The sequence below is a fragment of the Nannobrachium achirus genome, assembly GCF_963921795.1.
Source record: "Nannobrachium achirus genome assembly, chromosome: 18".
Taxonomy (NCBI): domain Eukaryota; kingdom Metazoa; phylum Chordata; class Actinopteri; order Myctophiformes; family Myctophidae; genus Nannobrachium; species Nannobrachium achirus.
Window position 1 is genome coordinate 50098378 of NC_137825.1, and position 72089 is coordinate 50170466.

The window sequence follows — 72089 nt, forward strand, 5'->3', positions numbered from 1 at the left end:
GATAAATATTGTGAAACTAGCCGATCTACAAGCTCAAACTCCCAGACTCAAAGGTTGAGAACCACTGGACTACAGTAATGCTCTGAAACAGAAGTACTTCCCACTGTGTTTGTTACATTGTACTGTGTTTACTGTGTTACAAATGGCAGGTTCACACAGCACTCCATACTGTGTACATTATATTTCTTACAAGTAAAAACAGAAAAGAAGGAAAATCAAATGTATTGAATCTATTTTATTATCTATGACAAGGATCATAGAAATGTTCACATCTCTATGCATTTGTTATGTATAATACAATATAATGATGCCAGGGTAAGAAGACGTCGACTCTCCACTTGCGACGACTCTCCAGGACACTCCAAACGATACCGCAGTGCCTGCAGTGAGAAGAAGAAAATACTGTAACATGTTGCATTGTCTTTGTCACACACAAACGGTTCATCGCCATGGCAGCTTATCGTGTACATCAGGGTCTGCAACCTTTTACAAATGAAAAGTGCCATGGTTTTATTTTTTTAGATAGTGTGCCATGTCAACATGAATTTTAATGACAAGCCATCATAAGTGTGGACATTTTGATTGGAAGGACATAACAATCATTAGACTCTGAGCAATAAGTCACTTATCTCCCAGACTCCCTCCCCAGTCAGAGTTCATAGCTTTAATGAATGTAGAATTATATGCAGGATGTCATTTGCTGCAAATTAGGTGACTTAATTTACCATGTTTAAAATATATATTTGAAATAAAAATCCTGTCTCACACTTCTGCCAGTGTGCCAGTGATCACCCCCCCCCCCCCCCCTGTGCCAATGTTGGCACTCGTGCCTAAGGTTGCCTAGCCCTGGTTTTTGTCATGGACATACAAATATTAAATATGACCAGAGACAGATCTGCTAGCCCTAAATATTAGCCTACTAGTGCTGTTCTCAGTGTGTTGAGGGACCTTCAGTTGAAGATGGTTCAAATGGATCACAGGTCTATTTTCTGAGAGCAGTGGTGTAAGCAGTGCTTGTAAAATGTTGAGGCTTTTGTACTTTGAATAATTTCCAGCTTTCTGTACTGGTACTTGACTCGAGCTCGAATCCAAATATAGTACTTGTACACCATTACAATCATTTGAAAACTTGAGTTACTTCGCACATAAATGATTATATTATAAAACCTAATTAATCAACTTTAGCCCTATTTTATATCCAGGCTATTTGAAAATAGACGATCTACAAGCTCACAATGTGTTGATGCGATGTGTTGTGAGTTTGTGGATCTGCCATTTTCAAACATTTTGTACTTTTAAAGAATATTTTGCTGCCAATACTTTAGTACTTTTACTTCTTACAGAACGTTTTCTATATTGCAGTATTGATAGCCTACTTTTACTCAAGTATCTTAGTCCTTTTCCATCTCTGTCAGAGTGTAGACCTACAAATGGGACCAAATAGACCCATAGGAGGTACTGGAAAATAAAAGTTTTGAGAGCCACTGTACTAGTGGATACATAGTAAAATCAGTGCCATCATACATATTTTAAAGTAAACTTAGGCCTACAGACTTTACATTCTGTAATTGGGATTAATATAGGAATGTGCATGCCAGGACACATTGATGATGACACTCACATACACAAATAAGTTATACATGAATGAAACATACCATTGGGTCTCGGTTGTCTCTTCCAGTTCAACTTGGGGATCCTAGCAGCATGGAGCAGTAGTCACAACAAACGGGCAGAGAATGGTCCTATGACAGTGTGTATGATGTTAGCTTAGTGGAGTCCCAGCTGGCAGAGAGACGCCTCGTCTTTTCTCTCTGGTTCACGTCGCTGCTTTTTTTTTTTTCTTTCTTCCTTCTTCTAATGTAATGCATAGCCTACTCCAGTTCATATAAAAAGTAGTTCTACCGAAGATTCTGCCAGCAAGTCCCTATGTCAGTAGAAAACATGTCTGAAACAAGTAACAACCATACTGTTGTTGCTAACTAGCGTTCACGCTACGGCAACCACACCGGGTCAAATCCTACTGTAGTTTCTGCAGCTACAACGGCCTCCCACCACGTACGTCATAGCCAGGCGTTCCATTGGCCGAATCAGTCTATGACGTACGTGGTAGTAAGGCCCCCTACTGTCCACAGAACAGTAATGTAAGGAAATAGACGAGTTTTAGCATGAACGTAGTTGACTAAAAGAACACAGACTTGGTTGAAAACCGGCGAACCACTCCTTTAAGTAAGCTCCGTCCTTAGATTTTCTGCCATTTTGAGCAGTTTGTAAAACACTTAAACCCACTTTTATTCCGGAACTTTCGCGTCACGTGCACGGAACTTTTTTTACATTAACTTTGGACCAATATCTAAAGATCTGTCAGATCGGATTTTTTAAAAATTGAAACATGCTTTTTTAATAATTCAATCAATATTGCAAGTTTTATGCAAATTATTCTTCTGCCTCTAAAACATACATGCAAAGTAAAATTTCCATGATGAACTACTATAGAGGGTTAGTCCAAATATCGCTGAAACCAATCTTACCCCAATTGGCCAAAGGGGGGCGCTATATCATTTTGAAAGAAGGCGTCAAGTACATTACATGAAACTTTTTCTTTTTTCTTTTCTTTTTTTTTAAATGACGGGTCAATTATGTGTGACTGCCGTAGTGTAGTGGTCAGTGCCTGTGCCTGATATTCGGATGGTTGTGAGTTCAAACCCCACGTTGGGTTGAGTTGATGTTAACATCCTGGATGCCCATGGCATGTGCGTATGTCAAACTCTTTAATGTTGACACGTCTGATCTAACTCCAGATCACGTTCATGTTTAAAATGAGCCCTTCTCTACCGGCCGTTTTTTTTTTCTGTTCTGAGTAAAAGAAAATATGATCACTCGAAAATGTCAGAAATACTCAGATTACATTTACTCAGATTGATTTCACCCCAAGCCTCCAAAATATAAAAAAGAAATCAATAAAATCCATGCACTCAGCCTACATAGAACTTTTTTTTTAAACAAACATGGTTAACAGATCCTGTGGCTGCCTAGTGTAGTGGTCAGGGCATATGCCTTACATACAGAAGCTCGTTGGATCGAATCCCGCCTGGGGTTTGTATAAGCATAAAACCATGCCATTTGGTAGACTTTACAGTTTGGTTCCTTGAACAATGTCTGATATGGAGCCTTCCTAAAAATTTCCCCCAACCCCCCTTGATGCGTATTTTAATATCCGCCATTACTAAATAATGTATTTTGCATCATAAATCCTGAAACAAGCATTATAATACAAACTGTCATGTCTACACCTATGTTGTGATTTCCAAGGATTGCAATGATATCATGTACCAGCTCAGTGGCCTAGGGGTTTGAGTGTCTCCCCTGAGACTGGGAGATCTGGGTTCAAACCCGGGTTGCGTCCATACCAAAGATTCTACAAAATGGGACCCAGTGCCTCCCTGCTTGAAACTCAGCATCAAGGGTTGGATTGGGGGTAACTCCCTGCGACATACTAGCGTCATGTCCAGGGGGTGTACTTGTACAACTAGCTACCTTACGCTACAGAAACAGAGATAGGCTCCTGCCCTATGAGATTCATAGCCTGGCCGATTCATATGGTCTTCATAGCTCAGCAAGGCTTACTATGTACATCATCAAACTGTCCAGGTGCATAGTATCACAGTTTTTTTATGTCTGTTGCATACAGGCCTACAGTCTTTTGCATACATGTTGTGTCGAGGCCAATTTGTGCTTTTACCTATAACCACCGATTAGTGTAAAACTTTGTATGCATGAAACTTTTTATTTTTTTTTATTTTTTTTTTAAATGACAGGTCCATTAAAGGAGTAGTTCGCCGGTTTTCAACCAAGTCTGTGTTCTTTTAGTCAGCTACGTTCATGCTAAAATGCGTCTATTTCCTTACATTACTGTTCTGTGGCCGCTAGGGGTCCATCGTCTAGCTACGTCATAGACTATTTTGGCCAATGGAAAGCCTGGGTTCCCCAAGCTATGACGTAGCTAGACGATGGTCCGTAAGCTACTGAAACTACAATGGGATTTGACCCGGTGCGGTTGCCGTTTTTGATTGAATTGATTGAAGACTTTATTAGAAGTTTGCATAGGAAAAGGTACAGTTTCATGACGGTACAGTTCACTGGTACAAGGTCTACTAAAAGGAGATCCATGAAAAGACTAAGCTTATTTCCACTGGAAACCATTTAAGTATCTCATATAACATTGAATGACAGACAGATAGAACACAGTACTATGCAGTAGATATGTAAAGAAAAACAAAACAAAGACAGTAATTCTTAAACAAACAGTATATACAAAGAAGGGGCAGGGGAGGGTAGGGTTGGGGCTAGGTTCATTATTACCAGTTGCGAACGGCTGCTGCCTGTAAGTGGCTTTTCAGGGCAATTTTAAAGGATGCAAGTGATCCACACTCCTTTATGGCCTTCGGTAAGGCTTTCCACATTTTGGTGGTATAGCAGAAAAAAGAGTTTGACCCTTTGTTGGTTTTGACTCTGGGTTGAAAGTGATCTGTGGCGCTGCCTCTGGTGTTGTAATTATGGACATCCTTAATGTTTATAAAGTATTTTGACAGGTACTTGGGTATCATAGTGGTGTAGTGTATCTTGTACACCAGGCCCATTGCAAGCTGCTGTACTCTGTCATCTACTCTGAGCCACCCCACTCTTAATTGGTGAGTAGCGGTGAGGTGAGTCTGATAGGGAAGGCTAAGCAGGACCCTAATTAGTTTATTTTGGGCTGTTTGGAGTTTAGTTTTCAGGGCTTGTGGGGCGTCACGATACCATACGTGGACTCCGTAGTCAAAGAGGGGCTGGATTATTGCACCAGCTATGGTCTTCAGTGTGTTAAAATTGACCATCGGGGCTATCCTCTGTAGGAAACGAGTTCGTTGGTTGATTTTATTTATTACTTTAGAAGTCATCTTTTCACTGGAAAGATTAGCTTCCAGGATACATCCTAAGTAAGAGATTTCGTTTTTTCGTGTTATGACCTTGTCACCCACTTTGATTGTGAAGTTATCGACCTTTTTGAGGTTATGATTTGTTCCAAAGAGGATGGACTCCGTTTTTCCCAGGTGAATTGATAATTTGTTGTCGTTAAGCCATGTGCAGATCTTACTTAGTTCAGAGTTAAGTGTCTTCTCAACCTGCAAGTGGTCCTTGCCCGAGACTAGGAGAGCCGAGTCATCCGCGAACAGGAACAGGTTGCAGTCACAAGCAGATGCCATGTCGTTCACGTATATTAGGAACAACAGAGGCCCCAGTATGCTACCTTGAGGAACACCACAGCTTACTGGGAGGGGGGGGGGACATGGTACCGTTAATCTCCACCACCTGTTCCCTCCCCACCAGGTAAGATTGCATCCAACTCACTGCTGCGCTGTCAAGACCGATGGCTTTTAGTTTCTCAATCAGAATAGAATGATTTACGGTATCAAATGCCTTCTGGAGGTCCATCATGACCATGCCGCTATATTTGCCGTCATCCGCTTCGCGTTTGATTTGGTCAGTCAAATAGAGAAGGCATGTGTCGGTGGAATGAGATTTTCTGAATCCAGATTGGAACTCGTAAATCAGATTATTCTCATCGAGATATCTTGCAATCTGTTCGTAGACTATTTTCTCCATGACTTTGGATATGGAGCTGAGAATGGAAACGGGACGGTAGTTTCCAGGGTCTAGTTTGCTACCTTTTTTATGCAGGGGGGTTACTTTTGCTAGTTTGAAGTCCTGTGGGACATGACCCTGTTCGATGGAAAGGTTAATTATGTGGGTAATGATTGGAGCAATGGTGGCGGCTGAATCTCTGAGAAATCTAGCTGGAATTTTATCAAGGCCAGTGGCCTTGTGCTGAGGTAGGGCGCTCAGTTTTTTAAACACTTCATCAGTTGTCACTGTGGCAAGTTTAAAACTGTCTTTTATGACACCCAGTTTATTGTAGTATTTCTTAACAAAATTTATACCATACCGCCCAGATGGGGCGACCAGTCTTTCAACCAGTGAATGGGCCATGGTGGTAAAGGTTTTGTTAAGATGGGTAGCTACTTCACATTTGTCAGAAATGAGAGCGGCGTCCGTTTTGATGTTTATGCTGTGGCATATGTTTTTAGATTTTAAGCCTAATTGGTTGTTAAGCAACTTCCATAGGTCTCGTGGTTTATTTTTGTATTCGTCGATTTTGGTGTCGATGTAGTCTTTTTGGGCGGATCTACATAGTGCGATCGTCTGGTTTCTGAGTTTCTTGCACTGAGCAGTAAGATGTTTGATTTGGATCTTGAGGTCAGGGTTGAATTTTTTCCTAAGCTTTTTGCAACACTTACGTTTTTCATCGTACTTTTTGTCTCTGAGTTTAGCTGATTCGGCTATATCTGAGTTATACCATGGCTCTTGGCGGGCTTTAACCCTGGTGGTTTGCAAGGGGGCCACGTCGTCTAGAGCATTGGTCAATTTGGTTTTAAAACCACACCATGCTCCTTCGACATTTGTACAATTCAGTTCAGAAGAAAAGTCAGTATTCGCTAGTGTGTGATTTAATGCCTCACTGGAGTAGTTTTTGAGGCTTCTAGCTACCACTGTTTTGTGACCACTAGCCTTGGGTTTGTGTATTTTACGCGTACAGTAGATCATGTAATGATCACTAAGACCGCATACAATAGCCCCGCTAGCGGTGACTTTGGATTTGTCTGTGGTTACGATGAGATCTATGAGGGTTTGGGAGTGCTCCGTCACCCTGGTAGGTACGGTAACGAGCTGAGTGAGACCATATTGATTACATAACCCATTAAAGGACTTGAACAGGGGTGCTTCTTTACGCAAAGCACAAACATTCCAGTCGCCCAAAGCATAATACTCAATAATACTCAAGCCTGGCCGATTCATATGGTCTTCATAGCTCAGCAAGGCTTACTATGTACATCATCAAACTGTCCAGGTGCATAGTATCACAGTTTTTTTATGTCTGTTGCATACAGGCCTACAGTCTTTTGCATACATGTTGTGTCGAGGCCAATTTGTGCTTTTACCTATAACCACCGATTAGTGTAAAACTTTGTATGCATGAAACTTTTTATTTTTTTTTCTTTTTTTTTTAAATGACAGGTCCATTAAAGGAGTAGTTCGCCGGTTTTCAACCAAGTCTGTGTTCTTTTAGTCAGCTACGTTCATGCTAAAATGCGTCTATTTCCTTACATTACTGTTCTGTGGCCGCTAGGGGTCCATCGTCTAGCTACGTCATAGACTATTTTGGCCAATGGAAAGCCTGGGTTCCCCAAGCTATGACGTAGCTAGACGATGGTCCGTAAGCTACTGAAACTACAATGGGATTTGACCCGGTGCGGTTGCCGTTTTTGATTGAATTGATTGAAGACTTTATTAGAAGTTTGCATAGGAAAAGGTACAGTTTCATGACGGTACAGTTCACTGGTACAAGGTCTACTAAAAGGAGATCCATGAAAAGACTAAGCTTATTTCCACTGGAAACCATTTAAGTATCTCATATAACATTGAATGACAGACAGATAGAACACAGTACTATGCAGTAGATATGTAAAGAAAAACAAAACAAAGACAGTAATTCTTAAACAAACAGTATATACAAAGAAGGGGCAGGGGAGGGTAGGGTTGGGGCTAGGTTCATTATTACCAGTTGCGAACGGCTGCTGCCTGTAAGTGGCTTTTCAGGGCAATTTTAAAGGATGCAAGTGATCCACACTCCTTTATGGCCTTCGGTAAGGCTTTCCACATTTTGGTGGTATAGCAGAAAAAAGAGTTTGACCCTTTGTTGGTTTTGACTCTGGGTTGAAAGTGATCTGTGGCGCTGCCTCTGGTGTTGTAATTATGGACATCCTTAATGTTTATAAAGTATTTTGACAGGTACTTGGGTATCATAGTGGTGTAGTGTATCTTGTACACCAGGCCCATTGCAAGCTGCTGTACTCTGTCATCTACTCTGAGCCACCCCACTCTTAATTGGTGAGTAGCGGTGAGGTGAGTCTGATAGGGAAGGCTAAGCAGGACCCTAATTAGTTTATTTTGGGCTGTTTGGAGTTTAGTTTTCAGGGCTTGTGGGGCGTCACGATACCATACGTGGACTCCGTAGTCAAAGAGGGGCTGGATTATTGCACCAGCTATGGTCTTCAGTGTGTTAAAATTGACCATCGGGGCTATCCTCTGTAGGAAACGAGTTCGTTGGTTGATTTTATTTATTACTTTAGAAGTCATCTTTTCACTGGAAAGATTAGCTTCCAGGATACATCCTAAGTAAGAGATTTCGTTTTTTCGTGTTATGACCTTGTCACCCACTTTGATTGTGAAGTTATCGACCTTTTTGAGGTTATGATTTGTTCCAAAGAGGATGGACTCCGTTTTTCCCAGGTGAATTGATAATTTGTTGTCGTTAAGCCATGTGCAGATCTTACTTAGTTCAGAGTTAAGTGTCTTCTCAACCTGCAAGTGGTCCTTGCCCGAGACTAGGAGAGCCGAGTCATCCGCGAACAGGAACAGGTTGCAGTCACAAGCAGATGCCATGTCGTTCACGTATATTAGGAACAACAGAGGCCCCAGTATGCTACCTTGAGGAACACCACAGCTTACTGGGAGGGGGGGGGACATGGTACCGTTAATCTCCACCACCTGTTCCCTCCCCACCAGGTAAGATTGCATCCAACTCACTGCTGCGCTGTCAAGACCGATGGCTTTTAGTTTCTCAATCAGAATAGAATGATTTACGGTATCAAATGCCTTCTGGAGGTCCATCATGACCATGCCGCTATATTTGCCGTCATCCGCTTCGCGTTTGATTTGGTCAGTCAAATAGAGAAGGCATGTGTCGGTGGAATGAGATTTTCTGAATCCAGATTGGAACTCGTAAATCAGATTATTCTCATCGAGATATCTTGCAATCTGTTCGTAGACTATTTTCTCCATGACTTTGGATATGGAGCTGAGAATGGAAACGGGACGGTAGTTTCCAGGGTCTAGTTTGCTACCTTTTTTATGCAGGGGGGTTACTTTTGCTAGTTTGAAGTCCTGTGGGACATGACCCTGTTCGATGGAAAGGTTAATTATGTGGGTAATGATTGGAGCAATGGTGGCGGCTGAATCTCTGAGAAATCTAGCTGGAATTTTATCAAGGCCAGTGGCCTTGTGCTGAGGTAGGGCGCTCAGTTTTTTAAACACTTCATCAGTTGTCACTGTGGCAAGTTTAAAACTGTCTTTTATGACACCCAGTTTATTGTAGTATTTCTTAACAAAATTTATACCATACCGCCCAGATGGGGCGACCAGTCTTTCAACCAGTGAATGGGCCATGGTGGTAAAGGTTTTGTTAAGATGGGTAGCTACTTCACATTTGTCAGAAATGAGAGCGGCGTCCGTTTTGATGTTTATGCTGTGGCATATGTTTTTAGATTTTAAGCCTAATTGGTTGTTAAGCAACTTCCATAGGTCTCGTGGTTTATTTTTGTATTCGTCGATTTTGGTGTCGATGTAGTCTTTTTGGGCGGATCTACATAGTGCGATCGTCTGGTTTCTGAGTTTCTTGCACTGAGCAGTAAGATGTTTGATTTGGATCTTGAGGTCAGGGTTGAATTTTTTCCTAAGCTTTTTGCAACACTTACGTTTTTCATCGTACTTTTTGTCTCTGAGTTTAGCTGATTCGGCTATATCTGAGTTATACCATGGCTCTTGGCGGGCTTTAACCCTGGTGGTTTGCAAGGGGGCCACGTCGTCTAGAGCATTGGTCAATTTGGTTTTAAAACCACACCATGCTCCTTCGACATTTGTACAATTCAGTTCAGAAGAAAAGTCAGTATTCGCTAGTGTGTGATTTAATGCCTCACTGGAGTAGTTTTTGAGGCTTCTAGCTACCACTGTTTTGTGACCACTAGCCTTGGGTTTGTGTATTTTACGCGTACAGTAGATCATGTAATGATCACTAAGACCGCATACAATAGCCCCGCTAGCGGTGACTTTGGATTTGTCTGTGGTTACGATGAGATCTATGAGGGTTTGGGAGTGCTCCGTCACCCTGGTAGGTACGGTAACGAGCTGAGTGAGACCATATTGATTACATAACCCATTAAAGGACTTGAACAGGGGTGCTTCTTTACGCAAAGCACAAACATTCCAGTCGCCCAAAGCATAATACTCAATACCGTCCACCTTTGCTAAGCTCTCCTCAAACAGCTCAAAGAAGTCATTCTGGTCAGGGGGTCTATAGACTGCGCATATTAGTATATTTTTAGCATGTTCAAAAATTATCTCGACCCATACAGTTTCAAGAGAGCTGTGGTGTAGGTCAGGGCGAATGATAAAATTTAAATCATTGTGAATATACATGCAAACACCGCCTCCCTTCCTGTTCCTATCATTCCTAATGACAGTGTAATTGGCTATTTCAATGCTAGTATCTGAGAATGAGTCATCGAGTTTAGTCTCTGAGAAGGTTAAAATGTGTACCTTACCATCAAGAAACATAGCTTTGATTTGTTCCAGTTTGGGTTTCAAACTGTTGATGTTGAGATGAATCATTTTCAGTCCTCTTTTCACAAAAGTACCTTTCATGTCTGAGGTGTTCAAATAGCCATTATCAGGGCTGGGGGAGGGGGTTTCCCCTGTGTGTGAGTCCACATCCGTGTGTATTGGGGGTAGGGGGGCGCTGGGGGTGGGGGGGAGGTCATGTCCCGTTGATGTCTGAGAACCTAGACAATGGGATATCCAGCTTCTTTCATCGGCGCGAGGTGTCGAGGTGGCGGCGCCGTAGCCCCCCTCAACACAACACTAGCTAGCATTAGCACAACAACAACAAACAGTATGGTTGTTTCAGACACGTTTTCTACTGACATAGGGACTTGCTGGCAGAATCTTCGTTAGAACTACTTTTTATATGAACTGGAGTAGGCTATACATTAGATTAGAAGAAGGAAAAAAAAAAAAAAAAGAAAAAAAAACAGCGACGGGAACCAGAGAGAAAAGACGTGCGTCTGCCAGCTGGGACTCCACTACGCTAACATCATAGAGACACATGTTGTATGACCATTCTCTGCACCCAAGTTATTCTGCCCACCTTTGTTGGGCAGAATACTTCTACTTCTTGCTGCTAGGATCCCTAAATTGAACTGGAGGAGACAACCGAAACACAATGGTATGTTTCATTCATGTATAACTTGTTTGTGTATGTGTGTGTCATCATCAATGTGTCCTGGCATACACATTCTTATTTTAATCCCAATTACTGAATGTAAAGCCTGTACGTTTTCTTTAGAATATGTATGATGGCACTGATTTTACTAGTATTTCACATTAGGAGTCCACTAGTACTGTGGTTCTCAAACCTTTTATTTTCTAGTACCTCCTACGTGTCCATTTGGTTCCATTTGTACACTCTGACAGAGATGGAAAAAGGACAAAGATACTTGAGTAAAAGTAGGCTATCAATACTGCAATATAGAAACGTTCTGTAAGAAGTAAAAGTACTGGCATCAAAATATACTTTAAAAGTACAAAATGTTTGAAAATGGCAGATCCACAAACTCACAACACATCGCATCAACGCATTGTGAGCTTGTAGATCATCTATTTTCAGATAGCCTGGGTAAGTGGGTATAAAATAGGGCTAAAGTTGATTAATTAGGTTTTATAATATAATCATTTATGTGCAAAGTAACTGACATTTTCAAATAATTGTAATGGAGTACAAGTACTATATTTGGATTCGATCTGGAGTCAAGTACAAGTACAGAAAGCTGGAAATATTCAAAGTACAAATACAGTACAAAGTACAACATTTTACAAGTACTGCTTACACCAGGGGTCTTCAACAGGGGGTCCGCGACCCCTAGGGGGTCCGCGGAGGTACTGCAGGGGGTCCGCGAAATTAAAAAAAAAAAAGATAAAAAAAAAAAAGAAAAAAATCTTTTTCTTTTTTTCACATTTATGTTAAAAAATAAATCATGATTCTATCCATTTTGAATAGCTTGAATACATGATTACTATGCAATTGAGAGATTGTTGATATTATTGACATTGCTTCTCAGTTAATAAGTAGTATGTTTAGAAATGGTAGTGGTACGGCCCACCCTGCTCGCTGTAACTTGTACATGTTTAAAATAAAAAATATGTCGTAGCCCGCCCCCGACCCCCCCACCCTACGAGGTGGTAGGGGGTCCCTGCTCCATCTCCCCATCAGTTTGGGGGTCCCCGGCCTGAAAACGTTGAAGACCCCTGGCTTACACCACTGCTCTCAGAAAATAGAGAGCACTAGTAGGCTACTATTTAGGGCTAGCAGATAATACTGTCTCTGGTAATATTTAATATTTGTATGTGCATGACAAAAATGTACACCAGGGGTAGGTAACCTTAGGCACGAGTGCCAACATTGGCACAGGGGAGGGTGGGCACACTAGCAGAAGTGTGAGAGACAGGATTTTTATTTCAAATATATATTTTAAACATGGTCAATTAAATGAAGTCACCTAATTTGCAGCAAATTACATCCTGCACAACTCTGACTGGGGAGGGAGTCTGGGAGATAAGTGACTAATTGCTAAGCTGGTATGGCGATGAACCCTTTGTGAGTGACAGAGACAATGCAACATGTTACAGTCTTTTCTTCTTCTCACTGCAGGCACTGCAGTATCGTTTGGAGTGTCTGGAGAGTCGTCGCAAGTGGAGAGTCGACGTCTTCTTATCCTGGCATCATTATATTGTATTATACATAACAAATGCATAGAGATGTGAAAATATCTGATCCTTCCCTTGTCATAATATATAATAAAATAGATTCAATACATTTGATTTTCCTTCTTTTCTGTTTTTACTGTATTGAGTGCTGTGTGAACCTGCTATTTGTAACACAGTAAACACAGTACAATCAAATTGTCGATTGTAGCCTGTGCAGTTTAACAAACACAGTGGCAAGTACTTCTGTTTCAGAGCATTACTGTATTCCAGTGGTTCTCAACCTTTGAGTCTGGGAGTTGGAGCTTGTAGATCGGCTAGTTTCACAATATTTATCTGTGGAACGGAAACAAGCGGATGTAATGCCTCAACTCCTACAGTCTAAGTGCTTATCAGGGTGGGGGTCCCCAGTTCAGTTGCTTTGGGGGTCACGGCTTGAAAAGGTTAAGAACCACTGCTCTAGTCCAGCAAATAATGGTTGATAAAGGCAGGCATAAAAAAAATACTTGAATGAAATCTAAAATATGACAGTTTGCAAGGATTAAACCAAAAAAGCTCATGACAATGTAATAGCCTATATTTTTATTCACAATGTGATTCTTTGTTCGCCTGTAGTATGCCTTTTTGGTGTGTGGAGTCCACCTGAAATTGAAACAGTTATTGTTCTAAGAGTTTGTGCTGTCATACAAAGGACAGGTAGAATGGAATGGATGTATCTTTACAGAAGGAAGGTAGCTTCATAGATACTACTGACAAAGACATGGACAAAATGTGTTCAATGACTGCAAGCATGCCTCGTTCTCTCATGCCAGTGTAGGATGAGTAGGATTTCTGCATGTATTAAGGTACGTGTATGAACATATAAATGTACACAACATGCACTTCAAATAGCACAGGTAAGGGTCAGTCTAAATAGTATAATATATCAAAAACATTTTTACATTGAAAGTATACACACAATGCCAGGTCTACAAATGAACCTGGCATAGGTTCCATACCATGTTATCTAAATTACATTTTAACCTTTGCATAAGCCTGCAAGGGCTAAGGTGGAGTCTGGGACCTGTGTAGCTGACTAGCTCTGGTCCATAGCGTTAGTGGAGTTCTCCCTAACTTCGCTCCGGCTTGGCATAACGGGAAAGCCGTCTCGTCTGGTCAGAAAATAACAAAAACTGTTTCGCCCCTCACCAAACCAAAGGTATCAGTGGGGTGTTGAAAGCTTACTCTACTTAGTGAACGCAATTTGAGCCCCCACCACACGCTTAAAATATATTTCTAGGGCGAAATGAAAAATATTCCAACAGATGGAGACATAATTTCTATTTTTTTACTATTTGTCCTCGCCATCACATTGCCAGCTCAGTACTTCCGCACAGGTTAGAGGACCACATTAACAGAGCATTAGTCTCGTTGGGTGTTATTCAGCTCTACGACGTTGGAACCATAAAGAGTGTCTCCATCCGGTGGAATATTCATCATTTCACCCTTGAAATGTATTAAGTGTGCGTGCGTGGTGGGGGCCCAGACTGCGTCTACCAAGGAGAGTAAACTTTCACTCCCCTCTGATACCTTTGGTTTGGTGAGGGGCGAAACAGTTTTTGTTATTTTCGGACCAGACGAGACGGCTTTCCAGTTTTGCCAAGCCGGAGCGGAAGGTAGAGGAACATAACGTTAGGGAGAACTCCACTAACGCTATGGACCAGAGCTAGGACCTGTGGAGCGTTGTCCTGGATGGATTAGGGAAGGTTTGAACAGCTTCCTTGTGTTAGATGATATAATTTAGCAGAAACTTAGTCTGCAGAAGGGCACGCTTCTTGATAAAGTATAATTATTTTGCTCCCTAGTCCTACGAATTGGAACTATTATTCTCACACTATTCTCATCTTGTTTCCCAATTTGACTTATTTCAATAACAAGCTCACAATACTCTCCGGCCATCAAATGACAGTCTATCAATTCTCAACAGAGGCAAAACTAAATTTGCAAGAGGGGTTAGAGTAGTGTTAGTAGTCTAATCTTTTTTAAACAAGATCATTTCGATGTATGCATCAAGATTGTGTGTGCTGCCAGGTTGGAACTGTAAGTTCCACTTCTTCCGCATCTCTTCTGAAGGCGATGTAGACAGGACTGCGATGTAGGACAGGAAGCGCAGAATCGCATGCATTTGAGCACTGTGGAAGGCTTCAACAGCACCTGTATGAACATAAATGTAAACAACATGCACATCACGTAATACAGGTGAGGATACAATAAATATAGTTGAAAAAGGAAGACTGAGGTGCAAGTTCGTTCTACAGTTTGGGCGCCAGAAGTGAGAAGAGTCTGGGACGTGTAGTTCTGGTCCAGAGCGTCAGCGATTCTCACTGATGCTCTGACAGGCGGGTGACTCAAAGACTAGACAAGGATTTCTTGTTTGAGGGCTCAACTTCAGTCAAAATAAACTAAACTACTTTGCTACTCACCTAACCAAAGGTAGTTTTGCGTTGTTGAAAGTCTATTCTCCTCAGTGGGAAACCTCTCAGCACCCCACCCACTCTGTAAAATACATTATTTCTGTCATGAAATAAAATGCATCCACGTCAAGCCACCGCAGACAACCTGGAAATAAGCGGTGGTCAGAGTTGGATGCGTTTTATTTCATCACAAAAATAATGTATTTTACAGAGTGGGTGGGGTTGAGAGGTTTCCCACCGTGGAGAATAGACTTTCAACAACACAAAACTACCTTTGGTTAAGTGAGTAGTAAAGTAGTTTAGTTTATTGACCTAAGTTGAGCCCTCGTAGGGGTATAGAAATCCTGGTCTAGTCTTTGAGTCAGCCGCTTGTCAGAGTGTCAGTGAGAATCGCTGACACTCTGGACCAGAGCTAGGACATGGTTGTCCCGGATGTTTTAGGGTTCTGACATGTTCCCTGTGTTAGCTGATCTAATTTAGAAATTTAGCAGACACTTATATCTGCAGAAGGGCTGCACGATTCTTGTAAATGATTATTTTTCTCCCTAGGAATTGGAAAATTATTCTCACACTTTTATTTGATTTCCCAATTTGACTTATTAAAATAACAAGCTCATGACTTAGTGTACAGAGCAGGCAAGGCAACATTAGAGTTGAAAGAGGCTTTAGAGTAGTCTAATATTGAAAAATTAGATCACATTGCTGTATGAATCGAGAGAGTAAATAATATTCCTGGGAGTTCCTAGTAAGCTGCTTCTTCTACGGCATCTCCAGGGGTTGACACTAAAGGTCTCAGAGGCACTTGCCCATCGGGCAAGTACAGGTCATGTTCTACTTGCCCGAAGGTAATGCCCACTTGCCCGAAAAGTAAATCGTCCATTATAAAATGATAGGTACGATTTTAATTACCGCAATTTAACAATTATTTATTTACTTTCTGGGGCTGTGCGATAAAATGTCATACCTCAATACCTCCGAATCCAAATACCAAATACTTTAGCTATGATTGAATATGTCTATGGTTTCACACTTGTTATTTTATATTTTTGCCAGACCCATGAAATGGGTAGGCCTACTACATAAGCAAATGTCGGTCTGTCTGTCCGGGTTTTCTATATAAAGGGTATATATGATGATGACATGATGATGACATGCCTACAAAAGGCATGATGTCATAAATGATGATGACAGACAGGGGGTCTGGCACAACCAGGTTGACCTGGTCTAGTTTAATGTAGCAACAGTAAAAACAGCACATTATAGGTAAATAGTGCTCTTATTTTACATTCCACAGACCAGAAGACACAGCGCACTGGCCACGTTCAGGTGTTTGGACAGATATCTCGTGTTGTGTTTATAGACATTTGTGTCCCCTCTCAAATGAGCACACTTGCCCTGTCGGGCAACCTGAAAGCCAACTTCACCTGCCCTGACGTTTTATTTACCTGCTGGGGGCAGGTGGGCAAGCCTTAGTGTCAATGCCTGATCTCTTCATTCAAAGGGCGATGTAGACAGTTGTACCGCTGTCTTCCCGCAGGACTGCTATGGACATCATCTTGGACGGTGGATTATGTGATGTGTCAGCACCTTACTGTATGCAATTATAGACAAAGAGGAGGAAAAAAGTTTCAGGGTAAACAGATTTTTTACAATGACATTTCAAAATGTTGCCATAGCTTTTACCCCATTTCTAGTAATCACACCATGCAATAATGAGAATCCTAAACCAGTTTGCTAAAAAAAGAACAGATCTAAGCTAACAACAGTAACACTGCATTTTACCATGTTACATCTTTCAAGTAATGTTGGGGGGTTGCTCTCGGGCACAAACCTCTTATCTCCATATTTAAACAGTTTTTTGTTTGTAAGTTTAAACCCTACTTTATACTACAGTGTAGTACAAAAGAATAAAAAGTAACTGGCAAAAGTGCTGGATGATTACAATTTAGGCATTTAGCAGATTTTAATCCAAAGCGATTTACAATAAGCGGGTAATATTGATAATAGGATAATGTCAGTACATCAACAACAATGTAACAAATGCATAGGAATATCAATCTAGAAAAACAATAACATTTTGACCACGCACCTAATCAGTAAAAAAAATGAGGGAAGGGGAGTGTGTTACAGTACTGCTATGTGTTTTAGTGGAGTTATGTGGATTCAGTTTGTTTATGAGTTTGTCTGAATAAAATATATTCTAGTGATTCACACACTTCACAGTTGTAAGTACCCAACGTTTGGTTGCCTACACTAGGAATCAGAGGGTATTATCATCATCATCATCATCATTTATAATAGCTCACGTTACATCATAATTACTGTGCAGCCACTGGGGGAGGGGTTGTTTGTCGATTCATATACATTATAATACAGTCCCCTCTGTTGACTTTTATCTCACCACTTTTGGGTGCCCCGCACATTTACATTAATGTTGGAACCAGGCTAAAGAGTAGCATCGCTAGCAATAACAATAGCCTAAAGGTAGTCCTACCTCTTGAAAGAATACACCTTGATATGAAGCCTCTCCACCCATTAGATGGATGATTCTAAAGACAAGAGATGACAACACAATAAGTGTTACAAACATTAATCAAGTTGCAACCTTTGCTTGTACATTATACATTATGTTTCGTAGAGTGGCATTTTAATTCCAAACATACAGTACATACCTATGTTCTGCTTCTTTTTACAAGGCACAGTTCAGCAGTTGTCCATTCACCGTATTTGGGGGAATACAGATGGAACCGCGTTCTCCTTTATTGTGGTCTTTGTTTTCTTAGCTTTGCATTGTGTCCATCAATCCTGCCATTACATCTCTGTGCAGCAGCACCCGGGGCTCGCTCCGTCGCTCGGCTTCATTCAATCATCACACCACGGTAAAACAACAATGCCATGTTGTTTCACCGACACAGTTGCACACGTGTCAAAACTTCTACAACTGCTCAGCATCTCTGCGGTCATAAGATCCCATCTTCTTACTACGTGACTTCCAACCAACAGCAACAGCACAAACAAACTAAAACAGCAACGCAGCGAGGATGTTATCATGGTTACGCTGTTAGCTTAGCTTTGGCTCTCGTCTCTCTCCAAGCGCTGCTTGCGCAAAGGATTATGGGTGCTGTAGGAGGTGCTGTAGGAAGTGAGGTCATAGCTTCGCGTTTCCAAAAAAATGTAAATGTACATCCAAAATAAAATTATTTTTTGTTTTCCAAGTTCGAATATCATATTATGGGATTACAAAAGCCCTTGAAAACGACCGGAGCTCCCCTTTAAGTGTGACTGCCGTAGTGTAGTGGTCAGTGCCTGTGTCTGATATACGGATGGTTGTGAGTTCAAACCCCATGTCGGGTTGAGTTGATGTTAACATCCTGGATGCCCATGGCATGTGCTTATGTCAAACTAATAATGCTTTGACATTATAATGCCAAGGAACAGATGCCACCCTTCTCACATTGGCCTGTTATAGCGCCACCAGTGGGTCAATTTTTGCAAAACACATTTTTGGAACAAAATGCTTCAAATCCCGCATGCAGCGTCCGATTGCCGTGAAAGGCCCAAGAACACGTGGCACCCTTTTCACTTTGGCCTATTATAGAGTCACCACTAGGCCAAAAAAACCCTACCTGACCTGCCGGAGTCCTGTTCGGAAGAACACTGCTTCTAGTTTTTCTTTGATATTCTTCTTTGCTTTCCCTTGATGCCTTTTTGCTTTCCTGCTTTTTATGCCTTGGACACTTTATCGCTGCTTGCAGCTATATTTATTATTATTACTAGAAAAGAAAATTTCAATTTTAAGTGTGCCTGCAGCTCGTTAAGTGTGTGCAACCTTGTATAGCAGTTGGTGTTAGCATTAGCATTTTGCATTAACATTAACATCATTATTAGAATGTTTTACATCAGCATTTTTATTAGCTTTAACATTAACATTTTTATTAGCATTAACATTAGCATTTGTTAGCATTAGCATTTGTTAGCATTAGCATTTGTTAGCATTAGCATGTGTTAACATTAGCATTTGTTAGCATTAGCATGTGTTAGCATTAGCATGTGTTAGCTTTAGCATTTGTTAGCATTAGCATTAACATGTGTTAGCATTAATATTTGTTAGCATTAGCATTAGCATTTTTAGCATTAGCATTTGTTAGCATTAGCATGTGTTAGCATTAGCATGTGTTAGCATTAGCATTTGTTAGCATTAGCATGTATTAGCATTAGCATTTGTTAACATTAGCATGTGTTAGCATTAGCATTTGTTAGCATTAGCATTAGCATTTTTAGCATTAGCATTTGTTAGCATTAGCATGTGTTAACATTAGCATTTTTTAGCATTAGCATTTGTTAACATTAGCATTAGCATGTGTTAGCATTAGCATTTGTTAGCATTAGCATGTGTTAGCATTAGCATTTGTTAGCATTAGCATGTGTTAACATTAGCATGTGTTAACATTAGCATTTGACACCACCCACAAGTCTGTACGACAAACGGTTCATGAGATAAAGGGTCACTTCCTTTTTGGTGAGGGGCACTTCCTGTTTGGCGAAATAGGCCCCAATTAAGGTTAAGGACTCTTAATCAAGTCATATGACGACATCCGTGCGTCTGTACGACAAACGGTTCATGAGATGAAGGGTCACTTCCTGTTTGGTGAGGGGCACTTCCTGTTTGGCGAAATAGGCCCCAATTAAGGTTAAGGACTTTTAATCAAGTCATTTGACGCCAACCACGCGTCTGTACGACAAACGGTTCATGAGATGTAGAGGCACTTCCTGTTTGGCAAAGGGCACTTCCTGTTACAGAGGGGCGGGGCTTAATCAAATACAGGTCATCCCTATTGGCCGGAAAAAGACCAAAGTTGTGTATGCATTATAAAGTTTAAGTGACGTTGCTAGGCAAAAGTATGGCAGAGTAATGTGTTGCCAAAGTTTCTGTTTTTTTTTCTGAGTCCCCCATTCAAAGTCAATGGGGGTTTTTGCGCGTAGTTTTTTGCGAATTACGTTGCCATGGTAACGCGGATCGGAAAGAAAAGTAATAGTACACAATTGCCGGCCGAGCCGCACATTTTGATCTATATATTGCGGGGGTGGCGTAAATTGTGCGGCAGTTATTACGTGCCGAAGTTTCCCCCATTCTAAGTCAATGGGGTTTTTTGGCGTAGTTTTTTGCGAATTACTTCGCAATGGTAACGCGGATCGGAAAGAAAAGTAATAGCACCCCATTCCCGGCCGAGCCGCACGTTTTGATGTATATATTGCGGCGGTGGCGTAAATCGTGCGGCAGTTATTACGTGCCGAAATTTTGTGGCGACATTACTTACTTACTTAAGTATGGCGGATTACAATAAGTGTTTTGCCATTGCGTTGCATGGCAGGCACACTTAACTAAGTATGGCGGATTACAATAAGTGTTTTGCCATTGCATTGCATGGCAGGCACACTTAATTATATACTTAAGTATGGCGGATTACAATAAGTGTTTTGCCATTGCATGGCAGGCACACTTAATGATCAGGGTGGCAGAAAGGTTACAAACACTTATCCGCAACACACTTGCCTACTATATCTGACTGACTACGTCAAACGTGAAGTAGACTCAGTCAAATACTACGGCATGGTCATGCTGGGTCTCCAAAAGGCGTACTGAATAACATAAGGAGGATTGGTTTTGATAGCACATTATAAACTGGATGAAATCCTACCTTGAGGGAAGAGAACAAGTGGTTGACATCAACGGAACCATGTCCTCATCCCTCCCGGTGAGCTGCAGGGTTCCTCAAGGAAGCATTCTAGGGAGGTTACTGTTCCTCCTTTACATTACATGAATGCTGCCTGTATCTGCAAACTGTTCATGTTCGCTGATGACTCCGCACTCCTGATCCCCATCTCGGGAGAGGACAAATTGCAAGTTGATGAAGCACTCAGCTCTGAAGTCACCAAAATCCATACTTGGCTTACAGATAACAAACTGTCACTACTCCTTGGTAAAACAGAATAGCATCACAATCAATGTAACCACTTTAACCATTATATGTTAGCTATTCAAAATAGCAGATCTACAAGATTACACTGCGTCACTTATGCCACATTAAGAGCTTGTACATCTGTCATTATTGACCTCACATAGCCCTTTTTTTTCTTTTTTCATGAATCTGTTATTAGCCGTCTTTGTACTATAATTGTAGTGGAGTAAAAGCACAACATTTGCCTTTAACTCTCATACTGCCAGATTATTTATTTATTTATTGGGTCTGGTGCCATCAAAAAGCGGCTTACCTTTGCGACGTTATAGTAGATAGACAGACAGACATTTATTTATTTATTTTTATTTTTTTGGGTTGTGCAATAGTGCACTTTGGTCTGCCAGGCAGCAGAGGGCGGCGTCATGCGAGAATGAATGTGAATTGTCCTGCTATGTGTTGCCGTACATTCAGAGCAGTCACTGGCTACAGAGCCTTACAGCCAGAGGAAATCAACAAGGAAGTGAATTGTTCTCCGTTGATCTAACGCATAATGGATTTTTTACACCATCACCGCGGAAAATGTGTTTACAGTAGACGGCCGCGCGACCCCTCATCAGCTTACAGTCATCAGACGAACGAACCAAACGAGCGCCGTATTGGCGGAGAGGTCTTGCGCAATCGGGCGAACGTGAACGTTCGAAGCGGTGGGAGAGTTAAGATAAAATAATAGAAATGGAAATACTAATAATAAAGTAAAAGAATCACTAAATTGTCACCAAGTGCAGGAAAGGTTAACTTTCCACCACTGCTAAGCCCTCACCTGTAAGTTCCTGTAGTCCCGGGGCGACAGTGGCTCAGGGATAGAGAAGTCGTCATTAGAACATGGAGGGTTACTGAAGGGTTCCCAGTTTGATCCCGGGCTCCCCCAGAGTTAGTGTCGAATAGTTCTTGAGCAAGACCCTGAACCCCGAGTTGCTCTTGATGAGCAGGTTGGTGCCTTCCATCGGTGTATGAATGTGTGTGTGTAAATGTAATGCGCCTTGGATAAAGGCACTATATAAATGCACCATTTACCTGTACAAAGAGCATCAGCTGAAAAAGGCTTTGCTGCCATTCAGTCTGTTAAAAGTTGTTTAATCATTGTTGAAGTGAAATACTCTCACAGTGTATCAATTCCTCCACTATAGTCCAGGCGTTTCGGGCAGTATTTTGATGGAATCGTGCACTTTATGAAAGAAGCATGAAATTTGGCACACAGTTAGAACATGCCATATGGACCATTTTTGGCTATAGGGGCATCGCACATTTGTCTTGGGAAACTTGTGGGAGCCAATTAAAGTTGGGCTCTCATAGACTTTACTATAGAGTAAAATAATACAAAAAATAAATATGCTTTAAGTAGCATGTGAGGGGTCAAACTAGGTGTTTTTCGGGATTCTGAATCCAATGCAAACATTTGTTTTGCAGGAAAAACATTCCTTGGGCTAAAAACGGACCAGATAAAACTATGGTTTAGTGATGAGTCATCACTTTTCAAAGTTTTGTGGCGGCTGTTTCTCGGAAAGGAACGTTTTTCGTGCAAAACAAATGGTTGCATTGGATTCAGAATCCCGAAAAACACCTAGTTTGACCCCTCACATGCTACTTAAAGCACATTTATTTTTTGTATTAGTTTACTTTATAGTAAAGTCTATGAGAGCAACTTTGATTGGCTCCCACAAGTTTCCCAAGACAAATCTGCGATGCCCCTATAGCCAAAAATGTTCCATATGGCATGTTCTAACTGTGTGCCAAATGTCATGCTTCTTTCATAAAGTGCACGATTTTTGCCTGAAACGCTCGCACTACTAGTGGAAAGTAACAAAGTACATAATACCCTTTGTACTTTCACGCACATATGTGATGATGTACAGCACGTAACTTTAATTTCAGGAGAAATCACATTGAGGTTCAAAACCTCATTTTCAAGGGAGACCTGGCCAATACGAGGCCAAGGCAGTACAAAACAATTACAAGGGGCAAGACAAAAATGTTTAAGCTTTGCCTGTTGTAGGAGCCAGAATGACTTAAATGTAAGGTCTGGTGTTTTATTATTGACATGAATAGATGCACCTTTGATTGACAGCTTGGGCACTGCACTGGTGGTGGGCGTGGGCACCGTAGCTGGGGCGCTGCCACGTTAATTACTATGGCGTTCAGCTGGGCACCAGTAGTTTGGGGAATTTGGACGGAGAGGGGGTGAGCGTGGGAGCGACAATTTCTGTTGACCGCATTAACGTAAAATAACATCAACGGTAGTATGTATAATAGTGTGCTGGGAACTGTTATACTTATCTGCTTTGTGAAGAATTAAATGGTCAAACGCGATGCCTGCTGTGGACCTGAATTCTTTTGCGTGCGCGTCATACAAGTGTCTACACTCTCATGTTTAGCTCCTCGCGGCTCTTTTTTGAATGACCTACAGCCGCAATATTAGTCAACAGAAAGTGTTTCCGAACCTGTGTGGATCCGCGGAAAATGAACTTTGGAGCGTCAGCGTGGATTTCTTGGATCGCATTGGGACGCTTTGGACAGTGAAAGAACTAATGTTGGATCTCCGCTGTTGGAGGCTATACAGAGGACGCCACTTTCATTCACAAAGATCGGATCCTATCTCCGCTGTTTTGGACAGAGGAGGAGGAGCGACACGTTCATTCACAAAAACAGCCCGGCGTCGGCTAAACGGTAACAACGCAACGAAAGCGGTAGGCCTACTGACTTTGACTGTAGTGACTTGATGTTGATTCGTACTGTGTTAGCTGTTGTGTTGGAACACAGCTACGAAATTGCAAGTGACTGCTGCTTGTCCATTGGGGACGTGTTGTTTTCGTGTGTTGTTTTGGCTTCGTTGGGTGGTGTTTATATGAGGAAGTGGATTGTTGCTGATAAACAACTGTGAAGTCTGTTGCTCTGTGTGAATAAAGGGTCTTTGGTGCGCCGCCGAGCGCTGGTGGAAAATGGAGGAAATGAATGTCTTGGACTTGGAGTCAACTTTAAATGTCAATGGTTCAAAAATGGATGACCAACAAAAAAGGGAAATCAAACTCACTGCAAAGGCCTTGGCAAATAAAATAGAAATGATACAAAAGGAACGTAAAACTATGGTTCACAAAATGAAGGAAGTAACTAATGCTATGAAAGATCTAATGCAATGCGATGAAAATGCCATACAAGTACAACGTAACCGTGAGAGTTTAATAAAAATGGTTCATGACATCACTGTGCTGCACCAATCCCCGATTCCTTTAATTCCTCCGGAGGAACATGCAAAACAAAATGACTGGTTTAAAAATGTGCTCAAATGCAACAATGGTGTTATTGAAGGTGCAAAACGCTGGCTTTCTGAAATTGGGATACAAAAGTGCAAAATCACGGCACACAATGTTGTTACAAATGTTACATCTGAACAACAGCATGAAGGTGACACTTATGCGTCTTCGCACTCTGTACAAAGGGTTGGAGTATGTGTACAAGACGAAATAAGTCCAAGCGACAGTGTGTCCAATGTGGGAAGCAAGAGGTCTGTAAAAGCTATGTCTAATGTCTCAAGAACATCCTCAGCCCGCATCAGAGCTGAGGAGGCTGACATGGCAGCTCTGATTGCGAGGCAACAATTATTGAAGGAAATGCATGCTTTAGAGGAGCAAGAAGAACTTATAAGGAAGAAAAAGGAGCAACTTGAGCTTGAAGTGGAAATAGCAGCCTCAAGGGCAAAAGTGGAAGTGCTGAGACGCTCTGGAGGATCTCGCACAAGTGGAACATCCAGGCCATCTAATGCCATGAATGCATATGCCGAAAGAGAACACAGGAAACTCAAAACACTCAGTGCTGATGCAAAATCATTTGTGCCTCATAAGCCAGCAGGTGGCCAGCACAACCCATATCGTTTGGGTGCAATACCTAAAAGAAAGAATGGAGCTCAGCAGCAAAACAGCCACCCAACAATATCAGCCAGCCACCCAGCAATACAAACCAGCCCCCCAGCAATACAAACTAACCACCCAGTGATACAAAACAACCAACCAGCAACACAAATCAATCATTCACCAATACAAAGCATTCAGCCTGCAGCCACACCAAGGAATCGATCTACAACAAGCAGCAGTGAACAAAGTCAAATAATACAAGTACTGGAACAACAAAATCAAATAACAGCATTGCTTGTTCAACAGCAAACTCTTTCATTCCTGCCTAAGAGAGACATTGATGTTTTTGATGGTGATTGTTTGCAATATTACACTTTCATAAGGGCGTTCGAGCACAGCATAGAAGAAAGGACTGACAACCCCAAGGACTGCTTATACTTCCTTGAACAGTACACCAGGGGGCAGCCAAGGGAGCTTGTCAGAAGCTGTCACCATATGGCTCATGACAGAGGATATGCCACTGCTAAGGCTTTGCTGCTGGAACATTTTGGAAACGCCCAGAAAATCGCCTCTGCCTATATGGAAAAGGCACTTTCATGGCCACCAATAAAATCTGATGATGTGAAAGCTCTACAGGCATACAGTCTTTTCCTAAGAGGATGTTGCAACGCCATGGAGGAGGTTGATTATTTGTACGAATTGAATACACCTACCAACATGCTGGCCATCATAAAGAAATTGCCCTACAGACACAGGGACAAATGGAGAACTAAGGCCTGTGACTTGCAGGAAAGGAGCGGCCTGAGAGCTACATTTATTGACATTGTTAACTTCATTGAGAGAGAAGTAAAGATCGCAAGTGATCCAATCTTTGGAGACATACAGGATGCTCCACCAATGGCTACAAAAAGAGATCTGTGGAAACCCAGAGTCCAAAAGGGAAGTAGCTTTGCCACCACTGTTGCAACCATGGAAAGTGATGTTGAACCTGGTACAGAGGTGAAGGAGAAAAGCTCATATGAAACTACAGTCTGCCTGTTTTGTGGAGGTAAACACACATTGGATATTTGCCTTCAATTGGAGAAGAAAATGCATAGTGATAAAATTGGCTTCCTAAAAGAACACGGTGTGTGTTTCGGATGCTTGTGCATTGGGCACATAAGTAGAAACTGCAGGAAGCGCCTGTCATGTAAGGTATGCAGTCTGAAGCACCCCAGCATCCTTCATGTTTACTCAAGAGAGAGAGCAGAAAATGTTCTGCAAGCCACAGGAGAATCCGAGACCGCAGTGAGCAGTGCTCTGATTTCTGTGCAATCGAGTGGTCTAACAGGGGCCGGTGAACAAGACTGCACACTAGCTATTGTACCAGTTCAAGTCAAGGCCAAGAAAGGACAAGAGACATTGATTACATATGCCTTCTTGGATCCTGGGAGCTCGGCATCATTTTGTACGGAGCGACTGATGAACAAGCTCAATCTCAGGGGAAGAAGAACCAACATTCTCCTTAGAACGATGGGCCAAGAGAAGGTTATTGGAAGCCATATAGTTGCAGGTTTGGAAGTGTCTGGATTGGATGGCGAGTGTTCATGTGACCTACCTGACATCTATTCACAGAAAACTATGCCAGTTCATCAAGGCAACATTCCAAGACAGAAAGACCTGCAACGATGGCAACACCTTAAACATGTGGTAATAACTGAAGTTGATTCAGGTATTGACCTTTTGATTGGAACCAACGTGCCCAAGGCTCTGGAACCATGGCAAGTTGTGAGAAGTGCAGAAGGAGGCCCATACGCAGTCAAAACAATGCTGGGCTGGACAGTGAATGGACCTCTCAGAGGAGACGGAAGGAATGACACTGCTCGTGGACAACCAGATGTCACAGTCAATAGAATTTCCGTTGCAAGCCTTGATGACCTGTGGAAGCAGCAGCTGAAAGTTGACTTCCCTGAATGCAGTGAAGATGAGCAGATGGGGTTGTCAAGAGAAGATGGTCAGTTCATGGAGTATGTGACAGAATCTGCGAGGTTGATTGATGGCCATTACACAATTGGCTTGCCTTTGAAGAAAAGAGATGTGAACATGCCAAACAACAGGAGAGTAGCAGAACAACGTACTCTGAGCCTCAAAAGGAGGTTTCATAAAGATGCTTCATTTCATGTTGACTACACTGCTTTCATGAATGACATAATCTCTAAGGGCTATGCAGAGAAGGTGCCTGTCGAGGATCTGGAACGCAGTGATGGTAGGGTATGGTATATACCACACCATGGTGTATACCACCCTAAGAAGAGAAAGATCAGGGTCGTATTTGACTGTGGAGCTACATTTCAGGGAACATCATTGAATGCTCAGCTTCTACAGGGCCCAGACCTTACCGGCTCACTTATTGGAGTGATGACCAGATTTAGGAAGGAGCCTGTTGTACTCATGGCAGACATTGAGGCCATGTATCATCAGGTCAAAGTAACATCTGAGGATTCAGACCTGCTGAGGTTTCTCTGGTGGCCAGATGGAGACCATGAGAAGAACCTGATAGAACACAGGATGGTTGCACATCTGTTCGGAGCCACATCCTCGCCAAGTTGTGCATGTTTCGCTCTGAGGAAGTGTGCTGATGCCAGGATTGCCTGGCATCAGTAACATCTGAAGAGGAGGCGATCACACTGTATCAAGATCTACGAGCACTGTGTTCTAAAGGGGGTTTCCTACTGACAAAGTGGATAAGCAACCGACGCAGAGTGCTGGCTGCTATACCATCAAAGGAGAGAGCAAAGGAAGTTAAGGATCTGGACTTGGATAACGACACACTTCCTGTTGAAAGAGCATTGGGTGTTCAGTGGTGTGTCGAATCTGATGCATTTATGTTCAAGCTCATGCTCAGTGACAAACCCTTGACCAGAAGAGGGATCCTCTCCACAGTCAGTTCGATCTATGACCCCTTAGGATTCTTGGCGCCTGTGGTGCTGTCAGCCAAAATCATCCTACAAGACCTGTGCAGAAAAGATCTAGGTTGGGATGACGTTATACCATCTACGTCTGCTGAAGAGTGGACAAGTTGGCTGAAGGAGCTCTGTCAGCTTGAAGGTTTTAAAGTTCCCAGATGCTTAAAACCAGAGGATTTTGGAGAAGTGATCTCTGCGCAGTTGCACCACTTCGCAGATGCAAGTGAAAGCGGGTATGGAACAGTTACTTACCTGTTATTACACAACATCCACAGAGAAGTGCACTGCGCCTTCATCATGGGGAAAGCCCGAGTTGCCCCATTGAAAGCCATTACCATCCCTCGTATGGAGCTGACAGCAGCAATGGTGGCAAGTCGAATGGACAGGTTGTGGAGGAAGGAGCTGCAAATGCAACTTCAAGACTCAATTTTCTGGACCGATAGTACTTCAGTGCTGAAGTATATCAGGAATGAGACCTCAAGGTTCCAGACCTTTGTAGCCAACAGGGTCTCAAAGATACTCAGTGTGTCAAATCCATCTCAGTGGAGGTATGTCGACACCACAAGCAATCCTGCTGACATTGCCTCTAGGGGAGTCAAGGTGGAAACACTACTGAAAGATGACACATGGGTTTCTGGACCACGGTTTTTGACTGGGTCTGAAGAGGAATGGCCTGTCAACCCAGATGACAATTTAAAGATCTCCCCAGATGACCCGGAGGTCAAGTTGATTGTCTTGGTTAATGCGGTGCAGGCTGAAGAGGAAGTTGATGCTGTGGCCCACCTGATTGATCGCGTTTCGTCTTGGAGACGTCTGAAGAGGATTGTGGGCTGGATGCTCAAGTTTGGGAACCTGCTGCTTTGTCTCAGCCGGAGGAGGAAAGAATTGAGTGTCATTCTTCCTCAATCTGGTTTGAATAAAGATCAACAAGAAAGAAAGATGGAAGGAGAATTGCAGACGATCAAGGAACATGTCAGTTCTCTTTCAGTGGAGGAACTCAAAAGAGCAGAGATGGAAATCGTCCGCTCCTGTCAGAGGAAGAGGTTTCCTGATGAACTCAACTGTTTGCAGAAAGGAGAGAATGTGAAAAGGACTAGTCATATCTACAGGCTCAACCCAATACTCGAAGATGGCATTCTGAGAGTTGGAGGACGACTCAGTAGATCGGCCATGCCTGAAGAAAGTAAACATCCAGCCATATTGGCAAAGGATCTTCACATTTCTGACATCATTCTACAGCAAGTACACCAAGATGTAGGACATGGAGGTCGTAACCACATGCTATCTAGCCTGCGCCAACGATATTGGATCCCTGGTGCTAGTGTGGCCATACGTAAAGTTCTGTCCAAGTGCATTGTCTGCAGGCGTCTGAATGCAACTCCAGCCCACCAGCAGATGGCAGATTTACCTCAAGACAGAGTTTCTGCAGATCACCCTCCATTCTCTCATGTTGGAGTTGATTATTTCGGGCCTTTCGAAGTCAAGCGAGGAAGGAGTATGGTGAAGAAATATGGAGTTCTCTTCACATGCTTGGCGATAAGAGCCATCCACATTGAAGTAGCACCGTCATTGGATACGGATTCCTTCATTAATGCCCTTCGACGCTTCATCTCAAGACGAGGACAAGTATTGGAACTGCGCTCAGATAATGGAACCAATTTTGTCGGAGCTGAGCGGGAACTGAGAGAAGCAATGGAAAGTTGGAATCTGGCTCGAATCAATGACACCCTACTTCAGAAAGGAATTAAGTGGACCTTTAATCCACCTACTGGATCCCATCATGGAGGAGTCTGGGAAAGGCTGATAAGATCTGTGAGGAAGGTACTGAATTCCACCCTGAAAGTACAGAACCTTGATGAAGAGGGTCTTCACACAGTGCTTTGCGAAGTGGAATCTATCATCAACAGCCGACCCATTACAAGAGCATCTACAGATCAAAATGATCTGGAGGCACTGACTCCTAACCATCTTTTGCTGCTTAAAATCAAGCCATCATTACCACCAGGATGCTTTCAAAAGGAGGATGTGTATGCTCGACGCAGATGGAAACAAGTACAGTATATAGCTGACTTGTTCTGGAAAAGGTGGATCAAGGAATACTTACCTCTACTTCAGGAACGTCAGAAGTGGTCAAGAGTCAAGCGCAACTTCATTCCTGGAGATATTGTTCTCATAGTTGATGACTCAGCACCACGCAACTCATGGCTCACTGGAAAGGTTGTGCAAACTACGCCAGATAGAAGAGGACTTGTACGCTGCATGCGGATCAAGACAAAGACCAGCTATTTGGACAGACCAATCACCAAAGTTTGCCTTCTACAGGAATCAGAAGAGCCATGAGGACTGCGGTGGACCTATGAACTTCATAGACATTTACACAGACACTGACATTGATTTTTTCCCTTGACTTGACTCACTGAGTGATGGATCACGTCACTTTATTAGGCTGAACTTTGTTTTTTGCCTAAAGAAGAAAAGAAGATTGTTTTAAATGTTTTCTTGCTGTCTCCTACATGTTATGATTGTGTAATTATTGTGTTCCCATAATTAGGGGCCGGTATGTAGGAGCCAGAATGACTTAAATGTAAGGTCTGGTGTTTTATTATTGACATGAATAGATGCACCTTTGATTGACAGCTTGGGCACTGCACTGGTGGTGGGCGTGGGCACCGTAGCTGGGGCGCTGCCACGTTAATTACTATGGCGTTCAGCTGGGCACCAGTAGTTTGGGGAATTTGGACGGAGAGGGGGTGAGCGTGGGAGCGACAATTTCTGTTGACCGCATTAACGTAAAATAACATCAACGGTAGTATGTATAATAGTGTGCTGGGAACTGTTATACTTATCTGCTTTGTGAAGAATTAAATGGTCAAACGCGATGCCTGCTGTGGACCTGAATTCTTTTGCGTGCGCGTCATACAAGTGTCTACACTCTCATGTTTAGCTCCTCGCGGCTCTTTTTTGAATGACCTACAGCCGCAATACCTGTTAATCGATGAATGACCACGATCCCTGATTGGATCGGTTTGACCATGTGTTGCGTTGTGTGCTGGTGTTGAGCTTCCGCTTTTCTTCTCACGTCATGGTTAGTATCATGCCAATATCATGTCAGTATCACATCTTTAGCCTATCATGGTCAGTATCATGCCAATATCACCTCAGTATCACGTCAGTATCATGATCATGTTGGGAGCTTGTAGCTCAGCTACTTTCTGCTAATGTTCACCCCAGAATATGGGCTTCTAGAGGTTAAGACTCCACAATGTTCGCCATCCCTTTCTGCTAAGCATCTACAGCAGTTATAACATAATACAGTACTGTTGGAATGCTGATCTGAGACCAGTGTGTTTCTGTTAAGCATCTATAGCAGCTATAAAAATCACTGCTGATCTGAGAGCAATGCATCTCATAATAGTGAAGTGTTTCTGATCATGTGACTTGTTACAACCCATGAGTTTTCATCATTCATTACTATGAGCCCTGATCTCAACTTACTGTTAGGGAATTAACTCTTTTACTGCTACGGACGGTCCCGTTCGCCCCTTTTTGACGGCGGCGCGATGCCAATACCGCTTGTTCTTTTTTACCTTGTTTTGATGTCCGTAAGCTGATGAGGGGTCGCGCGGGTGTGTACAGTAAAAACATCTCCCGTAACGTGCTCTCAAAAATCCACTTCACGTAAAACATCAATGCAGTCCCAAATCACTTCCTGGCTTTTTTCTATGGACAGGAGCTAGTGCAGCGCATTCCTATGCTGTGGACCACGCCGAGCAGCATGGGCCAATTCCATTCAATTCGTTGCATAAGGCTGCCCTCTGCTGCCAGCTAGGCCAAATTACACATATAACAAAAAAATGAATAGATCTTTTTCTAGCTTTTTGCTGGAACCAAACCCAATAAATAAATAATAACATCTGGCAGTAAAACTTAAACACAATAGATACATTTTTATTTCATTTTTACAACAAATCTGACAAATTGGTCCTAGTTAAGAAAAGTTTGCATATGAATGAGCAAACGTTTTCCTTACATTTAGGTACTGTAAATCTGCAAAAACATTCCTAAATTTAAAAAAATAAGTAGACGTTCATATTCCAGAGAGATCAAGAAGCAAAAAAACATTAATGCAGCGGTTCGACCCTTCTGACAGTACTGGCATAAGATGTGCAAACAATCTTCCCTGTCTGCTGATTATCAGACACTGTATGCCACCTAAACAATCTACTGTAGAGATGTTTCCTCACATGTTCTCTCTCCTACACTTTCTATTGGTATGGCTTCTCTCTCTTTCCTTAAGTTCAGATTCTTTGTTACCTCCTCTAACTTTTCTCTCAGTGTTGTCACCTCTCTGTTCTTTACCTCAAGTTGTCTCTCAAGCTCTCTATGTATCCTTGTGGTTGAGGTCTAATGTGAAAATGTGTGAACTATGCCTTTAAGCCACAAGTAACCATATCTTTTTAGAGTGTTCCTTGAGCACTGCTGGCCAATCAGAGAAAGGAGGGCCGCTGCTGGCAGAATGATATATAGAGTTGCAGATAAGGGGTCCTTCAGAGATCTCTCCGGTGGACAACTGAAACATCTGTTTTAGTTGGGCACTGATTTGCTGCTTGCAGTGGATGCAACGTACTCTTCGTTGTGAAACTTCAGGCTTGTATTCTGTTTACTTTCATGCATTTGCTGTTCATATGTTTATATATATTCATGTGGGGAATCTACCCTGTGTAATCATTAAACTATGCTGAGTTTTAATAGCTGAACTGTGCTCCTGTGTAAACGTCTCATAACTGGACTATTTAGGATATAGGACGACGCATCAGCTGGTGACCCTCGACGTCTATCCTGTCTGGAGTCCAGGCGTCCAGTCCAGGAGACTTTTCGGTCCATTGGGGACCCATCCGCAGGTTTTTTAGCAATATTTGATGGTACAATTTAGGGATCCCTGAAAAAATGCATGTATATGCTTAGTATAGTTAATTGTACCATGTAAAGTATTGTACGAAAACTGCATTATACCAAATTTAGGTCAATGATAGTATTGTTTTTAGAGTGTAGAGATAATGACATGAATTATGAACAGCATCTGATTTCTTGTGTGGATTTGGATGGTGACGTTTGAGATCACATTTACCAGTAATGCTTTGAGGTCATAGGGTGTAGATTTGCCTGGTGAAGTCTGAGATATAAGGTGAAATTTGAGTTAAATGCTTAGACAAGGTGTGGTATAGATTTTTGAATAGCATTTGAATAAGTTCTGTGCAAACTTAAGTCTTTTAATCTCATTGCACCATATTATATTGAGAACTGTATGAGAGACTTTTGTCTGTATGTTTATTAGCTCTTTTGAATCGATTTTAATAATAGTTAACAACAGGAGATAAAAAATATATGCTCTATACGCTGGAGAAGGTAGCAGCGGTGAGGCGATTGTCTCGATCAAAAAATATATGCTCTATACGCTGGAGAAGGTAGCAGCGGTGAGGCGATTGTCTCGATCAAAAAATATATGCTCTATACGCTGGAGAAGGTAGCAGCGGTGAGACTTGTTGTCTCGATCAAAAAATATATAGCTCTGTACGCTGGAGACGGTAGCAGCGGTGAGACTTGTCGTCTCGATCAAAAAATATATGCTCTATACGCTGGAGAAGGTAGCAGCGGTGAGACTTGTCGTCTCGATCAAAAAATATATAGCTCTGTACGCTGGAGACGGTAGCAGCGGTGAGACTTGTCTCGATCAAAAAATATATAGCTCTGTACGCTGGAGACGGTAGCAGCGGTGAGACTTATCGTCTCGATCAAAAACAAATGTTAAATGCTCTTTACGTTGGAGATGAAGTACGAACGGTGAGACTGCTAGTCGCTCAGCCTCGAAGTAAAAAGATAAGCGACAGGTTTTGATACTATATATATATGTTTTTGTTTTCCTTCCTCCAACTTTCAGACAAGCACATGGCTGCTGTTGAGTGCTGCTGAGTTCCTGTCCTTGTGAAAAGAACCAGTTTAGGGTGTGGTCCCTTTGAGGGGTAAGTGAAGAGGGAAAGGTTTATGGGTTAGATTCTATAGGATAGACTGGGTAGGCGCACCCACTTATAATTCATAGGCTGTGGCAAACACGGTTCCATAAATGGCTCTCAATCATTTGTGTCTTAGAACAGTCCGTTTTTGAGTCATTATATTTTATCAGGTTTGCCGCAAAACACAAAGCTGATGTGATTGGGGTGGGGTTTGTAGGGAAATACTGATACTGTTTTCCGTGGGTATGACAGGTCAAACATGCCACAAATCGTAGGATTTGAGGACGAAGTTGTTTGACAACTAATATTTGTTTATTAATTTATTTTGAGCTAGCGGCGTGTAGCGACGTAAGTCCTGTGACAGCAGGCAAACCTAGGGTTTTGACGGGGTGGAAGAGATTTGCAGTTGTAAAAAATAAGAAATAAAAACGATTGACAGACAGCAGACACTTAGGAAAAAATCAGGAAGAACCTCTCTCCAATCCTTTGAAATCTTCAACATGGCCACTACTTTTGATGAAATCTTAAACATGGCCACTACGTTTGAACAGCAGTTCATTTTATATGGAAGGAGCATTGACTCCACACATGGGACAAAGGCTATTTCCCTTCTCCATTGGACCAATCGCTTAGTGACAGAATGGAAGAATGAAGGAATTCTGATCTTAACCTTACACCCTCGTGAATGTGGCTGTGTACAGACTGACCCCCACCATTGGCCTGTCACAAGAGATCAAATATGCCAAATACATAAATTCGAGGAGGAGCGTTGGCGGTTTGCCAAAGAAGGAACGAAGAAAACTGTATTTTCTAGCAGTACAGAGGAATACGTTGAGAAGCGCTATCAAGTCTCCAACCTTTTCTATCAAAGACTGTTATTGACTTCTCCTGAGAAAAAATCTAAAGCACAGCTGACATGTGAAGTGCTTTATCAGGATCTGTCCGAGCTGGGTCCGCCTCCCCCGCCTTATGCTTCTGCTTCCCCTTGCACACCCATGGCTACTTTCGATGATGCACAATCTAACTTACAGTGTCAGGACTTTGTTGTTACAAATCCTGTCGAAGTGACAAACAATGAGGTGGACATAGGCAGTGACGGTGTGAGTACCACACACATTACGGTTGGGTTAACCATCCCTGAACTGTTCAAGCACATTCTAGAACAGCAACAGATCTTGCAGCGAGCCAGTAGCATGGTGCAGGAAGTGTGTCAAAATCTGCTTCGCCTTGCCCCTGCAGGGAACATAATTGAGGGCTTGATAATCCCTATTACATCACCACAACAGGCTGACATACTGGAGGAGTCCAGCTCCGGTGTGCACATTCCAAGGCATAAATCTGTCCTTAGCTCACAGTCCAGCTTGCATGAGCTACCAACAATGTTGAGCCATGGTGATGCAGAGCACAAACTGTCCTTCGAGGAAAACACCAAAGTACCCAGTGGCCAGTTTCCAGTAAACTTTGACCATCACATAGGCAGACAGGTTTATGAGCCATGGTCACTCCTGGATCTTGAAGCCTACGTGTGCAAGTTACCCTCTCTGTCTAGTGGTGCTAATGTGTGGATAACAGAATTAAACCGCTTGACAGCCCATGAGGAAGTTGCAGTGAGAGATCTTCGGGCCATTCTGGGTCGAATCAAAGGCACTATGTGGTTAACTCGATTTGAAAATAATGCAGGAACTATGCAGATAGCAGACACATCTTTGCTTGCCCCAGTCTGCACTCGATTTTGGGATGCACTCCGTTTAGAGTTTCCCATGAAGACGGATGTGGCCTTAATGCGTACGCTTAGAATGAAACCTGATGAGAACATTCACGACTATATTACGCGTGCCCAGAGCCATTACTTCCATACAATGTGCTCACATTATGACCGGGATGATACCCATGTTCAAATCTTTCGTGACATGGTTCTTACAGGCCTCCCTGACAAATTATGTGACACCCTAGCGGATGTCGCTGGACTAAGTGTCAAACCCCAGGCTGAATGGCAAGCTGTTGTGCTTCACCACTACAACAGATACATCAAGGAAAATAACACAAAATCAGAAAGCACAACGGAAATTACGCATAAAATAGCACTCTTACAACTACAGGAATTAGAGCGAAAGAAGAAAAAACTTCAAGAGGAGAAGGACACAGCTGCCCAAGATGTAGCCTTTGCTAGGTGCATGTTGACAGTGAGCACAACCACACCTGCCCCACAGGAGGTGATTGGAGATTGGCCAATGATAGACCCACCTTCCTCCATGTGCTATCAAAATACTTACCCAATGCAAAACTCTGTGTTTAGAGGACCTACACAAAGAGGTTTAAGGAGGAGAGGAAAGCAGCAACATCAGGGTCTTAACACGCAGCAATACGCACGTTTACTGCAGAACACAGAATGCTGGCATTGTCATGAGTTAATATTTTGTGCCAACCAGGGACCACAAGATGATTCCAGATTGTTTACACTTTTTGTGAACATAACACTAACTCTAACACTAACACTAACAATAACCCTAACCACCGTCGGACTGCTGCCCCGTCGGACTAATGGGACCAATATTCTCACCTTGACAGCCACCCATAGTCACATGTCTGGTACAACAGCAGCCATTAGGCATAATGGGTGGCCCTGTTGGATTGACTTGTCCAGTGTTGAGAGTCTTCCTTATACCATCATGTTGTTTGTCATAAGACATGACTAACTATAACTATGTCTATGTAATGCTGAGTAAGGTCAACCTTTTTGGGCAGTGACCATAAGGGCAAACTGAAGGCAAGACCATCATGTAAAGTTTGTAACCGTTATGAAGTGAATTTGTTGTTTTTTTTGAGCGGTGCAAACCGCTCCTGTAGGTGGCTGTGCGTATGTCTGTAGCTCTTTTTTTTCTCTGCTTTTTGCCATAGCAAAGTGTGTGTGTGTAGCATAGCCTGTACATCCTAGACTTAAATCCAAGTCTGAAGATGTTATGCAAGCACGACCACCGCTCACTTCACATTGGGTGTGTTTCTTTTTTGTTTTTGTTTTAGTAGACTGTACCGTAGGTGCATGGCCGGTGCATGGCCCTGAGACATGTACAGCTGCTGAGGGCATAGAGGCCTCTTTGTGTTATTGCTGTGGTAAGAGATAAGGTCTTTGGCATTTAATGAGCGCAGGAGAAAAGGAGTTTTAGTAATGTAATAATGAACTGAGAGGGGGGCAGGGAAATCTATCTTTTTGCTTTGCTGATGTGTGAATGTTATAGCGCTGTACATAAGCCTTTTTGTGTCATTTTATATTGCATCTGAAGCAAAGTGAACAGATTTTTTTGTGAGTCTTCAATTCCGCTGTGTTCTAGTCGTAAAGGCGAGAAATTATGTAGGATTTCTACGTCACCACCCTTATGGTGAAAACAAACATACTTGTTGAAGAACAGATACTCTTATAACATGATTGTGACGGAATGTTTTTTAATTAGAAAGGGAAAAGCAGTAAAGGGTGCTTTAATCTGCAGTCCAAAACAGCGTGAATGCAGCTGTCCAGAACAAGGTCAAATGCCACCGGATCTGTTGTGTTGTTGCGTTTTGTCTGAACTGAAATTCACATGTGAATCTCGAAGATCGGTGAACACACGATACATGTGTCTGTCATGTAAAAGTCTTGTTGAGTGTTAAATGTTTGTGTGTGTAGGCCTACAGTCAGAGTGTGTATTTGTGTTTGAGTGTGTCCAAGTGGTATGAAGAAAGAAAGAGAGAGAGAAAGAAAGAGAGAGAGAGAAAGAGAGAGAGAGAGAGAGAAAGAAAGAGAGAGAGAAAGAAAGAGAGAGAGAGAAAGAGAGAGAGAGAGAGAGAAAGAAAGAGAGAGAGAAAGAAAGAGAGAGAGAGAAAGAGAGAGAGAGAGAAAGAAAGAGAGAGAGAGAGTGAGTGAGAGACACTCATTACTGATGTGTGTGAGTGCATGCGTGTGTGTGAGAGAGAGAGAGAGCAGGGGAGGACTCCTTTGCATTCCTCCTGTCACTAACAAAACCTTGTATGTGTAGTGTTAATGCATGATTGAGTGAAATTCAAACAACATAACGATACTGTTATACTTTATAGATTGAATGGAGGGTGTTATAGTGTTGGGGACTGCAGGCCCCAACATTCATCACCGCTTTATTTTGGCCATGGTGTCCCACCTAATAATTTATGAAATCATTCAGAAGCTAAATTAATGTATTTGGGATATGTGATTCAAAAAAAAAAAAAAAAAAAACCCTCTTCACAAGTAATTTAATAGTTATGTTGAAAACAATAGAGGAATTAAGTGCACGAATGTGCTCTTATGAATTAATGATTACCCAAATTCTATGTATACTGGTTCAAAATGTTTATCAGGACAATTAGAAGTATAGGAAGTACTTTTCTTAGTTTTTTCACATAAGTGATTTATGTGACCCTGTAATCATTATTATATTCTTTTATTTTATTTGTTTCTTTTCCCAGGGAAGTAATTCTCTAAACACATCAAGTGTGTTTGTAGAACCGCTACATTATACAAAGCTTGTAGAAACACCTATAAAACATAGCAGTTATGGAGGAATCAGAAATATTGAATTCATGTTACCTAGGGGCTACAGTAACTACACGCACATACAAGATGTAATAATACAGAGACCTTGAACTGGTATGATCACTACTGTAGGGTAAGATAATGGATTACAATAATGTTTATTTATTTTACATACTAAACGGTGTAAATGGAAGAAAGACAAGGGAGCCAAGTGCCATGCAGTAGCCGTGTCTGATATTATTTAAAAACATATATACCGGTAGTTGGAACTAGATTGAGAAGCCTTGTTGCATTTTAGAAACAACAGCTAACCAAAATGTACTCAGTACTTTTCAGCCTTCCTAGAAATTTACTCCAGTAAAATATTTTGTCTTGGAAATGTACACGAGTAAGAGTAATAAGCATTGAAACAATTAGAATAGTACAGATCCTCAGAATCTGTGCATAGGTGCAGAACTTATTCAAGGTCAGGTCTTTTACTCTCTAACATTCCCACAGTGCTTGGTTTGTGGGACCCGTACCTCCCACACATGCATGCGTTTGTATGCGTGTACTCCCTAAATTCCAGCTAACAGTGCAGGCAGAAGATTTAGAATTATGCTTGTAGAAATGCCATGGAAACTTTCAGCACAATATTGCGTGTGGCCTTCATTATTTTATTTATTTATTTTATTTTATGATTTGAGTACAAAGGGGCCCCAATGCAAACAAGCCAATATATTTCTGTGGGTTTTTAGTGGTACTTATATAAGTGAACTCTACCCCCCCCCCCCCCCCCCCCCTCATCTACCCCCCGTCATTGTAACCACTTGCTCAGGTTATGTGTAGTATCATTCCCCATAATGATGAAGAATAAACTCATTTGATTCAACAATATGTAGGCCTACTCCTTAACTTGTAAGAGCCCAGAGTGACAGCTGTCTGTCTGCCTGATGAGAATCTTAAAAGTAGCCTATGGCATTAGTGACTGCCTCACCAACGGCCCACTGACAAATGAATATTGGATTTATTAGCTTCAGATCAAAACATCATAGCTGTAATTTATAGATGATATATAATTTTAAAGGAAATAATAATTGCATCGACTGTCTATCCTGCTGCTGCTGTATACTGAAGGCAGGACAGGATCGTTTCTGATTTAGTGGCTGGATTGTATGATAAGAATGTGCTAGGATTCAGCTCTGGGGGCGCCGATCTGCAGGATCACAGTGCTTCTCAAAAGCGGTGTGTTGTGTGCTTGCAGATCGGCGTTCACAAGTATTATATAAATCACGCGATGCAAACAGAGCTGTATTGTTGAGGGCAATCACCTTGTTATTTTTATTTATTTTATTATTATTATTACCCATTATTATTATTATTATTTTATTGTTATTGTTATTTCATCTATGTACTTGTGTTTGTCCATGGCAGGGCAATCGGAGGGGGTAAATGTACCATTATGGTGCAGAAGAGTGTACAGTTTACAGTTTGCAGGTTAGGCATTTAGCAGACGCTTTTAATCCAAAGCGACTTACAATAAGCAGATAACGCCGCGATAATGAACAAGATAATATGTCAGTACATCATCAACAATATAACAAATGCAAATGGATATCTATCTAAAAAAAATAAAAAAATAAAAAAATGTAGAAGCTAAGGGGATTATAGGTAAATGTCCTGTGTGTTTGACATGCGTAAGCTACATACACATTCCTGGTTAGACCACATGACTAGGTTGTGTTGTTTTTGTTTGGCAATAGTTGGATTGTTGTATTTTATTTCGTTTTGTTTGTGTTTTTACTGAGCCCTGACCATTTTGTAGATGTTAGTTAACTTAAGTGGACAGTTATCCATGGGTTTGCTGTGTCCGAACGTGTAAGCTTGTGTCATTTGATCAGTCTCAGATAGTGGAGGGAACATGGTAAAAATACCCACTCTTAGGCTATATGATTCCCCTTTTAGATGTTGTAGGTCATAATACCTTTGCTATGTGCAAAAGCTCTCTCCCTATGATGATTCAACTACAGTTGACTATATGCATATAGATCTGCTAATGACAATGACATAATATTTATGTTGTAGTTTTAAGTTTTATTATTATTATTATTTTATTTGTTGTTGTTGTTTGTTTGTTTTTGTAACCCCGTTGATGTTTTAAGTTCATTGAATTTTATAAAGGAGGGTGTCTGTAACCTTTTTGAAAATGTAGGGCCATCTTTTTCTTTTTCAGATGTGCCGTGTCAACAAAGTTTTAATGACACCCCATAGTAAAAAATCTCTCATGTTTTGATGTCGGGACAGTGTTATAATGATCATTAGACTCGGAGCAATAACCCACCCAACTCCCTCCCCAGTCCCCGGACAGAGGTCAGGGTTTTATTGACATTCTATGCCCCCGGTAAATTTCACCACGTGCTCCTGAAAGGTTTTTTGCGAGTGATGGGATCTGGTTCGCAGCAGAGGGGGCCACTCTTTTCTAATGAGTAGTTGTGGAAAAAGTACAAACATTATTTTATTGCAATGTAGGTGAATAACTAAAGTAACTAAATAACTGGAATGAGTGTGTCTTTAGAACGGATCTTTGAAAGGAACGGATCCCAGAGCTCTGGCTCACTTAAAAAGCCATAAATCTCATCTCCAGTCCTCTGCAGGTCTGCTTTCAGTAAATGAGGAAGTGATCCGCGGTGGAAAATGTGTGATAAATCATTTTGAATTTATAATTATAATGGATAAGCCGAACCACACCAGGTTACATGAACAATACTGAGGAAAAAATAAGATGTTTGAATGGGGAAGTTTATTTTTTTATATAACTGAAATGTCATGATCCACAGTTAGAAAGGTCTTTGTTATTTTTTATTGTTTGATTTTACTTTGCTTGTCAAGGAGGGTCGTGTATTGAGAAATTTATGTGATCTGCTAGGTTTTAAGTGCGGTATTTTGTTGTACGCATTTCTATAAGAAAGAAAGGGTGTTGTATACGCTGATTTGTATAGTGTACCGGTCAAAACGTTGCCATGCCAGTGTTACTTTATTGTGTTCTTTGTGTGATATTTATTTCCAGTTTATCTTTTGACACCTCCGAGATTTTTCCCGTTAGTGTTATTTTTGTACACATTGTTACTTATTTCGCTCAGAATCTGGCAACACTGGTCTTTACTGTATTGCTTGCCACTAGAATGGGTCTAGGGAAACTGTCTTTTATACTTGTGTTGTTGATGCCAATGAGGGCAAGTGACAACACCCATTTCCTGTAAGTTATGTTAGTTATTTTTTCAGAAAACAATTCTGGAACTGTAATGAAAGCATGCTCTAAGGTTGCCTACCTCTGGTATAATTCTAGTTGTAGTAATTTAGTTGTAGGCAGATCTGAAGGATTACGTGGGCGCACACCATGTTGGGTTATTCTAAATTATTGTTAGTATTTTGTCCGATAGGTGTAACAGTACAAATTGTAGTTTCACTTGGCAGCCAACTATTATTCAAATTATCAGGCTGTTTGATGCTGCCGTTATTCTGGTTGAGCGGAGAAAAGCTGGTGGGGGTTGCTGTTGTCTGGCTATGGTCACCGTGCCATTCTTATTTCTGGGAGCCAAAAAAGTCCCAACAACTGTTTGAGGCGTAACATACGCTCTGAGGACTCAAGTGTACAGATTAAATTAAAGTACTTCAGTGCAATTTGATAAGGAATATACGCCTTGGTTGTGTGGGTGTGCGGTGGGGCTCTCTGAGAATACAACGGCCCTACAGGTCTAATCATAAAAAGACCTCCAGCTTACGGATAAATCCTGAAGGGTCTCAGGTTTGTGGTACAACATTGTGACGGTTGCCTATAGTAAACTTGGATTTGTACTATTTTCACATTGGGGACAATAATTGATAATGTTGTTATTGATGGGTGTGTTCGTGACCCTGTCAGTAATTTTACCCATGGTGCGGTGTCTCCCGGTACTTTAGTGTTATATGCTGCTGTGTTTCCCCGTTGTTGTTTATTCGATGCCAAGAGGAACAAAACTGTGTGCCCTATGGTTTAAACTAAGTACTATATTTATACATGTGCCATGCCATTACTGGCATGTCAAGGAGGGAGGTATAAATATATTATATGTATATTCCCCAGCTATAAGATTTTAATTGGGGTAAAGAATAACAAGTCTAGTTATTCGCTTTTATGTGAGTCATAAAAGGAGGGGGTTAACGTTCTGCTTTCCTGTAAAATCTCTACTCCCGATTCTCTGTAGATAGTAGAGACAGCTGTGTCCCTAGTTCACAGGCTTTTAGGAATTAAATATTCATAGTTCAAGTGCACAGTCTACTGCCGTAGTTTAACATGGTGACACCCCTCACTTATCACATGACATTTAGTCCAGATTTCACTGAACAAAACTTGGGATCGAACACTCTTTACAATTCTACACATGTTTATTTTTATCTAGGAGGGGCATAACACAATTATGTATAATAAACAGATGCAACATTTTTATGGGATAGATGTATGTCAAGAAACAACTGATATTTTCCCAGGGATATCCTTATCTCCTTAGACATTTTTTGGCACATTACGCCCAACACTCCCTTGGCACACAGAATGTGATTAAATGAATAGCTATACACAGAAGGCCCCTTTAGAGCATTCCTTGACCCACAACTTGACCTCAAGATCGCATGCATCACCACTCCATCAAGTCCGATAGAGGGTGAAGGATACAAATAGGAGGGGCGAGTCTGGCTGTGTCTTGGAAGAGTAACCTCCCGATAGTCCTTTTATCTCATTGCCATGTGAACTATTAATTGGCAGTGGGTGAAATTTGGATTGTCGGGGTACGGAATCAATTCCTGGGACGCAGCAAAAGACCCGTCTCTCAGAAGATGCAATAAAGAAATATATTCAATGTTACACATTTAGTCAGATGAAATTTTATTCTGTAAAGCTTGTAAAGGAATCTGTGGGACCAACCCAAATGATTACCTAAGATTTAGCAAAACAATGTTATTGTTTAATACTCAGCAAATTACATGAAATGATAAAACTGTGTTCAACATTTTAAACTGAGTGATCACTAAGAGTGATCAAGGAGGGATTAATGTGAAAATGTGTGAACTATGCCTTTAAGCCACAAGTAACCATATCTTTTTAGAGTGTTCCTTGAGCACTGCTGGCCAATCAGAGAAAGGAGGGCCGCTGCTGGCAGAATGATATATAGAGTTGCAGATAAGGGGTCCTTCAGAGATCTCTCCGGTGGACAACTGAAACATCTGTTTTAGTTGGGCACTGATTTGCTGCTTGCAGTGGATGCAACGTACTCTTCGTTGTGAAACTTCAGGCTTGTATTCTGTTTACTTTCATGCATTTGCTGTTCATATGTTTATATATATTCATGTGGGGAATCTACCCTGTGTAATCATTAAACTATGCTGAGTTTTAATAGCTGAACTGTGCTCCTGTGTAAACGTCTCATAACTGGACTATTTAGGATATAGGACGACGCATCAGGTCACAAGGTTGCCAACGATCTCAGGCAGGAGAGTATTCAGGAAGTATCTCTCTGACTCTACTCTGCACTGTCCTTCGTACATCTCTCTAATCTCCTTTATTTCTTGTTCATGTCTCTCCTCCATCTCTTGCTTCTCGTTCCCACTCTGCTCTTTACACATCTCCAGTATTCTCTCCATCTCCTCTCTTTTCTCAGTCTCCTTCATCAGCTTTTGTTTCAGCTCTCTTATCGTCCCTTCATTCCTCTCTTTTTGTTTCTTCAGTTCAGTCAGTTGATCCTGAAACTCTCTGATGTGTTGTTCCAGCTCTCTTTTCATCCCTTCCCTCTCTATTTGTTTCTTCAGTTCAGTCAGTTGATGCTCAATTTCACTCATGTTTCCCTCACGTTCACTGATGGTTGCCTCAAGCTTTTTGATGTTTCCCTTAAGCTCACTGATGTTTCCCTCACGCACACTGATGTTTCCCTCAAGATCTTTGATGGTTTCATCGTTCTTTCTCTGAACCTCCTCAAGCTTCTTCTCATACCTCTCCTTTATCTCCTCTTCCTTGTGTTTCATCTCCTCCTCCATGTAATTCCGACATTTCTCTTCTGCCTGGGGCCTTGTCTCTAACATGCTCCTGTAAAAAGCATGCAGCTCTACACTAAGGATGTGGTCCAGCTCATTAAAGAAGTTAATCATATCAAAACCCACGTTATTTCCCTTTTTCCGCACTATGTCAATAATAGCCCGTGCCATGTCTTCCCTGTGTTTTTCCCCACAGACTGATTCATTTTCACCATCATTGATAACTTTCTTAGCCAGGAGTTTATCCAGTAGTCTGTTCAGGGTTGGCTTTGAGACTCTTTCAATGAACGCTGGCCTCACAGTATACAGACAATTTACTGCTTCATTGATCTCTATCGCTGTCAGATCTTTCAGAGATGTGGGAGTACCTTCAAGACAAGATGGAGGATTAATTGGTGACTGATTAATCTCAGTTGTATAAAGTATAATATTAGTGGTATAATGAGTTCCTGAGACGAATAAATAGCACCTGAGACGAATATAAATGTCTTTTGATTTACCAGACACAAATTAGTCACTTTGTGGTCTGGTGAATCAAAAAAATATCTTTATTCAAATATGGACTTAGACTGTTTTTTGTCTCAGGTACTCTCGTCTCAGCCAGGTACTCAATTATATAGTATTAACAATAGTAATTAACATTTAGAATTAGCTGCCTTCTCCCAAGCTCTCTTGTGGCTAATAGGCCAACACATTAGCATGTTTGTTTGACGTAACCAGAATAAATTGGCAGAATTTATAAATGTCAACTTCATCCTGAATATCTGTGCTATCTTATACCTTTGTTATAACAGTGTAACTATATGACAATCCTGTTTTTTGACCTGAAGGTCATTTTGACATGTGAGCCAAAATTTCAACACAGTTATTATAATAAGTGTAATACTAATAAGGGTAATAATAATAATAATAATAATAAACTGAGGACACAAGGAGGGGAATTTATAACATAGCCCATTTTACTTATTTATTGTAAAGGGTAACTCCGTCCATTTTAACCCATTTTCTGGAACTGGGCTAAATGATCCTTCAACCAGAAGGGGCCTCCCCAAACCTGTCTGCCCTGAATGACAGCATGCTGCCTGTGCAGGGACACCAGGTGAAACTAATGCCAATCAATCAGAGTGAGAGCAGAGATCACAGCAGAGCACAGAGGAGAAGCTGCTGAGAAGCATTCAAATTTCAGATTAAGACTATGTATTATTTTGTCAGTTGTGTGCAGGAAAGCACAACATTAATGACTTTATCTTGCTGTGAGGAGCAACACATAGTCATCTGAATAGCACTGGTGTGCTGGTGCTGAATTCATGTGCAGGCCTTGGTGAGTGACAAGCAGTGTTTTGCCTTAGCTGCTAGGTGGCTAACTTGTGCTGGTGTTTCAGAGGTCAGTGAGGACAAGTCAGGACATAAACACAGTGCCTTAATCCTGCAACTTTCAATAAGAGTGTGTTTGTGAAGAGTAAGTTCTTACTGCATTGTTTTCTATGTGCAGAGAATGCTGTATAATGTAGTACATGACGTTTTGGCCATAATGTGTCTAATGGGAATTTCTGTACTACTATTGTGTTGCTTAGCTCATATGCTAATTTCGCTAGCCTGGCCAGCTAGCTGGGAGCATTACAATGTGTAGTCAATTGCTGGGTTGCTATTGTGTTGTTTAGTTCATATGCTAATTTTCGCTAGCCTAACTAGCTAGTTTGGAGCATTCTATTGTAAAGGCCTCAGCAGTACTTCCATGGCCCTGTGATTGTTCTATGCCATTATCATAATATGGAATGCTAGTTCCCTGGTGTAATGCAATTTACTTTAATGCATTTCTGTAAAGCATTTCTTTCTCTAATGTAATGCATTCTGTAATCTGTAATACTAATGCATTTAAAGCCTGTTCAATGATGTCATTTTTAAGTACTGTTTAAGTAATGATTCTATTGTCTTGTTCTGTTTACAGAATTACCACTCAATACAGGCCTTTGTTGACATCTATCCCTTCACCTGTACTGGAAGATTTATTTTTATTTTGTTGTTTGAACAACTGTTGAATTTATGTATTATTTGAAGTGAAACCTTATGTAACGACAACTGTGTCACTGATATTGTTTTAGACATTAACACAGAGATGCCTCTGGCCTTGCTTTATGCAGGTCAGTTTTTTTTTGTTTTTTTTTTTGACACATCTGTTTGATTCAGCCTGACTCAACCAAGGAGTGGCAAGCAACCCAAGATTGGAAGGACCCAGACCTGATCTAAGAATTCTCCTTGGGCAGACCCAGAGCCATAGTCAGTGAGCCAGAGTCTGTGTCCCCAGCGTGGTAGGAAATTATCACACACAAACTGCCCTGGCAGTGCAGTACTGGTCGGTGATACACACAGACTGCACACAGAAGAACTGGACTTTTTGACAAACGCATACTCACCACATACACTGCCCTGTGAGGAACAGTGCAGGACTGGACAATTAGTGGTTCAATTAGTACCCTCACACTCACATTCTCTCTGCTCTGCAGGGGCAGAGAGGTATTATTCAGTCAGTATAGTTGGGTGCACCCTAGGAATTAAAACCCTCAGAAAAGAAAATCTTGAAAACCGGATTCACTGAGTCATGGTATACCTATCTCCATTCATTATTGTACTGTATGTTTGTGCACATTGTTTTATTTTCTATTATTTCTACTCCTACTAATTATATTTCATTCAATATAAAATTGAGCCGGCCAACTCAAGTGACTTGCATCTGGTCTCATTATTTACCTCTCTGGCTCCAGTAGACAAACCTATCTTGCCCAACCTCTAACCCCATGCTGTAATTTGGTAACTGTCATATACTACCTTTACGACACAGGTGTTGCATATAGTTATTATTTATCATTGATGTTTTCTTGGTTTTTTGTTTGTTTATTGAAAAGCATTACAGCATTTTATAAAGAAATCTCTTTGCCAGCTCACCTGTTTTTTTTGCGTGTTATGTGTAATGAATTTATATTTGTGTTGTATCATGCCTTGGTTATGGTGGGGTTGCTTGCTGGTGCTTGGGGTGGGAACTGGATTTCAGATGCAGTGTGCTGTCCAGGGGAGAAGCAGACTCACGGACACCGGAGAAGCATGCACTGAACACAAATGAACGACACTGGTCATTTTTGAGGCCTGGTTATTTTATCCACCCATGGCCATGATGCCATTTGGTCCCAAAAAAAAAGTACTTATTTTTCAGTAGTTAGGTAGGTAGGTAGGTAGGTAGGTAGGTTTATTAGTCAAATGCTTATCCATACACGTACAGACATACAATGAAATGCTTGTGCCAGGAGCACTCTCAGCCTTATTACACACAAAAAACATCAACCCCCAACAACAAGACAACAACAAGTCACCCAAGACAACCCAAGACAACAAAAACCATACAGTGTAACAGTGTACAGTTTAAAAACTGCGTACAGTGCACCTGACTACCTAGGTCTCACTTTCATCTCTTCGTTAAGCAACCTGATTGCTTGAGCATAAAAACTATTACTGAGACGGGTGGTGTGCGATGAGATGCTCTGGTAACGTTTTTTGGATGGGAGGAGATAGAACAGGGAATGGGCGGGATGACTGCTGTCCTTTAAGATGTTCTCTGTCTTTTTCTTACAGCGTGTGTTATAGATTGTGTGTAGCTGTGGTAATTCTGTGCCAATGATTTTGGCAGCTCTCTTCACAATTCTCTGTAACTGTTTACTGTCTTGAACAGTCACGTTACCAAACCACACTGTGATGCATCCTGTCAAAACACTTTCTATGGTATAGCGATAGAAATTTACAAGAGCCTTGGTGCTCAGGCCAAATCTCCTGAGGCGCCTCAGAAAGTACAATCGCTGCTGCGCTTTCTTAAAGATACCTTTGCTGTTTAGAGACCATGTGAGTGAGTTTGTTATGTGAACACCCAGGAATTTGAAACTGTCCACTATGTCTACAGGTGAACCATTTATGGTTAAGGGACTGTGATTGACTTTAGACTTCCTAAAGTCAACGATGATCTCTTTTGTTTTACTAACATTTAGAGAGAGATTGTTATTCTGGCACCATAGGGTTAGCTCTTCAATTTCCCTCCTATAGGCCCTCTCATCATCGTTGGATATTCGTCCTATAACCGTGGTGTCATCTGCAAACTTGAGAATAGAATTATTGCCACACCTGGCAACACAATCATAGGTGAACAGACTATACAACAAGGGGCTGAGGCAGCAGCCCTGGGGCGCTCCAGTCCTGGTCAATATCTTAGATGAATGCTTGTTCCCTATTCGTACAGATTGTGGCCTGCCTGTCAAAAAGTCAAACAGCCAATTGCAGATACTACTGCCAAGACCAAGACCCCTGAGTTTCAACACAAGCTTAGATGGTACAATCGTGTTAAAGGCAGAGCTATAATCTATGAAGAGTAGTCTGACATAAGAGTTCTTTTTCTCCAGATGTTTCAAGGCAATGTGTAGTGCGAGAGAAATAGCATCATCGACTGATCTATTAGCACAGTATGCAAACTGTAGTGGATCAGTATTGGCGGGGATAATGTGCGTTATATGTGATATAACCAGTTTTTCCAGACATTTCATAAGAACATAGGTCACAGGGCGATAATCATTAAGACAGGCGACAGGTTTTTTCTTTGCTATGGGTACAATTATGGTTTCCTTGAAACACAACGGTACCACACACAATGACAGGGACATATTAAAAATGTCAGTAAAGACCCCCGAAAGCTGGTCGTAACACAACTTAAGGACACGTGAGGCTATCCCGTCAGGGCCGGCCGCCTTATGAGTCCCAACGCTTTTAAAAGTTTTACTCACATCTCGCTGTGTCACCTGTAGGTCCACCGCACCGGGTGCTCCCCGCACCGGTGTAACTGGGTCCGTGTTGTGAGTTTCAAAGCGGGCGAAAAAGTTATTCAATTCGTCCGGTAGAGAGTCCGAGGTGTTAATAACAGCCGGCTTCGGTTTGTAATCTGTGATCGCCTGCAGCCCTCTCCACATACGCCGTGCGTCACAGCCACTGTAGTTGTTCTCCAGTTTGTCCCTATATTGTCTCTTAGCGTCTCTGATCGCCTTTCTCAGGTCGTATCTGGATTTTTTATAGCGTTCCTCGTCCCCAGATTGAAAGGCGGCTCGGCGCTCTCTCAACTTCAGACGAGTGTCATAGTTCATCCACGGCTTCTCGTTGGGATAGGAGCGAACGGTTCGCGCTGGGATGCAATTATCCACACAGAATTTAACGTAGCTGGTGACAGTGTCAGCGTAGTCATCCAAACTTGTGGCTGAGTCTTTGAAGATGGACCATTCTGTCGATTCAAAGCAGCCCTGGAGTTTAGATACATTATCTGTGGACCAGCACTGAACAGACCTCACCTTGGGTTGCTCGGACTTCATTCTCTGCTTGTAGGCAGTAAGAAGTAATACAGCTCGATGGTCAGATTTCCCAAAGTGGGGCCGTTGGATCGCTCTGTAGGCAGCCTTGATGGTGGAATAACAGTGATCGAGCGTCTTGTCGTTCCTTGTTGAGCACTTAACGTGCTGGTAGAAGTGTGGCAACACCGATTTCAAGTTGCAGTGATTAAAGTCCCCCGCCACGATTGATATGGCCTCCGGGTGCTTATTCTCCTGCTTGCCAATGACATCGCTCAGCTCGTCCATAGCCTCCGATGCATTCACTTCTGGTGGGATGTATACAGCCGTTAGCAACACACAAGGAAACTCCCTGGGTAAGTAGAACGGTCTACACCGTAGTGTTAGATGTTCCAACACCGGCGAGCAGTGTTGGGAGACGATGTCCACATTAGTACACCAAGAGTCGTTGATGTGAAACAGAACACCGCCCGCTTTTGTCTTTCCTGTGTTTTCCATGGAACGGTCCGTGCGGAATACAGAGAAGCCATCTAGCTGTACCGCCCTGTCAGGGACGTCAGCTTTCAACCACGTCTCCGTGAAACAAAACACTGCACTTACACTGGCTAAATGCAAGGCACATAATTATTCTGGTTACAGGGTAAACACTTAGTAATTACCAGGTAAGGTCATGGAATTGATCACGCTTTACTTTACAGTACAAACCAACTAACTACTGGGTAATTTCCCTGTAAATACTTTTTGTAGTTATTGGGTTAATACTGAGTAATTACCAGGTAAGGTCATGGAATTGATCACGCTTTACTTTACAGTACAAACCAACAGTAACTACTGGGTAATTTCCCTGTAAATACTTTTTGTAGTTATTGGTTTAATACTGAGTAATTACCAGGTAAGGTCATGTAATTGATCACGCTTTACTTTACAGTACAAACCAACAGTAACTACTGGGTAATTTCCCTGTAAATACTTTTTGGAGTTATTGGGTAAATACCAGGTAAGTACCTTTGTATATGCACAGATTATAATGGGTTACCTATCAAGGTAAGGACCAGGTAAATAACATGATAGTTAACATGAAATTAAACGGTAATTACCTAGTAATTTCTAATAAAATGTAATTATATAGTAATTGCATAAGCAACTACTCATAAATTCCTGGTAGTATCAAAGAAAATACCTGGTAAATACCAGGCAATATACCTTGTAATTACTATGTGTATTACCAGGTAGTTACACTATAATTACATGCTAAATACATAATAAAATACTTATAATTACCGAATAATTACCTTGTAGTATACAAGAAAATACCAGGTAACTACCGGGTAATAAACCTAGTAATTGCTAAGTGTATTACCAGGTAGTTACATTATAACCAGTAAGACTCCCTAATCGGGAGATAAGCGACCGTTGGTCGCTTATCTCCACAAATAGGCCAAAAGTTTGTTTTACCAATTATCAAGACATACGGGCAGTTGACAGTTTGCCATGGTTACTCAATGAAGTTGAATCTCCATATATGGAGATAACCTACGCATCACACTAAGTCTGACCTCACCAGCCCATATTTGGGCATGAGCAACTTATGTCTCCATATATGGAGATATGATGACATCACACAGTCCTCAGCCGATGATGTGGCGTGATGTCATACAATACACAAACGAGCCCTACAGTATAAAGGGGCAATTCTTGCCAGGAAAGAAGCATTTCTTCGACTCAGACCTTATCGCCAGGGTTGGCTTATAGCAGCTGTCGGTAGGACCATATATGGATTCTGTTAGTGTGGATCCCCTAACAGGGCATCATCTGGGATACAATCCCTCTTATGCCCATATATGGAGATCCCTAACAGAATCCCTTTCATGCCCATATATGGAGATCCCTAACAGAATCCATTTTATGCCCATATATGGAGATCCCTAACAGCATCCCTTTTATGCCCATATATGGAGATCACTAACAGCTAACAGAATCCCTTTTATGCCCATATATGGAGATCCCTAACAGAATCCCTTTTATGCCCATATATGGAGATCCCTAACAGAATCCCTTTTATGCTCATATATGGAGATCCCTAACAGAATCCCTTTTATGCCCATATATGGAGATCCCTAACAGAATCCCTTTTATGCCCATATATGGAGATCCCTAACAGAATCCCTTGTATGCCCATATATGGAGATCCCTAACAGAATCCCTTTTATGCCCATATATGGAGATCCCTAACAGAATCCCTTTTATGCCCATATATTATGGAGAAATCCCTGCTCTGAGTATCTGACATCAGTGTGATGTCACCTGTTTATGCCCATATATGGAGATCCCTGCTCTGCGTATCTGGTTGCTATGGTAAACAGTTGGTTGCTAGGGTAAAAAAACATGGTTGCTATGGTAAACAGTTGGTTGCTAGGGTAAACAGTTGGTTGCTAGGGTAAAACCATGGTTGCTAAGGTGGTTGCTAACGTACACTAACAGACCAGCAACAACAGACTGTTGCCACAGCAACATACACAAAGGTTTGTGTACACATGTGGTGTGATGTCATACTGATGCGGAGATATGAGCAGGGCAAAGGTGTGACGTGTGACGTGTGACGGACGGACGGACGGACGGACGGACGGCCGGTGGAGGTTTTCATAGTAAACTGCTCCCTGACGGTCGCAATTACATGCTAAATACATAATAGAATACTTATAATTACCTAATAATTACCTTGTAGTATACAAGAAAATACCAGGTAACTACCGGGTAATAAACCTAGTAATTGCTAAGTGTATCACCAGGTAGTTACAGTATAATTACATGCTAAATACATAATAAAATACTTATAATTACCTAATAATTACCTTGTAGTATCTAAGAAAATACCAGGGAACTACCGGGTAATAAACTAAGTAATTGCTAAGTGTATTACCAGGTAGTTACTATGGAATTACCAGGTACATGCTTTAAATTACCTAGTAATTACCTGGTAGGAATGTATCTGGGAATTACCATGTAATTACTATGTAAAATACAAAGTAATTACCTGTAATTACGTGGTAACTACCATGTAATTACTGTACCGGAAAGTAAAGGGTTACCAAATAAACCATAGGCTATCAGTATTTAAATAACATTCAACACCAGTCGCAGCTCTTCTTTCATAACTGAGAACTTTATAGTTATTTATTTTTTCACCACCACCATTCTGCTATTATGTCATGCACGCACCAAAGTTTGGAACAATAATATCTGCATATAATAATAGCTCTTTCTTCTCGCCAATTGCCACCAACAATGCCAACACCAAAGCCTTTCGTAAATCATCCTTTTTGTGTCACCAAACAGCTCGCTGTTTTCCCCTTTTTTGATGATACGATAGCCATCAACAACAACCGATCCACTATGCAAAAAAGGACTACACTGCTGAAAGCAGCGCCTGCTTCTGCGTCTCGCTGAACGGCCCACGTCCCGCAAAGCATTGTGGGAAATGTATTATTTTTTGGAAGAGACTTTGATCCAACTTTGAAAGTGCACGCATCATGCAAAGTGCAAATGTGCTTCATGTGTGATCGCGGCCTGACAGTACTGACATAAGATGTGCAAACAATCTTCCCTTTTAGAAGTCAAATGATTACGCACATCTTGCAAAAAACTTTCCAGGTGCTGAGCAAAAATACGTACAAGAAATCAAGAAGAAGGCCCGCACACTGCTCCCAGGGAGATTTTATTAAGCAACGTTTCGACCTGTAACAGGGTCTTCGTCAGGCATGGAGATCAACTGACAAAGTGAGTGTTAAATACAAACACTAGAGGTGAGTAACAATGCACCAAGCTGTTCACAATGTTCAAATCAGGGGTAACCCCGCCCACCATCTATTACCAAGGTAACAGGCTGCAGTGACAAATGACAAGCCTATGCAAGGTAAAAAAAAAAACATTCTATCAAGGAATGAGGGGGTTACAACAGTTATGAGTGGTACAAATAAACTGCAAAACAAAAAACATTGTGTTCAATGATTAAAAATCTACATAATGACACCATTCAACTATTCAGGTACAGCATAAAGCAATAGATATAAGTATAAACAGGACATATACGGTAAGGCATCAGACAACAAATGAAGATGCAAATACAAAAAGACAACTAGAAAAGAAAATTTCAAAGAAATTTTAAGTGTGCCTGCAGCTCGCTATTTGTGTCCCAGGCTGGTGAAACCGTCCTAATGTTGCCAATTTTAAAACGGCAGAAAAGTGAGAAAATGAAGTCAAAGTCGTTTTTTGTATTTTTCGTTTTTTTCAAATTCTCACAAGTTCGAATTTATAACAAGGGTTTCGTGTCAAAAGATAGTTGTTTTAAGGTATGACAATGGCTAGTTTTATTTGTTAAACTAGGCTGCTTTTGGAAGAAACTGTACGTGGTTTTTGGGGGAGGAGAGAGAGCGCTCTGAAAAGTAATTGTCTCGTATTTCACGCTTTGAGCACCGCCCATACAGTGACAAGGACAAAGGACCGGCTGACAAAATGAGCGATATAAACTTTATTTCAACAAGCTGCTTCGATTTTCTTCCACGCTTATGAAGTAAACAGATGAGAGACCGGCATAGGACCTTTACTTTTTGGATATAATGTTCACAAAAGGCAAGAAGCGTTCGAGAACCGGGGCTTTATGTTATACTACAGACTTGTGGCCGAGCTGCGTTAGCTTCACGCTAACGCTGGCTGTTTATTATGAGAAGCAGTGGCTAACGGCTAACGTTAGCTAGCGCTGAAGGCATCGTATACACAACACAACTGGAATTGTTGCTCTTCTACAAGCTCACAACGCGAGGAGTTTAAGTCTGTCAGAACCATCAGATTATCGTTCTGACTGAAGTTACACAAACACTGATTATGCTACATTTGGCACAGTTAGCCCGACCAATTTAGATAGGGCTCGAGTTACGGTGTTGCGCACGTAATAAATTCACTTCAACCTGGTGTGGAGCAGTTAAACCTATTTGCTACGTACGTCTACAAAAACGTTCATATTTCAAAGATAAAGTGCTTACTTAGCGGGGCAGTTAAGGAGAACAATACTTCAGTTCTGGAAAGAAGCACCAAAATTTTACAGAGTGTACCTCTTGGGTCATTCTTTAGAAAAATCACATTAGACACTTAATTTTCAAAATGGCCGCCAGTTTTAAAGATGGACGCCTTTTCGGATATGTTTTACTGTAGGCCAGCCAGTTAATATCAAATTTTCATAATATTAGAGTTGTTTTGTAGGTTATAAAACATCCTGAGTTCATTTATTACACTTTTAAAGCAGCCAGAATAATCTTTCTGACTTTTGGTTGGGGTCTTTCCTCACCTGGGACCCCCCAGACAGACCCCTGAGCCTATTTCAGTAATCGCTCTGCTCCTGCTCCAGAACAATGTTAAATTAGATCTGAAATATGCTCTGAAATCAAAAATGACTAGTAGCAAATAACAGAGGTCTTCCATGGGGGGGTCTGGGACCCCTGGGGTGGTCCTCAGAGCTACTACAGGGGGCCTGCCAAATCTCGATGAGATCTTTTTTTTTTTTACATTTGAAACTTCGAATGTTTTTATGTATCCTGGTTTTATGTATTGTACTTTGATGGTATGTTAGTATTCTCAGTATTATTTTTTATGTTTTTGTGTTAAACAGTTATGGTTGACAGCTGTTACTGCATGGATTGCAATAATGAAGGTATTGCAACTTTTCACTTTAGGCGCAGAACAACATTTCCATTTATTGCACTGCACTCACACTGACAACACACACACACACACACACACACACACACACACACACACACACACACACACACACACACACACACACCTCTTTGTTATTGTCACCCCAAAACCCTCACCTTATCCTCTTATAGAGCCCATGGTCAATTACGCCCAAAGAGATTCACTACAATACAGTAATTTCAGACATGCAGGATATATTCGTCTTCATCATCATCATCTTCAATGTCCAACCTAATAGTGTTGACACAGTCTCCACCATAGCATAGAGTGAAAGGCAGGTTATTTGAGCAGCTGCACCGTCCCTTACAACCTGCTTTGCAGACACATTTGATGAGCTCAAGTTCTGCCTTTGGAGCAGGGAGAGCAAGAAACCTGACTGGAATATACCCTCCACTCTCTGAATTCCATCTATTTTCTTCGATTGGTGGAAGCACAGGGCAATTTGTCTAGGTATGATTTATCCTGCATTGTGACGGAGTTGGCACGAAGGTAATGTGGTAGCAGTGCAGCACGAGTTGGGAGGTAGCATCTCACCCTCCAATTTCAGAAATAGTTCCCATCTGAGTAATCCCAGGGTTTGTTGGACCTTTTGAACTGTAAACATGGCATGCAAAATCCTCCAATGACTGCAATGTTGATGGAAGCTCACCATTTATAAGCTCAGGAGGAATGGGCAATGACTTTGCCAAGGTCCTTGAAGCGGTTAATGGCTTGGTCATCATCATCATCAAGTAGGCATTGACCCGTGTCTTTTTGGTGATTCCAACAAATGTTCTTCCCCAGTCAGCACCTGAAAAACTATGTACGCAAAGGAACCCTTGACATTTGTAACATCCAATAACTTGAACTCACTCGAATATATCAATTTCCTTTTTTCGTACCGGAGGCAAGGACTTGATAAGGAATCAGGGTATCAGCCTCTTCATGTGTTTGCACTTCCTCAAAATCATGTCCCTTGATGAAGGTTTCGTATTATGATGCCTACTTTGTCATACCTGACAAATTGCCCTGAGCTTCCATCATTCCATTGAAAAAAATAGATGGAATTCAGAGAGTGGAGGGTATGTTCCAGTCAGGTTTCTTGGCCTCCCTGCTCCAAAGGCAGTACTTGAGCTCATCAAATGTGGCTGCAAAGCAGGTTACAAGGGACAGTGCAGCTGCTCAAACAATAACCTGCCTTGCACTCCTCCCTGCAAATGCTATAGTGGAAACTGTCAACACTATTAGGGAGGACATGTATAGTAGTGAATTTCTTTGGGTACAATTGACCGTGAGCTCTTTAAGAGGATATGGTGCGGGTTTTGGGGTGACGATAACAAAGAGGTGTGTGTGTTGTGTTGTCATTGTGAGTGCAGTGCAATAAATGGACATGTTAGTCTGCGCGCCCAAAGTGAGAAGTTGCAATACCTTAATTCTTGCAATCCCTGCAGTAACACCTGTGAACCTGTCTGTCTAACACAATTTTTAATAAATAATACTGAGAATACTAATAAAAACAGTTTCAAATGTAAAAATAAAAAAACTTCCCCATCAAGATTCGGCAGGCCCCCTGTAGTAACTCTGAGGACCCCCTAGGGGTCCCGGACCCCCTGTGGAAGACCCCTGGGTATTTGCTACTACTCATTTTTGCTTTCAGAGCCCAGTTACAACAACTTTAATGCTTCAGTTATGATCTAATTTGACATTGCTCTGGAGCAGGAGCAAAGCGATGACTGAGATAGGCTCAGGGGTCTGTTTGGGGGGTCCCAGATGAGGAAAGACCCCAACCAAAAGTCAGAAAGGTTATTCTGGCTGCTTTGAAAGTGTAATAAATGAACTCAGGATGTTTTAATACCTACAAAACAACTCTAATATTATGCAAATCGGACATTAACTGGCTGGCGTACTGTTCAGAGGCAGCCATCTTGGAAACATGGCAGCCATTTTGATTTTTCAGTGTCTAACGTGTTTTATCATAGGAACAACCCCTAAGGAGTACTTGTGAAAAGTTTTAGGTTTCTTTCCACTTGTGAAGTATTTTAGTGCAAAAATGCATTTATCTGCCTCGCTAACTGAAGTCTCACAGATGTCACAGTATGGTACGCTCAAGCAGAATTACCCGTATCTTTCGTATTGTTTAATAAACAGCATTTTAATCCGATCAGATGCCATTTTCTGTTGTTTTTCAGCCATGCGACCCCATCGGTTGCGAGGTGTACTGCACTTAGATACATTAATACCTTTTTAAGGAAACGCCGACCGATCGGATTAAAATGCTCCTCGTTAAATAATACTATCATTACGGGACATTCTGCTGGAGCGTACCCTATGGTGACATCTGTGAGACTTCAGTAAGCACTTTATCTTTGAAATATGAACGTTTTTGTAGACGTACGTAGCAAATAGGTTTAACTGCTCCACACCAGGTTGAAGTGAATTCACGGTTGGCGCAGCGTAGCGTCATTACATTTAGCCCAATAATGCTAAATCACAATAACTAAAGTTTAAAACATACATGAACCACTTTAGCCCTATGTTATACCAAGGCTATTTGAAAATAGCCAATCTACAAGCTCACAACGCATTGCGGTGCGACGCGTTGTGAGCTTGTAGATCTGCTATTTTCAAACATTTTTGTACTTTTACTTTTGGTACTTTAAGTACATTTGGATACCAATACTTTTGTACTTTTACTCAAGTACATTTTTTAATTCTGGACTTTTACTTGTAACAGAGTGATTCTACATTGCAGTATTGATACTTTTACTTAATTATAAAATGTAGGTACTTTTGTAATACACTATTTTAGTGAAAAATAAAAACTACAAAAAGAAGAAAATGACAGGATGAGCATATAAGGAGGGGAGGAGGTAGAAAAGACCACTGGCCACTATTTCTGACATGGCTGCAAGCACTATAGCACAATACCACAGGTCTACTACGAAATAGTAGTTTGAAATAATTGTAGTGGAATAAAAGTAAATTTGAAGTTGACAGCTATACCACTGTGGGTGTGGTTTGACTTGGGGGGGAGTGATTTGGGGGGGGGGGGGTTAAGTACCTATTGTCCCTCCCATTGTCACACCCACTTCTGGCTACCTAGAGGTGTAAAAATGTTCCTTGCATTGAAATGGCTTTTTAAGCACTTTGGGTTTTATGGTGCAACAAGTTTAAAATGCCCATAACTTCTTCAAATATGCTCCAATTCCAACAAATGATACATCATATGAAAGCTTAGATTCTGTACTTGGATAATCTGTACAAAAAAGAAAAATGACCAATGCAGACATAAGGAACAAAGTACCAGACCTAGTCACATTTGTGTGCAACCTTGTGTAGCGGTTGGGACTGTGGGACCACCCACTGAGTTTGAGACCAGTAATGTGTTGGGAAGTGGAGTTATGGCTGTTTAAAGCCCAGCCAATTGGAAGACAGAGGGGGCGGGGCTTAAGTAATACGTCCCTATTGGCCGTTTAAGTCCAGACACCAAGTTTCAAGTCAGTACCATGCTGTGAACTGGAGTATTGGCTGTTTAAAGCCCAGCCAATAGGAATACAGAGGGGGCGGGGCTTAATCAATTACACGCTCATCCCTATTGGCCTCTAAAAGGCCAAAGTTGTGTGAGCATTTTACATTTTAAATGACGTTGCTAGGCAAAAGTATGGCAGAGTTATGTGGCGCCAAAGTTTCTGGGTTTTTTTTCAGTCCCCCATTCAAAGTCAATGGGGTTTTTAGGTGTAGTTTTTTGCGAATTACGTCACCATGGTAACACGGATCGGAAAGAAAAGTAATAGCACACCATTCCCGGCCGAGCCGCACATTTTGATGTATATATTGCGGGGGTGGCATAAATTGTGCGGCAGTTATTACGTGCCGAAATTTCCCCCATTCTAAGTCAATGGGGTTTTTGGGCGTCGTTTTTTGCGAATTATGTCGCAATGGTAACGCGGATCGGAAAGAAAAGTAATAGCACACCATTCCCGGCCGAGCCGCACGTTTTGATGTATATATTGCGGCGGTGGCGTAAATTGTGCGGCAGTTATTACGTGCCGAAATTTGCAAGGAACTTACTTACTTACTTACTTACTTAAGTATGGCGGATTACAATAAGTGTTTTGTCATTGCGTTGCATGGCAGGCACACTTAATAAAAGAGGTTAAAAACAAACAAAGCTAACCCAGGAAAGGTTTAATGTCAAACTCCTCATTGAGGCCACGAGGGGCCATAGTGTTTAGTGAATATATATAAGCCTCACGTTGGAGCAGGAGTTTATTGTGGTCACCACCACGGGGAGGTTTGTTAACTTTTTCAATACCCCAGTATCTAAGACTAGAGATGCTGTGGCCCATTTGTTTAAAATGGGCCGCTACAGGGTTTCGCTCATCCCCACACCTTATGTTGCTTCTATGTTCACTTATTCGAGTCCGAAGAGCTCTACTGGTTTTGCCTATGTACTGTAAGCTAAATACACAACAACGGTTCTAGAACATGTGATGGTACCACGTATGTCCATTATTAAGTGTGCCTGCCATGCAACGCAATGGCAAAACACTTATTGTAATCCGCCATACTTAAGTCAGTAAGTCAGTAAGTAATGTTCTTGCAAATTTCGGCACATAATAACTGCCGCACGATTTACGCCACCGCCGCAATATATACATCAAAACGTGCGGCTCGGCCGGAATGGTGTGCTATTACTTTCCTTTCCGATCCGCGTTACCATTGCGACGTAATTCGCAAAAAACGCCGCCCAAAAAACCCATTGACTTAGAATGGGGGAAATTTCGGCACGTAATAACTGCCGCACGATTTACGCCACACCCGCAATATATACATCAAAATGTGCGGGACGGCCGGGAATGGTGTGCTATTACTTTTCTTTCCGATCCACGTTACCATGGCAACATATTTCGTAAAAATCGACGAGCAAAAACCCCCATTGACTTTGAATGGGGGACTCTGAAAAAAACCCAGACACTTTGGCCCCACATTACTCTGATATACTTTTGCCTAGCAACGTCACTTAAACTTTAAAATGCACTCACAACTTTGGTCTTTTTCCAGCCAATAGGGATGAGCTGTAATTGATTAAGCCCCGCCCCCTCTGTAACAGGAAGTGCCTCTACATCTCATGAACCGTTTGTCGTACAGACGCGTGGATGGCGTCAAATGACTTAATTAAGAGTCCTTAACCTTAATTGGGGCCTATTTCGCCAAACAGGAAGTGCCCCTCACCAAACAGGAAGTGCCCCTTTACCTCGTGAACCGTTAATTGTACAGACGCGTGGGTGGCGTCAAATGACTTGATTAAGAGTCCTTAACCTTAATTGGGGCCCAATTCGCAAAACAGGAAGTGCCCCTCACCAAACAGGAAGTGACCCTTTATCTCGTGAACCGTTTGTCGTACAGACGTGTGGGAGGCGTCAAATGACTTGATTAAGAGTCCTTAACCTTAATTGGGGCCTATTTCGCCAAACAGGAAGTGCCCCTCACCAAACAGGAAGTGATCCTTTATCTTGTGAACCGTTTGTCGTACAGACGTGTGGGTGGCGTCAAATGACTTGATTAAGAGTCCTAGACCTTAATTGGGGCCTATTTTCCAAAAACAGGAAGTGCCCTTCACCAAACAGGAAGTGACCCTATATCTCGTGAACCGTTTGTCGTACAGACGCGTGGGTGGTGCTATATGACTTGATTAAGAGCCTTAACCTTAATTGGGGCCTATTTTGCCAAACAGGAAGTGCACCTCACCAAACAGGAAGTGACCCTTTATCTCGTGAACCGTTTGTCCTACAGACATGTGGGTGGTGTCATATGAAAAACGATAATGTTAATGCTTATGCAAAAAATGCTAATGTTAAAAAATGTAACGCTAATGCTAACACCAACTGCTACACAAGGTTGCACAGACTTAGTGAGCTGCAGGCACACTTAAAATTTCTTAGAAATTTTCTTTTCTAGTTTTGCCACTATGAGGATGAGTAAAAACATTAGTCTTGGTGGTGTAACTGCACTGAGCACAGTTTGAACATTTGTAATTCTTTAATGTAGCAATCTTCCCTGTCTGCTGATTATCTGACAGAGACCTAAATAATCTCCTACACGAGATGTTTCCTCACATGTTCTCTCTCCTACACTTTCTATTGGTATGGCTTATGTCTCTTTCCTTGTTCAGATTCTCCTCCTTCAACACTTTTTACCTCCTCTAATTCTTCTCTCAGTGTCACCTCTCTGTTCTTTAACTCAAGTTGTCTCTCAAAATCTGTCTCCATCTTTGTCATTGAGATTGCGAAGTTGCCGACAATCTCAGGCAGGAGAATCCTCATAAAGTATTTCTCTGACTCCACTCTGCCCTGTCCTTTGTACATCTCTCTCATATTCTTTATTTCCTGTTCATGTCTCCCCTCCATCTCTCGCTTCTCGTTCTCGCTCTGCTTTTTAAACATCTCCAGTGTTTTCTCTGTCTCCTCTCTTTTCCCAATTTCCCTCATCAGCATTTGTTCCAGCTCTCTTATCCTCCCTTCATCCCTCTCTTTTTGTTTCTGCAGTTCAGTCAGTTGATCCTTAAACTTTCTGATGTTTTGTTCCAGCTCTCTTTTCATCCCTTCATCCATCTCTTTTTGTTTCTTCAGTTCAGTCATTTGATACTCAATCTCACTGATGTTTCCCTTAAGATCAATGACTTTCCCCTTATGCTCACTGATGTTTCCCTTAAGCTCTTTGATGTTTCCGTTAAGGTCACTGATCTTTCCTTCTTGCTCGCTGATGTTTTCCTCAAGCTCTTTGATGGTTTCATCTTTCTCTCTCTGAACCTCCTCAAGCTTGTTCTCATACCTCCCCTTCATCACCTCTAACTTCTGTTTCATCTCCTCCTCCATGTAACTCTGACATTTCTCTTCTGCCTGGGGCCTTGTCTCTAACATGCTCCTGTAAAAAGTATGCAGCTCTACACTAAGGTTGCGGTCCAGCTTATTAAACATCTGAATCATTTCAAAACTTGCGTTATTTCCCTTTTTCCGCACAATGTCAATGGTAACCCGTGCCATGTCTGCCCTGTTTTTTTTACCACTGACTGATTCCATTTCCTCCTCAATGATAACTTTCTTAGCCAGGAGTTCATCCAGTAGAGTCTTCAGGTTGGGCTTTGAGACTCTTTTAATGAACTGTGGCCTCACAGTCTCCAGACAATGTTCTGCATCATCGATCTCTATCGCTGTCAGATTTCTCTGAGATGTGGGAGTACCTTGGAGACAAGATGGAGGATTAATTGGTGACTGATTAATATCAGTGGTATAATTATATTGTATTTAGAACTAGCAGCATTCTCCCAAGCTCTGTTGTGGCTAATATGCCAACATATTAGCATGTTTGTTGACTTCATCCTGAATATCTGTGTTATCTTATATCTTTGTTATAACCGTGTAACTATACCAGTAAGACTCCCTAATCGGGAGATAAGCGACCGTTGGTCGCTTATCTCCACACACTGCTGACATCAGTATGACATCACACCGTACACAAATGACCCTTATATAAGACCGGCAATGTCTGACCTCACAAGCCCCATATTTGGACACGAACAACATATAACTCCATATGTTAAACAGTTGGTTGCTAGGGTAAAAAACATGGTTGCTATGGTAAACAGCTGGTTGCTAGGGTAAACAGTTGGTTGCTAGGGTAAAAAACATGGTTGCTATGGTAAACAGTTGGTTGCTAAGGTAAAAAAAACATGGTTGCTATGGTAAACAGTTGGTTGCTAGGGTAAAAAAATGGTTGCTATGGTAAACAGTTGGTTGCTAGGGTAAAAAAAACATGGTTGCTATGGTAAAAAGTTGGTTACTAGGGTAAACAGTTGGTTGCTAGGGTAAAACCATGGTTGCTAAGGTGGTTGCTAACGTACACTAACAGACCAGCAACAACAGACTGCAACAGACCACAGCAACGTACACAAAGGTTTGTGTACACATCACACTGCTGACATCAGATGTCATACTGATGTCAGCAGTGTGATGTCATACTGATGCGGAGATATGAGCAGGGCAAAGGTGTGACGTGTGACGTGACGGACGGCCGGTGGAGGTTTTGATACTAAACTGCGACCTTACGGTCGCAATGACAATCCTGTTTTTTTACCTGAAGGTCACTGTGAGTCAAAATTTCAACACAGTTATTATATGGGTAATAATAATAATAAGGGTAATAATAATAATAATAATAATAATAAATATAGCTGCAAGCAGCGATAAAGTGGCCAAGCCAGAAAAAAGTAGGAAAGGAAAAAAAGCAAGAAAAGTGGGAAAAGAAATCAAAGAAAAACTAAAAGCAGTGTTCTTCCGAGAACAGGTCAGGTCAGGTAGGTTTTTTTGGCCTCCTGGTGGTGTTTTAATAGGTCAAAGTGAAAAGGGTGCCAAGCGTTCTTGGGCCTTTCGCAGCAATCGGACGCTGCATGCGGGATTTGAGGTATTTTGTTCCAAAAATGGGTTTTGCAAAAGTTGACCCGCTGATGGCGCTCTAACAGGCCAACAGGCCAAAAGTCAGAGTGTAAAGGTTGTTTGGCATGAGGAGACGCATGTGTGTCCAGGTTTGATGCCTGTATGTCAAAGAGAACATGAGCTATACCTGTTCAAAGTTTGCACTTTCAAAGGCTTCCTACAGCGCCACCCTTAGGTCAATTGTTGCGAGCTTCGTGTTTACGCCGTTGGGCATAGTCCTCTACCATACTGCCGAGTTTTGTAAAAAGCGACTGCACGTTCAAGCCACTAGAGAAAAAGTGTCGGAATAATAAGAAAAACACCAATATCAATGAGTGGCCTTTGCCATTACGTGGCTTGGCCACTAATGAGAAAGTACAATATCAATGAGTGGCCTTTGCCACTTTGTGGCTTGGCCACTAATAATAATAATAATCAGTAAGACACCCTAATGGTGAAACGTTGGGGCGAGGTCACGCAGGACAGAAATAGCACAGGACGAATTCATTTGCAAGTGTTCGAGTTGCTGAATACAGTGTATTCATATTTAAATCGGTCTGAGTTAGTGTAAACGGCTCTATGCAGGTCCAGGAAATAAAATGGGCAGCCATGAGGTTTTCCTTATATGATAAAACACTGTTGTTTTGTTTAAATACTGGTGTACATATTTTTTCAATGCATGCCAGGCCTTGTTGGCGGATTTGGAAGAGATTTCGAAGCTCTGGGTTTCAAACTGAATTAATATTTAACGTGTAAAAATCCATGAGATTTACATTGGAGTGAATGAGGCGTCTATAAATGCTGTCGGATATCGGGGCGGAGCCAACGTTTGCGAGAGGGTTTTGTGAACAGTCCATAGTTTTTTCTAGTTCTGTCTTTAATGTATTACCTTCTTTCAGCTGTTGGTCTTTCTCTATCTTGATCTGCTCCAGTTCCCTCTCTCTTTGGCTCAGTTGAGCTGTGAGCCTCTCTACTTGGTCCTCCAAGTCGTCCACTTGGGGTTGGAGGTCCAGCTGGCCCTGGCGCAGCATCAATTGATCTTTTACAAAACAAAGAGATAGAACATGTATGTTTAACAGACATCATAATATCATATATACTGTATCTATCTATCTATCTATCTAAAAGGAACAACCCAAAAAAGCCCTTAGCTGTCTCGTTTCAGTTGGAGGTCGTTGGTAATCAAATTTGACATATAAAACAGACACCAAAAAACATATAGGCCTACTGGTATCTATACCTTTAATACCAGTAAGACGCTTAAGGGCGAAAAGCGACCTCGCCCTAAAGGACGAGGTCACACAGGACGGAATTCACACAGGATGGAATTCATTTTTAAGTGTTTCAAGTTGCGTAATACAGTGTATTCATATTCAAATCGATCTGATTTAGTGTAAAGTGGCTCTATGCAGGTCCAGGAAATAAAATGGGCAGCCACGAGGTTTTCTTTATATGATAAAACACTGTTGTGTTGTTTTGTTTTAATACTTGTGTACATATTTTTCCAATGCATACCAGGCCTTGTTGACGGATTGTGTCCAAAACTGAATTAATATTTAATGTGTAAAAATCCACGAGATTTACATTGGAGTGAACGAGGCGTCTATGAATGCTGTCGGATATCGGGGCGAAGCCAGCATTTGCGGGAGGGGTTTTGGTCCATTGTTTTTTTCTGTTCTGTCTTTAATTCATTACCTTCTTTCAGTTGTTGGTCTTTCTCTATCTTTATCTGCTCCAGTTCCCCCTCTCTTTGGCTCAGTTGAGCTGTGAGCTTCTCTACCTGCTCCTTCCAGTCCTCCACTTGGGGTTGGAGGTCCAGCTGGCCCTGGTGCAGCATCAATGGCTCTTTTATAGAACAAAGAGATGGAACATGTTTAACAGACACCATATCAATCTATCTATCTATTACACCGCACATGGGTGGTGTTTTAATAGGTCAAAGTGAAAAGGGTGCCAAGCGTTCTTGGGCCTTTCGCAGCAATCGGACGCTGCATGCAGGTTTTGAGGTATTTTGTTCCAAAAATGTGTTTTGCAAAAGTTGACCCGCTGATGGCGCTCTAACAGGCCAATGTGAGAAGGGTTCAAAATGGTGGGAGATCTAAAGGTCAGAGGTCAAAAGTCAGAATGTAAAGGTTGTTTGGCATGAGGAGACGCATGTGTGTCCAGGTTTGATGCCTGTATGTCAAAGAGAACATGAGCTATACCTGTTCAAAGTTTGCACTTTCAAAGGCTTCCTACAGCGCCACCCTTTGGTCAATTGTTGTGAGCTTCGTGTTTACGCCGTTGGGCATAGTCCTCTACCATACTGCCGAGTTTCGTAAAAAGTGACTGCACGGTCAAGCCACTAAAGAAAAAGTGGCGGAATAATAAGAAAAACACCAATATCAATGAGTGGCCTTTGCCATTACGTGGCTTGGCCACTAATGAGAAAGTACAATATCAATGAGTGGCCTTTGCCACTTCGTGGCTTGGCCACTAATAATAATCAGTAAGACACCCTAATGGTGAAACGTTGGGGCGAGGTCACGCAGGACAGAAATAGCACAGGACAAATTCATTTGCAAGTGTTTCGAGTTGCTGAATACAGTGTATTCATATTTAAATCGGTCTGAGTTAGTGTAAAGCGGCTCTATGCAGGTCCAGGAAATAAAATGGGCAGCCATGAGGTTTTCCTTTTATGATAAAACACTGTTGTTTTGTTTTAATAATGTACATATTTTTCCAATGCATACCAGACCTTGTTGACGGATTGTGTCCAAAACTGAATTAATATTTAATGTGTAAAAATCCACGAGATTTACATTGGAGTGAACGAGGCGTCTATGAATGCTGTCGGATATCGGGGCGAAGCCAGCATTTGCGGGAGGGGTTTTGGTCCATGTTTTTTTCTGTTCTGTCTTTAATTCATTACCTTCTTTCAGTTGTTGGTCTTTCTCTATCTTTATCTGCTCCAGTTCCCCCTCTCTTTGGCTCAGTTGAGCTGTGAGCTTCTCTACCTGCTCCTTCCAGTCCTCCACTTGGGGTTGGAGGTCCAGCTGGCCCTGGCGCAGCATCAATGGCTCTTTTATAGAACAAAGAGATGGAACATGTTTAACAGACACCATATCAATCTATCTATCTATTACACCGCACATGGGTGGTGTTTTAATAGGTCAAAGTGAAAAGGGTGCCAAGCGTTCTTGGGCCTTTCGCAGCAATCGGACGCTGCATGCAGGTTTTGAGGTATTTTGTTCCAAAAATGTGTTTTGCAAAAGTTGACCCGCTGATGGCACTCTAACAGGCCAATGTGAGAAGGGTTCAAAATGGTGGGAGATCTAAAGGTCAGAGGTCAAAAGTCAGAATGTAAAGGTTGTTTGGCATGAGGAGACGCATGTGTGTCCAGGTTTGATGCCTGTATGTCAAAGAGAACATGAGCTATACCTGTTCAAAGTTTGCACTTTCAAAGGCTTCCTACAGCGCCACCCTTTGGTCAATTGTTGTGAGCTTCGTGTTTACGCCGTTGGGCATAGTCCTCTACCATACTGCCGAGTTTCGTAAAAAGTGACTGCACGGTCAAGCCACTAAAGAAAAAGTGGCGGAATAATAAGAAAAACACCAATATCAATGAGTGGCCTTTGCCATTACGTGGCTTGGCCACTAATGAGAAAGTACAATATCAATGAGTGGCCTTTGCCACTTCGTGGCTTGGCCACTAATAATAATAATAATCAGTAAGACACCCTAATGGTGAAACGTTGGGGCGAGGTCACGCAGGACAGAAATAGCACAGGACAAATTCATTTGCAAGTGTTTCGAGTTGCTGAATACAGTGTATTCATATTTAAATCGGTCTGAGTTAGTGTAAAGCGGCTCTATGCAGGTCCAGGAAATAAAATGGGCAGCCATGAAGTTTTCCTTTTATGATAAAACACTGTTGTTTTGTTTTAATAATGTACATATTTTTCCAATGCATACCAGACCTTGTTGACGGATTGTGTCCAAAACTGAATTAATATTTAATGTGTAAAAACCACGAGATTTACATTGGAGTGAACGAGGCGTCTATGAATGCTGTCGGATATCGGGGCGAAGCCAGCATTTGCGGGAGGGGTTTTGGTCCATTGTTTTTTTCTGTTCTGTCTTTAATTTATTACCTTCTTTCAGTTGTTGGTCTTTCTCTATCTTTATCTGCTCCAGTTCCCCCTCTCTTTGGCTCAGTTGAGCTGTGAGCTTCTCTACCTGCTCCTTCCAGTCCTCCACTTGGGGTTGGAGGTCCAGCTGGCCCTGGCGCAGCATCAATGGCTCTTTTATAGAACAAAGAGATGGAACATGTTTAACATACACCATATCAAATCTATCTATCTATTATATTGTAGGACCACATGAGACTCACGCAATATGTCCATATATGGGCATTCCAAGCTATTTCTTAAAGGGGCACTCCACCACTTTTCAACCTATGTTCATATAATGGGTCCTCACTCAAAAATAGCTTTTCTTTTTTTTTTCTTCTTTTTTTCTCAGAGGGCGGCTGTGGGCTGGTCAGAAACCCATAGTCTTGTGACATCATCGATTACCAATCCAGCTTATAGAAACTGCAGGCTTTCTATTCCTGAAAAGTTGCAATTTTAAAGTGGAAGCCATTGTTCTCGCGATATTAAAAATCTAAATATTTTTTTCAAAAATATTGATTAATTTTTTTTTGGGGAAAAGGATGATGTCACAAGACTATGGATTCTGAACTTCCCACAGCTCTCCTATGAGACTTGGACTGAGTAGAAAAAAATTGTGATATTTTATCATGAACATTAGTGAGGACCTATTATATGAAGACAGGTTGAAAAGTGGTGAACTACTCCTTTAAGTATGCCTGGTTGTCATGGTGGGTGGTGACCCAGCTGAAGTTAGCCACACTCACAGTGTTGGGTGAATGGTAAAAGGGGAGGGGATTATTATATGATGTCACTCTATCTGTGTTTTTGGATCGGCACTTTTGACCCACAATGTGGCACACTCGAAGAAGAAACCCAAAATACAAAGGGAATACATAATTGCACACCAGAGGGTCTAATGAAGTACTGCCAACCTCCTGAACACATGAAAATCAGAAAAAGTACAAAACTATGGCACCACCTCTTTAAAACCATCTTTTGAAAATAGGGGATCTACGAGCTCACAATGCGTCGCAATGCAACGTAGATCGGCTATTTTCAAATGGCCAACATCCTATAAACATTTGATATGCGTAGCCACACTGTTAATGCTGGTCAGACTATATAATGCTATTACTGACATACTGTAAGGAAGACCTACCAGGGGAGACCTTAGCAATGGGCAGTATTTCTCCATAGAGAGGAGAGGGGATGTGACAAAGCTTCTCTCCCTTGTAGAAACCATCCCAGTTACCTACTGGAGCATCCTGGAACAGACAACACACACACACACACACACACACACACACACACACACACACACACACACACACATAGGGTTGTCACGATTATGACATTTTACATGACGATTAATTGTCACTCAAATAATTGCGATTAACTGAATGGTGTTTTCTTTTGTTGACATTTACATTTCTGTTTGGCTTGTAGGCTTTGAAGTTGCACATGGCAGATATGACACATACTGTAACTTAAACATACAAAGAAATGATTGACATATTGATAGTGGAAATAGACGATCTACAAGCTTGTAGATCTGCTATTTCCACTATTTTTGAAAATGTTTGAAAATATATGAACATTTTTGGAAACGATTATGACGATTATATTATGTCAAATAATTGCAATTAGACGATTATGTAATAATTGTGACAGGCCTACACACACACACCAGTTACTGGAGTATCCTGACGTGTAGAAAGAATCTACTGGAGAAGAATCCCCATTTAGTTTTACCATCTTCGACGTCTGAGTCTGAACTGATTAAGAAGCTCACAACGTGTTGCATTGTGAGCTTGTAGATTTGCTATTTTCAGAGTGCAACACCCGAGCGCAAACAAACATAAAATGACTTTTTATTTGTTGACAAAATTGTCAATATATTCAGTCTTAGTTTTGGTCATCGTGGCTTACTTTTTCTGATGAAAAACTAAGCTATGGTGATTTTGTCAGTGACAAATGGTAGTGAACGAACATTTTTCTTCATAGTTTTAGTCGACAAAATTACAATGGCAGAATGACAACACAAACACACCACGGCTTGTTATCTCAGTGTAAAGCAGTGGTTCTCAACCAGTGGTCCGTGGACCACCAGTGGTCCTTTGAGGCGGTTCCAGGTGGTCCCCAGCTAAAAGATGGGGAGTTGTTAACCAAATGGACCCTTAGAGTTCTTTAACTGTGTGTAAAATGTGTGTAAAATGAAAACAAATGGACTGTTATGGGTCCTTTTTTCTTTTTTTTTTAGATTTCACGGTCTCAGGAGTGAAATTATTGTTAAACATCTCTGCATTACTCAATTTACAAGAAGTACACAAGATAATTAGTTTTTATTTTGATCAACATTTACCTGTTATCTCTCCTATGGTAACCCCTCGGCCAGAGTTCCCCAATTAGTTTTCCCCAAGGGCCGAATTATGTCTAGGGTACCAAGCCGAGGGCCACATTGCAGGGGGCGACGGTGGTGTTCCCGCTACTCTAGCGTCAGTTCAGATATCGTCGTTGTCGGGTGAAAATCTTGTATGTCCAAAACCATTCGTTTAGCATTTAAAAATGATTTAAACTAGTGAAAACAGCTGATCTACAAGCACACAACGCCTCCCACCGCGAGGCGTTGTGTGCTTGTAGATCTGCTGTTTTCACTACTTTTGTGAGACGGCCTTGCATGATGAAGCAGGGCTTTACTTTGCGAAAGAACGTACACATTTGGAGATACAAGGTTTCCACCTGACAACGACGATATACTAGTGTTGTTGCTGCTCTTATACCACCATTATTACTGGGGTTGGTGGGGGCCAGACAGTAGTCCCCCGCGGGCCGCAAATGGCCCGCGGGCCGCCTATTGGGGAACCCTGCCCTAGGCCAACATCAATACAGCACGGAATCGTGGACAAAGTCCTATCATACGATAATAAAATATTCTACATTTTGGGAGGCTAAATCTCATCAAATGGTGGTCCACGGCTCAAACGCGGTATAAATAATGGACCTTGATGTGGAAAAGGGTTGAAAACCACCAGTGTAAAAACACTCACCAGCAGGATTCCGACGTACATCCCAGAGGAGTTGCGTCCAGGCAGGGGCCCACAGTAGCGCACCTCCCCGCCCTGGAGGGCGTGCTCCAGGTGGAAACACACCCTGTCGCCCTCCCGGAACGGGGGAGGAGAGGCGGGGCCGCGGACCTGAAAGGAGCCAGGCCCGCCCTGGCTAGGGCTGGCACCATCATCACATTTTTTATGATTAATTGTCATAGAAATAAATGCATTCGTTTTTACAATAACGTTTTGTAAACAAATTTCACAGGACAGATATGACATAACTTAAATATTCAAAGCCTATTATGGGCATAGATACAAAAGAAACTAAGAAATGACTGACAAAAACTAGTACTACTAATAGAAATAGGCCAAAACAGTCTATAAACATACTGTATTAATTTGGTACTTTCAAAAAGCTTGTTGAGCTTTAGTATTTATTTCACTCTCTACCAAAACTCTTGGCCAAAAAATAGCCACAGTTATCAAAACGCGTCACAGCGCGCTGTGAGGTTGTAGATCTGCTATTTTTGGACAAACATCCCGCGCCTGGATAATGGATGTTGGGGGTATTTTGATTATCGTAAATAACAATTCCTTTGGTCACAATACACACGGTCGCGGAGTGTGTGAGTGATTGTGTGTGTGTGTCTGTCTGTGCCAGTGACTGAACTGCGACCAGAAACATGTAATCAACATTAACAGCTTGGTGAAATCAGCGTGCGTGTGTGTGTGTGTGTGTGTGTGTGTGTGTGCCTTCCTCAGCCTGCCTGTGTGTGTGAACTTCGTTTGAATCGTTTCA